The 72089-nt window shown below is 40.0% G+C and overlaps 2 protein-coding genes and 1 non-coding gene across 5 annotated transcripts in view; all 3 read left to right on the plus strand.

Moving 5' to 3' along the window:
- The first annotated feature begins 14700 nt into the window (after positions 1–14700).
- Positions 14701–30594, plus strand: FAM20B (FAM20B glycosaminoglycan xylosylkinase). 3 transcript variants are annotated; one of them, XM_025166976.2, is made up of 9 exons: positions 14701–14776; positions 15178–15320; positions 20898–21428; positions 21890–21976; positions 23140–23249; positions 24490–24661; positions 25638–25829; positions 26861–26920; positions 28257–30594. In XM_025166976.2, exons 3-9 carry the CDS (start codon positions 21052–21054, stop codon positions 28486–28488), a joined length of 1230 nt encoding a protein of 409 aa, XP_025022744.1. In that variant the 5' UTR covers positions 14701–14776; positions 15178–15320; positions 20898–21051; the 3' UTR covers positions 28489–30594. The 3 variants fall into 3 exon arrangements, with proteins under 3 accessions (XP_025022744.1, XP_025022745.1, XP_007428829.1); XM_025166977.2 differs by lacking the exon at positions 15178–15320 and having other exon boundaries at positions 14718–14776; XM_007428767.4 differs by lacking the exons at positions 14701–14776; positions 15178–15320 and adding an exon at positions 15464–15622.
- LOC112540689 (U6 spliceosomal RNA) lies at positions 22075–22182 on the plus strand. The gene has a single exon (XR_003084768.1). It is a non-coding gene; the product is annotated as a U6 spliceosomal RNA (small nuclear RNA).
- Positions 30595–49528: 18934 nt separating the features above from the next.
- The window catches only part of ABL2 (ABL proto-oncogene 2, non-receptor tyrosine kinase), a 67709-nt gene continuing 45148 nt past the window's right edge, over positions 49529–72089 (plus strand). Inside the window, exon 1 of the mRNA XM_025166979.2 lies at positions 49529–49947. Within this exon, the coding sequence (XP_025022747.2) occupies positions 49719–49947 (229 nt within the window). The 5' untranslated portion in view covers positions 49529–49718. The remainder of the gene's footprint in view (positions 49948–72089) is intronic.

Genomic DNA, 72089 nt, shown 5'->3' on the forward strand with positions numbered 1-72089 from the left:
ATTATTTTCCTGGGCTACCTATTTATTATTTGTCCACTATTGCTTCCATTAGATTATCACTTTTTAAACATGTTTTTAGAAATTATGTAATCCAGCCAGGGAATTTAAATGATTGAGCAGATTAGAAATAAAATAAATAGATAAATGCTAGTCAACCAGAAACTGGCCAGCAAGTCATGGAAGGGGACTTGTCTCGTCTTGCTTATTCCTGCCTTAAATCAGTTTAGGGCCATCCAGGCAGACATCCTTGCAGTTCTGAACTGTGTTGTTTGTTTTCAGTTGTATATTAAAATCCTCTGAATCAGTGTGTGTGAATTTGAATCCAGAGTTTTCTAGCTTTTTTACATATCCACCAAACATAATAAAATATCCCTTCTTGTTGTTCACATTTCCAACATAAATTTGAAGTGCCTTTATACATTCTAGACAATTTCTCTGGTGACATATACCAATGGTACATCATTTTATAAACATTTTCTTTAAGATTATAACATAGCGTAAATTTCAATCCTTTCAACCACATATTTTCCCATTGTTCTATCTGTATATTAAAAATTTTAACCCACCAAATTTTTTAGGTTTTGGGATTGATGGGCGAATAGTTAGAAAAAAGTCATGGAACTTTGTTTTTGTACATGATAATTGCATTGAGATTATTGTATGCACAAAAATGGAAAGATTTAGCACTATCCACAATGGAAGAATGGTTGGTGAAGATGATGGAACTTGCTGAGATGGCTAAATTGATTTCTTTGATCAGAGAAAAGACAATATCTACATTTATTGCTGACTGGAAACCCCTTATGGACTTCTTGTGTAAAACAGAAAAAAAATGAACTTATGATTTATGGTTTTGATGATTAGACAGGATAGATTATAGAAAGAAGAGTCATGCTGTAACTTTAAAGTAAGAGGTAAATTTATAACTGCTGTAAAGAAGATCAGAAGCTACTTCTTTGTATCTTTTTAAATTGCTTTTCTTTCTTTTACTTTTTTCCTTTCTTGCACTTTTAGCTTTCCTTCTGATTTCTCTCTTTCTTTTCTTCTTCTTACTTTACATTAGTTTGTATTCGTTTTTTATCTTTTTAAAAACCTTTAATAAAAAGTGTGTGTGTGTGTGTGTGTAAAATTAACTGTGCTGTTTGTTTTTGTCTTTTTAAAAGTAATAATTTTCCTCCATGAAAATAACAGGAATGTCATAGTGGATCAGAACAACAGAAAGGGGATGGATGCAAAAGACTTAAGCCCCCATCAGATCACATCTCCACATCTGCTTTTTACTATTCCAAAGGCAGTTGGGCAGTTGCTTGCAGGTGGCACCTCTCTAGTTTGGTTCTTAATTCCATTTGGACACCACCATGTTGTTGGCAGGAATGTTAGTCCACTCAGACTTCTTCATTGGTACATCTTGAGTCTCTGGAGTGAATGTAACCATCATCTGAACAAAAGGTGGCTTCCTATCCTTTTATCCTGGAGAAACATTTTCTATAGATTGGAATTCTGGCAAATAGGAAAGAATCTGGAATGGTAGCATTGCTCTAATTAAAAACAGAAACCAAGACAACTGGGGATTTTTCATGCTTTCCAGACACCAGACTACGACAGAGACCTCTGTAAATTAAATGAGAACTGGAAGAGCTTAATCAAAATAACTGAAAGTAGCCAACAGTCCCCTGCATCTTGATCAGCTGACTGATCAACCCTCTTATAATTTCTCAATCTGACAGTGCTTTTCAGTTAAGGAGCAACCACCGTATTCCAACAAACTATTTTTAAACACATTTCCCAGGTAAATGTGACTATGATAATCCAAAGAAGCTAAATATGCATACACGTACCCACACATCTGAAGTCTTTGGAGGTATCACCATAACAGTTTTGAGAGAGCAGTTTGTCCTGGGTTGTCAGAACTGCTCCAATATATGCAACTACAAAGAGCTTTCTCTAGGTGTGACTGGTGGTTTCCTAACTGGAAAGAGGGGGAAAGAAAATCTCTTTGCATGTGGGAAACCAACACATCACAGAGACAGACTGTTTTCCTTGATAGACAGGCTAGGTCTTGCTAAGCTCTGATGATGCACTGAATAAGTCACAGTGAATAGATTCACACCATATGTCAACCATAAACCATGAATGAGAAACCCTACAAGCCAAAATGAAACAAGTCACTGGTTTTGTAAGCACAGAGGGGAGTTTTATATGGTTTCTTGGCCCCATAGTGGAGTACTCAAATATGCAGCCTCCACTGGATGTTTAACATAATGCAGACCAGGAAAATCTGTTCCATAATTAAGCCGAATGTATAAACTGAACTAAATGCGACTCACCTATATCTTCTTGTACAGGGATTCTGAAGCATCTCTCTTGAGAAGTTCAGATTTTGTTCCTAGGCAACACATTAAATTCCCCATGCATATATTAAACTTACAGTTCTGAAATCATCGTTCATGCTTTTCCCCCCTTCCAAACTCATATCTGCAGTGGGTTTTTGAATGACCAGAATTCTCAGATTATTTAATCCATTTTCAGCTTCATAGAACAAAAAAGCAACCTGAGAACATTTGTAGTTTCCATACTTCTTTGTTGTTTTCCTTCTTTGTCTTTCTCTCTCCTCCCCTTCCCCATTTCCATCTATAATTTGTTCCCTCTGAAAGCCACATCTGGTATTGGGGTACAGGAGAGGGGCAGTGGTGAAAATGAAGTCAGTCACTAGCAGAAGGGCTGCAGATGGAAGTCAAAACCAGTTCCTCAGGACAGCTAAGCTCCATGCTCTGCCAGGAAAATGTGAAAACCTAGATTCACTCAAATAAGAAACCTGCAAATGTATGGCAGGAGTTAGGTCAGCAGTTCTCTCAAACAGGAAAGCAGGGACCTTCTACAGAGACAGGCAGTAGTCAGGAGTTGCACGACTTCCCAGCATTCCTCTTTGGGCTCATCCACGCTGCCCGATGAGTCCATCAGCAGCCCAGACCACAACAGTTTCCGGAAAACAGGAATGGACAATGTTGCCCTGTACTCACTCTCCATCCAATGTGAATATGACCTCCACGTACATTTTTCTGCTCCACTTTCAAAGGAGCATTTTCCTACTTCTGTCACTCAAGTGCTGCTAGCTGGTTTGCCTGATGCACTTCACTTTCTTCCATGCCAACCTCTTCACTTTGATCTCTTACTGTGCCTCCTTGCTGCATTTTCCCTGCCTTTCCTAAATAATACTTCATTAGAGCAGGTCTTCCCCACCAGCATAATGTTTTAAATACTTGCCTTACATGTAGCAGGGTGTTTTTTTAATTATTATTTTTATTTTCCTGAGCTATCTACTTTTCTGTAGGGCTACTGTTGTTCTTAATGCCCACCAGTACACTTTCAGTCATTTGAGGGAAATGGTCCTCCATTGTACTTATTTAATAGAAGAAGAAAAAAGCCCACTAGAAAAGTAGGTAGCTCAGGGAAAGAAAAATAGGAATTTGAGGAGGGGAGGGAGTCAGCCAGGTTTTGAATCAGGAATGTTCTGGATGAGCTGAAGTAAAAGAGCAACAAGCGAGCTCCATCCTTAACTAGTGCGGCCTGTAATGTTTCTTCAGGCTTGTCACCTGAAAGGTGGGCTGTTTTTGGATGGGGGTTTACCACTCTTTCCAAAGAGCGTCACAACCAAGTCTAGAAATAGCCCATCTGACAATGACCCGTCACTCGGGTAACCAGAAAAAGTGGCTAAACCCTTCATTTCAGGCATCCACCTACATTTGCAGAATCCCACACCGCTTCCTATTATGAAGGCAATTGGTAGTTGCTTTTCCTGCTTGCAGCTGACCCTAGCAGGAAATGAAAGAAAAACAAGTGGAACCGATCAATCACTTTTCTTAATTTATCTCATATTAAAATTGCAAGGTCAGCACCACTTTCTGCATCTGTTGCCTGAGTGGGGCTCAGCAATTAAATCAGCGTAACTTACGTCCGCGTGCTTTTGTGCCAACTCAAGGACTGGCGAATCGCACATTATCAAACCTTGCTGGACCCTGCGTGTGGGTGAGAAAGAGAGTGTTTTCAACGTCACCTTTTCTTTTGTGACTAAAATTGCTCTTATTAAATTGTACACACCCTTTATCCTTTACTTTGTCTTCAAGAGTAAAAACGAAACTTGCTCTCAAAGTCCTTATGTGGACGATTATAGTGGAAAATACTTTATAGTGGCAAAAGTAGGCTAACAAGTTTTGTTAAAATGCATAAGGGTTTGTGAGCTTATGTCTTTTAGTAAAATGTGTTAGTGCCAAAAGGTGCTGCCAGACCTCCTGATTTTTGGCTACACGGTGTTTCTCAACCTTGGCAACTTGAAGATGTGTGTGTGGTCTTCAACTCCCAGAATTCCCCAGCCAAATTTGCAGAACAGCTTTTCCTAACTTTGAGCCTGCTTGGTTTACACAATAGATCCCCACCCCATTTAAATGTCTTTCATGGTAGTGTTACAGTTACATCTCTTTCCTCTCTGGAGCATCGAGATCCTTCACTTTTGTTTTAAAATGTACATTCCATTTGGCTGTCTCTCCAAGCCACTCCTGAATTTATGATCCCCAAGAATAGATCTCTCAGCATGCTATGTATGCCATTCCAGAGCTCCTACTCCTCCTTTTATCACACCATCTGCACCTTTAAAAAATGCTGCTATTTAAATTTATGGTCTAAAGTATGCTGGTTCGGTATCTTAATAAAAAAATATTAAGAATTGCATACAGATGCCTGTAGAGACAATGGCTTTTTGAAGTGACAATATGCATGCAAATGCACTGGAAAGTGACGTCCCTGGTGATCCATGCTCCTTTTCTGCGGATGATTGTGTGAGAGGTCCAGTTAAAACCTCATGAGCATCTAAATGTAAGCCTGAAGGAATAGCGCCACCTAGTGGCCTGAGCGAGAATCCCCATAAAGCATTTTTCTGTACCTTAGCACAGTGAGCAATCTTTATGGACCGACTGACACATTTGAAATTATGAGAACCTGTCATGACCGCTCTCACAAAATGACTGTTGGGGGGGGGGGGACTGGTGCCATTAAGGGTGTGGCCAGTCATAGAACACCATGTATAAGAAGTCAAACTGCTGTCCGCAGCATGTCTAGCCGCCCCAAGATGCTGTCTGTCAACCTAGCATTTGCTGGTACTTTTCTTCTGCTTAAAGGGGCACATTTTTAAACAAAGCATTAGCTCTGTCTGGACCTATGTGCCTCCCAGAGTCATTCTCATAAATGAATTGTGCCAAGCCAAATTATATTTTAAAAGAATGTAGTGAGAGACAAGAACCCCAGAAACGTGCCTTGCCAGTACCCAGGGATACAAACAGTGTTATCTTGTCATGTTATCATTCTCTCACGGACGTTATAGAAATTTCAGAAACCACAACCTGGGTATGTGCAGCTGTAAAGTTTTTGTGCAGTAACTGATCTTGGTGGTAAATTGGCACACACATATTTTTCTGGAAAACTACACTAGATCAGTGGAGTCAAACAATGTGCTAGGTGCACCTAAGTCCCCTATGCTCCTCTTGCCATCTATGCATCTTCACAATCTACCCTGGAGAATTAGGAGACCCTCCAGAGCACATTTGGAGGAATGCTTCCACATTGGTTTTCATTAGCAGGAGCATGTGGTTGGATTCCATCCATGGTGTGTTTCTTTTCCCCCTTTAACATTAGTAAACTAATACCTAAAACTAATTTCAAGTATGCTTAAGGAGGGATAAGGTAAGTGCTGCATTTAGAGGCAATATTGCTGGTAGCAAATTAATCCTTTAGGGCAGGGTTCCTCAACCTTGGCAACTTTAAGACGGGTGGACTTCAATTCCCAGAATTCCCCAGCCAGCCTTCCCCATTCCCTTGCTGGCTGGGGAAATTCTGGAAGTTGAAATCCACCCGCCTTAAAGTTGCCAAGGTTGAGGAACCCTGCTTTAGGGGAGTGTAACAGATCTGGGTACAAAAAAATGCTATTGGCAACTAGATGGCAATGAAGAGTTAGAATTTTCTGAATCTTTGCTGCCCTCTGGTGGTCCTCACAATCTTTGCAGTTCACATCTGGTAACCCATGAATGTGTAAAGTCCAAACGATATTACTCTTATAAGGTTAATTAAATAATATTTAGGATTTTCCTAAATTCAAATCTAATTTCCCTAAATTCCCCTAAATTCAAATCTAATTTCCCTAAATTCCCCTAAATTCAAATCTAATTTCTTATCTGTGGGTCCCACTGAGGTTTTGGCTCTAGGTTTAGCCATTGCATAAGAAGCAGCTAAATCTGTGAGTAGAAAGCCTTTTTCTTGTTTTAAATTGAAATCCCATCTATGACCTTTTTAGTGGGAGAGCCTAGATTTAGCCTCTCACATTTCTTCCAGAAAAGCTGCTCTGCTTTTGGTTTACTAAAAGGATTTGCAAATGCTTACAATCATTAGAAGCAGAACTTATATATGTGACTAGATAATTCTATCATTTAGTTAATTTGAATGAAAAGGAATTGAACCTTAGTCATTGTGATCCTTTTTAAAACAATAGGTTAACCAGCCTTATGCTCTCTTGTTCCTGAAGACAAGCAAATGGACATCTCAGAATGGGGAGAAAAGCAACTTGGTGAAGCAAGTTGAGAGAACTGCACTGAAAATATATGGATAACACACACTTCTGTTTGTATGTTGCTGCACCTAATTTTGCTAGCTGGATTTGTTTTTCTCTCTTAGGTTTTAACTAACTTAAATTCCAAGGTTTTTAATTTCTGTCTTCCCACTCTCCTCCTCTCGTCTCATTTGTGTTATAAATGGTTTTACTGACATATTTCAGAACTGGTTGCTGTTCCCTCCATGGGAAATCAACCTGAATTTAACACATCTGGGTTTTTAATGAAAACCATCACCAACTTTTCTGCATGTAATTACTTAGACATTGGAGTTTCTGTGGTTTCCCCTTCACCTCCTAATATGAAAAGCAGAATTCATTTTCTCCTCCCCTAAAGAAATGTCAACAGTTTGTGCTGGGGTCAGTTGGCTGCTCTCCACTCTGAGTGATTAGCTGAAACATGTGTTGGAGGGGATCCTAACCGAGTTGGAAGGACAACTGCAATTTGTGGACCATTTTGCACAAACAAGGATTAGAATTTTCCAACTGTATTGCCAGAAAGGTATATGTGATTTTCTCAGTGCTTTAGAAATTAGAAGGACAACGAAAATGATTATTGAACACTTCTATGACTGAACATGCTCCCACTGTCAGAAGCTCAGCTATCAGGTACCTGGAAAAGGGCTTTTTCCCATGTGATCCCAGACTATGGAACACACTCCCCTTGTAAGCTAGTCTATGATCATAAAAAAGATTTGATTTGACACTCCTCCTGTATTTTGGGGGAACGATGAAAACCCATGTCTTTCGCCAGGACTATTAGTTGAAGTGAGTTTTGTTTTTAATGGAGCTAATTTACTTTTCTCTTGATTTTAATTGTATTGTGTTTATTATTAACATTTTATCATTCATATTGTTAATTACTGCTGTTTTGAGTATCAGGCCGCAGAAAAGTGGAATGCACATTTAATAAGTAATTCTGGAGCACTCTTTAGATTGTGTTATAGTCATTTACATTTGGACATTTCCAAAGCATGAGTAACTGGGCTTTTCATCTAATTTTAATTTGGAAAGAAACAGCTTTGCTTGTTCAGCCATACGAAGGCTGATGTTTGTTTCTTATTCTTACACAATCAGATCGTAAAGGTAGATACGGAATTTGGCAGCATTATGTTTTGGATGCTTTGTCTGTTGTAAAATATAATTTGTTCAGTTGTGATGCCTAAAAACAGATTTTTACACATTTGACTAAATAAAAGATATTCACATGAGGGATGCATTTCAATAAAATGCTGATTGTTTCCATTTCCCCATCAATGTTCAAAAGTTTGGCTACATTGAAGCTATCCTGGAACTATCCTCTATTCCATAACAGTCCTTTAAATAATGGCAGAAGAGACATAAACCGGATTAATGCAGAAATCTAAGACACTGAAGACTTCTGGATGGAGCAGAACTACTATGTCTGAATTGCAAAAATCCAGATGACCACTAAATGACAGCAAAGGGTTAGCAGAATTTACAGCCCATTAAGAGTGCTTGTGGTCCAAAAGGACAAGTGGAATTTATTGAGGAACTGACATGCTCTGGTAGAAAGTGAATCTCTGAGATTTTTGTTTTTACGAGGGGAGGGGAAATGAGAGGGAAAGAGCTTTTCAGTAGAAAGCACACTGAAGGAGAAAGAGACATTCAATTAGAGGAAAGAAGAACAGAGCAGAGTTAATGAGAGGAACAAAGAGAAATTCTCTTGCTTTTTCTAGCTAATCCTAATGCTTCTAATAATAGGATAAACAGGTGCAAGAAGTTGATGCTTCTGGAACTGCATCCCCAACAAGAAATTGAGTTAATAAATCAGTTGTGCTGCCTTTCTAAAGATAATTAGGGTACCCTCAATCTCTGTAGAATCTACCTTGCATTGGTAGAGCACTATAAGAAATTAGAAGGCGTTCAAGAATCCCAGCTTATTAAATTCTGTTACTTACATTATGGCAGGAATCAATGGACCAAACTTTTTTCTCATATCCTACAACTTTTGTCTCATATCCCCGCCTCCCATGGGGGAACTTAGTTCTTGGAGCAGAGAAAAGATTAGAAATAGGCTCTTCAAATGGGATGCCAATAGAGACACCATTGTGGTACAGTCATCAACATCTTCATGCTGATACCACCATTATAAGAAACATAAAAACCTATCAGGATCTGGTTCAACTTTCCTCAGCTCACAGACTATGCCTTCAGCATATCTTGAAGAGATACTGTATTTTGTAAATGGTCAGTGGAACAGCACCTGTGTCACTGTGGTGCTGGCCACGTAGAGGACATCATTCAGTATGTCCTTGTCATACTGGCGAGACTGAGTGAAAAACATTGATGATAGACAAACTTAAGGGGTTGGATGTAGAACAGCTGAACTACGTTCTTGCAGATAATCAGAAATCTGCTAGCACCTTTTCCAGCTAAGTAACCTTATTAAAAGGCATAAGCTTTCGTAAACTGCAGCACACTTCATCAGAAAGCCATTCTGTGCATCTGATGAAATGAACTGCAGCTCGCAAAAGCTTATGCCTTTTAATAAAATTGCTTAGCTGGAAAAGGTGCTAGCAGATTTTTTGCCACCATAGATTAACACGCCTCTCCTCCTACGATGTCTTCTTGCAGATGTACTTCCATTTATTAGCAGTCAGGTCACTACTTCTGCTAAGTTCTGTTTTAAACTCAGAAAGAACTTTTTAAGTTCCAAATAGTAGCATTGGTTTTACTTTGGCTTAGTTTCTTTGTGTGCTGTGCTTCATTTTATGCATGTTGCATTTCTTTTGATTACCATTATTTTTCTTTTTTCTTTTTTTAGGTTATGTGATATTGTTCCATCCTACAGTCACAACAGTAAACTTACTATTTTCTTACAAGTTCACATAGCCAATGGGTCTTGATGGAATAAGTAAATCTCTGGATGAAGGTTCATAATACGATTACATGCTCTCTAAAGGACCAAGAATGAAGTTCAAAGTTTTCTTGTATCTGGTACTAAAAGACTACCTTCACTGATATAACCTATATCAATCTGCCTGTGCTTTGAAATTGGTATTGGAAGTCCCAGTTACATTCCCACTTATGAAAACAACTAGGATGATGGTCATAAAGAAGTGGGGGTTCCCATCTTTTGGAGAGCTGGAATTTTGGCTGGAGGCTTATTTTCTGGCTCAGAAGATGGTAGGAGCAAGGCCCTTGCCCGGGACAAGCCTGAATAGGGCATTGACTGCCCCTCTCCCCCCAAACAGCAGTCTGAGGAACATCCCCACATCTGTGAAATGCTCTACACTAAGGGTGTAAAGGGATGAATCACTTCAGGCCTTTAAAAGTAGCCCCACATCTGTGAAATGCTCTACACTAAGGGTGTAAAGGGATGAATCACTTCAGGCCTTTAAAAATATTCCCCAAACTAATTTGTTCTGAATTGCTTTCTCCTAAAAACGTCTTGTTGGATAATCAGGAGGGAGATTCCCATTAAAGTTGGCCTGTAAATATTTTTAATTGAATAAAGAAGAGTAGAGGGCTAAATAGAATAAAGAGTAGAGGGTTTGACAAACTATTGAGTTCAATCATTACCATTTCATGATTTCAGCAGTAATAAATTTCAGCAAGCAGCTGAAGATGCCAGTGAGGATGTTCCTCAGACTGCTGTTTGGGGGGAGAGGGGCAGTCAATGCCCTATTCAGGCTTGTCCCGGGCAAGGGCCTTGCTCCTACCATCTTCTGAGCCAGAAAATAAGCCTCCAGCCAAAATTCCAGCTCTCCAAAAACTGAACAATCTGGTTAAGAACCCTTGAACAGGCCAGTCTTTGTCTGGAAAGAGGAAGCCCATAGCTAACCACACTATGACTGTATTCACATGATGCATTTACTCACAGTTAACTTAACATGCTCAGTGATGAGAAATTTCGGAAAACTGAGAGCTACCGTTATGATTCCATTTTAAGTATATAAGTAATTTATGCTGAGTTCTTATGCAGACAAATATTTTTTCAAATTCTTTGCCTGCTCAAAAATATTCTGATTCATTAACTGCAGAGTGGGCACAACTTATATTTTTTAAAGAAAAACCTAGGAATACACTGTTTAGACTTCCCAGGTTGACATAGCCTCTTAATGATGAGCATGAAAGGAGATTCTAGGGGCAATATCATTCTCTATATCAAGGAGAGTACTGTTTGTTTGTTTTTAAAAAAACAGAACTCTCAAAAGAGAGTTTTTTCCACATAATTGCTGCTACTGCCTCTCCTTTCCTCCTCCTCCTCCTTCTATGATGATGATGATGGTGATGGTTGGTCACACAGTCAGCCAGATGTTTAGACTGGATTTGACATTTTTATCCACCTGTCGAGTCCTTCTCAAGGACCTGGGATAGGCAGATGTTGTTTGATGGTGTTAAAGGTATTGTTGCAGGATGTGAGCTGTTCCAAGTAAAGCTGCCTTTTGCAATAGACTGATGGTAATTTTGTCAATGCCGATGGTCTTCAAGTGGTGCTCCAGATGTTTTGGGATTGCACCTAAGGCGCCTATAACTATTGGTGGTGGTACTACTACTACTACTACTACTACTACTATTATTATTATTATTATTATTATTATTATTATCATTATTATCATTATTATCATTATTATCATCATTTCAGCCTTCCTCATCCCTAGTAACTTAATTCCAGGGTTATTCTAATGCCATCCAAAATGTTTAGAAAAGAAGCTGACTTATACTAAATCAGGCTACAGGTCCAACCAGTGAGCACTATCTGCTTCTAGACTCACAGTTATGGCTACACTGCAACTCCCAGCATTCCAAATTATTGGTCAGGCTAGCTCAACTACCCCCCTCCACCCCCCGTAGCAATACAGGTAAATTGCATATATTTAATTCTTTTGATGGGATACTACTGCATTTTTATTTATATTTTCTATTGAAGCCATAACATAAGCAATCAAATATTTGCCACTACAGACACACAGGCAATTCATCAGATGCAATTATTAATGGAGTTTCTCAGAATGTCTGAGAATAACTTCAGTGCTTACTTTTTAAAGCAAAGTTTAGGATTTTGTTAAAAATAATCCCAATCAAAATACGAGATTGGGATGACCGTCTTGTGCCCAGTTGCTTGGAGCTGATGTAATAGGACTTATTCTGAATCAAAAGAAAGCCATGAAAGAGTTCTGTTCTACCTAAAATGGAAATCATGCAAATCAAATACATTCCTGCAGAGCCACCTGCTGAGAGAAACCGATGTTACTGCTAGAGCTTAATAATGCAGTGTTCTCCCTTGTTCTGACAGAGCCTTCATTTTCTGAGGTGGTGCATATACTCATTCCTTGTACTCAGCTACTGGTCTGAATGACAACAGCATTGTAATACTTCTGTGACTTTTTACTTTAAAAAGTGTCCTATCTTGACATGCTCAGTGTTTCTCAACCTTGGCTACCTGAAGATGTGTGGACTTAAACTCTGAGAATTCTGCTGAGAATTCATGCTGGCTGGGGAATTCTGGGAGTTGAAGTCCACACATCTTCAAGTTGCCAAGGTTGAGAAACACTGTGCTAGATCGACAGAGGTTCTCCTGTCTGCACCAATCAAGTCTTACCAAACTCTCTATTTGCTAAACAAGTAGAGCTAGTTCTATTTCCTCCTGAAATGTGCCTCATTCCAAATTTTGGACAAGCTGTGAATTAAATGAAGAAGCATTAATCACCCAGAATAGAAGTAGAATCATAGTATCATAGGGTTGGAGGAGATGCTGGAGTCTTCAACCCTGCTCCAGGGCAAAAATCCTCAGACCATCCCAGACCAATGGCTGTCCCACTCAAAGACGCCTTTTGTGGAGAAGTGATTTGCCATTGTCGTCTTCCCAGTCTAATCTAGAGCCTTGGTATGTCCTGATCATTTCCCATAGAAGTACTAACCATGTCCAGTCCTGCTTGACACCCTTGAGATCAGCTAAGGGCATCGCTTTCACCAAACAGAAAGCAACTCTCTGCATTTATGCAAGCTTGACTGTCTCTGTCCACTCAGAAGCTAACCTTCTTGCTTGAATACCAGCTGAAGCCTCCTCACCCCTTTGAAATGCTGCTTTAATCAGGGTTCCTGACAGCATGGAGGTTTTTACACATTCAGGCAGCCATGAGTAGGAGACCCATTTAGAGTTTCCTCTCAAAAACAGTCAGGTAGCCTCAGACTGAAACAAGCTGGTGATTCTACTAGGACGTTCTCTCACCCAGCTAATTTCCTCTAAAAAGCTCACAAACAAGATCACACCATTCCCCCATGGATCTGGTGTGCCTGTTAACAATTTGCACTACCTCTGAGCATGGAAACTCCCATGTTCAGTTAGGTTGCACAGCTAGTAGCTACTGATAGAATTATCTTTCATAGTTTTGGGACTTCCAGGCAAGGAATATGGCAAATTATATGTCTCCCAATGAGCGGAGACAATGACGTGGTGATGACTGACCGGTGGCAAGCTCAGTCCAGCAGAGACTTGCTGGACAAGGAGAGGCCAAGAGATCGCTCACTTGGGCTCCAGTTGTAAATTGAGTAAATAAAATAACATTTTGGTGGGTACGTGAATTGTTTAGCCTATGAGGAAAGAAATTATTGGTGAAAAGCTGAAAATAAAGAAACTTGAGATTTTGTGAATGGACACTAGAGGGGACTAAAGCTCCAGGCAGGGAAAAGAACAGTGAAGCTTGCAAGATGACAGATAAAGGCATGAGGCTCGAGACATTTCGAAAGATCTTCGAAGAAATGAGAGAGAAACTTATAACTAAATTGACAGCAATAATTTCTATAATGTATTTCTGCCAACGTATCTCTTGAAGAAGATTTTAAAGAAGTTAAAGATATAAAAGATGTGGAAGAGAAAATCCCAAATCATGTAGAAATGAAGACACTGTGGACAGAGATGATTGTTAAAGTAGAAATACAAATGACAAATCGAGAGATGAAAAATGACCTGGACAAGGACTTATTGGATTTACAAAAAAAGGTTTCTAGAGTTTTGAAGAAATCTTTGAGATGGGAGAAAGAACATTTGAAAGGAGATTCAACCCTATGAGCAATTTGATGAATTAAAGATTAAGACCGTAAGAGGAAGGAATATAAAGCCGATTTATTTGATCAGGGTTAAAATAAGAACTGTCTGTACAAAATTCTGGAAACCGTTTATGGACTTTTTGCCCATAACTGGACAGAAATGACAATAATTTCTGGATTTGTGATTGGACAAAGGGGAGGTGGGGTTATGGGAAGAAGTGAATTGTGTATCTAACTGCATAGGAGGTCGGAAAATATTAATTTGCTTGTACTTGTTGCAAGAAAGATTGGGAGTGGCTTCTTTAAATATTCTTTTTTCTCTCTCTTCTTTTTTCTCTGTTCTTTTCTTTTTATTATTTTCCTTTTTCTTTGCACTTTGTATTTCTTTTCAGTTCTTTTCTTTATTTCTGATTTTAGTTTGTATTATTTTGCAGTACTTAAATTGCAAAATTCTTCCATAAAAAGTATTTTTTTTAAAAAAAGAATAATCTTTCACAGTTTTATATCAACCTTCTTGTAAGTAATGCTGATTAGCCACCAGTGTAGCCCAGTTCAGATATTGATGGATTGTTTCAGAGGACAGCTTCTTCTGTTTGTGAAGGGTGTCCATGCCAATATTAGTACCCTGGAAAGCAGAAATTTTAAAGAGGGGAGCAGTGATCTGCAGCTGGACATTGGGAAAGAGAGGGACAAGATGGTGACTGCCTCCCCCCAACATACTTAGCCATGACCAGCCAACCGTATTTTAGCTAATGAGTCTATGAGGTTCAATACATTGTGATAATTCAGTAAACTGGGTTCAGTGAACCATGATTAAGTTAACCATGGACAGTATGACTTCAAAACACAGCTTACATATGTGCATGCGTGTGGATCCTGATCAGGTGACTTTTAGAACCTAAAATATTGCCAATCTTGTTTTATACGGCAATATACTAGTGTATATTGCTTAATATTTGTTCAAGTAGGAGTGCTTGTACTTTTGTTCGCGGAAGTGAATCGGAATCGGTAGTACATTAAGGACAAACCCACGACCGTGTTGCATTCGTCTTCAGCCTCCCAGCGGACAGTCAAGAAAACAGACTGAATTTACAGCAGAACTGTCAGGTAACTGCGGTGTTTCCAACTGGGATAACTTCCTAGGTCTTGTTGAATTTATTGTTGCCATAGAATGTGGTGATGAGCGCCGACAAGGCTTCAAAAGCGAATTTCGACCACTAGCTGTTTCTTAGGAGGATTAAATGGAACCTCTGTTTGCAAAAATAGCGGAGGAGCGCAATCGCCGCCTCTATTCTGCCTTTGCTTTCCCGATGCATATGAACGAGCTGCTCTGGAAATACAGAACTTCAATCGCATTGCTCCAAGATTGATCGATTGTGTGCCGTCATAGAAAATATAAAATTGCCCCAAGACTCTTCGTATACCGTATTAACCATGGTAGAAACAACCCATTCTATGCATTTAATTTAATTTATTTATTTAATAACCCCAGGGTTATTCCTCCACAGACACGCGAGAGTTAAAAGACAAATTGGCCAGATCCCGCCCGCCAGACATACGTGGAAGGGCGGCGTCCTAGATAGCGCGTTTTGCTATTGGCTACCGAACAAGGAAGACAGCGGCGTGACCAAGTCTCGGCGACCATCCATTGGTAGAGTGGAGCACCCGGCGGCTCCTCGGGCGCTCTGGGGGGACGGTGTTTCCAGTCTTAGCGCGAGAATAAACTAGCGCTTGGCCTGGCTCGGAGTGGGCGATTCGATAGAGGGCGTGGCCTGCTCCGCCGCTCCCATTGGCTGGCGCGGGGTCAGGGGCGGGGAGACCCGCGAGAAGCGGTGGGTTGGTGGGTGCGTGGTGGGGGGAGAGCCTTGCGAGGGCTCACGGCAGCGGCGGGAGAGCGCCGGCCTGTTGGGCGGCCCTGGGAGCAGGGATGGCGCGCTGGCGCCCGTTGGCTGGGTAAGGAGAAGGGCGCGGACGGCGGGGGTGGGTGGGAAACCCGCGCAAGCCAGTGCGCAAGCCGGGGAACGAGTTGTTGGGCCCGACTTTCCTGCTCCCATGGCGCTTCCTTCTCTGGCGGGATCCGCAGACCGGGTAGTGGGGCAAAAGCAAAAAAGGGGGATGACAAGAAGAGAAGTGTGAGGAGGCAACTGACGGAGGGGGTCTTTCTTTCCTGACGCCTGTGAGAGCGGGATCTCAGGGGCTGAGCACTGGTGTGTGTGAGAGAGAGCGTGCATGCGTGTGTATATATATGGGGGGGCAGAACTGAATAGTCTTCTGACAGGATCTGAAATCAAAAGGAGAGTATTAAGTACCCCCCATAGGTATAGAGTGCATCTTTACCACACTGAGTGTGTTCACGCAGGGTATTCTTTGCATCCTTTCATCTGTTCTTTTCGTCTTCGAAACTGAATATTAAGGAAGGAAGTGCAGGAAGAGAGGAGAGGGAATACCCCCAGGTACTCCCTTAAGTGTCCCAGAGAAGGGGGCGGGAGGGAGAAATAATGCGGCTGTTAAATTTAAATTGGAGTTAATTATTGCACTAAGATAAAAACGATGGAAAGGAGAAAATTAAACACAGCACATAAATGTGTTATTAACAGCCCAGGAATAAAAGGAACAATAAAGCTAAAACAAGTGAGAAAATAAAGTTATCTTCGTTTGGTGCCTAAAGGATAGCAGAGTGGAAGTCTGCTGAGCTTCAGGGAGGGGGTGCCGCAGAAGTGCAACACCACAGCACTGAGAAGGATCTTTGTCTAAACACCTGATATCTGGTGGGGAGGCCTCAAAAGATCTCTAAGTCAAATTCTAACCCTTGTATGTAAGATACAGAAGAAGTACTATTGTAATTATAATCTTTAATAAAATTACTTGGAAAAAAATAAGATACAGAAGAAGTTTTGAGTAGTCAAACTCTATATAAATTCTAAATATTAAATTTATTACTATAAATTCATATGGTACCAGAATTTATGATGTAATATTTTGATTGCAATGAGTGGTGATATTCATGCATTGCAAAATCAATTATTCCTTGAAAAGGTTTGTTTTTGTTTGAGAGTAAGAATGTTTTGTCATGAAATTCTGCAGTGTGGGCAAATGTTATAAAAAAGCGTAATTAAAAGGTGGCCATTACTTTTGGCTTCATTGATGGATACATAATAATTTCTGGTCTTATGTAGTTATGCCCTTTGCATTTGGAAAATTAATCTTTCACTCTAAAAGGAATATATTTGGAGGAAATTCCGAACCCAGTATATAGATTTTTAGCCATACTATTTGTCGGTTTTCATTTTTTCTCTTTTCTTGTTTTTTTTTCCCCTCTTTATCTTGTTCTCTATATACCTGTGCCAACTTGTACTTTGGGAACAAATATATTAATTCCAATTAAAGTCATTTGCACAAATGATTTACATCATTCAGATTTTCTAGAACACCCACATCTCTACCTGAGAACCACTTTCCCTTGATTAAAACATGTTAAAACATACACACATGCACTCATCCCATTCCTGCTTCATTCATAATAATCACATTGGAAAATACAATAGTTATGGTTGATGGTTTAACTGATAATCAGCATTAAAAGATTCAGCAGTAGTTCTCATTATCCTGGAAAAGCTGAGTTTAAAATATATTATTTTGTTGCTATAGTTTAAGGCAAATACAGTGATGTGAGAATAAATGTACGTCTTAATTCATTAATATCCTAGGGAGGATGTAGCAAGCGCACAAGGCAGATACCATCTGCCTGTCATTTTCCACTTCTGTGGTCTTCACAGCCTGTCAGACACAGCATGTTTCAGAGTTTTTTTCTCACTTCTCTTCTTCTTCCCCAGACCACTTTAATTACTTTAGTTCTACCGTGTTAATCTACCCATTACTACAACAGCAGATAATATCACTTGTAATTTTCAGAGCACTTACTGCCTGCCTCTTATAAACTGAAAGTTTACTCTAGATTGGATGGAACATGGATTTTGCTTTTAGAATTTACATGTAGATTTCAAGTCATGAAACTTTGTCTTATTAGGAGCTGCCAGCATCCTACAGTAAGTTGTCAGGAAATTAAATAGCCTTGCAAAAAGAGGCTAGTGCTATGCAATTTTTAAAATTGTGCATTATATTCTACTGACTTGGGATACAGTTTTTGTTCACTATTATAAAATATTGGAAGAAAGAATTGCTTCTTTTTCAAACTTGGGAGTTTGTATATTATTAATGCAGCTTTTTCCCCAGTCTGGGAAAGATCTGGTTACATTGCTGCTTTAGCTGGAATGCACATCTCTTGCATTACAATTCTGGCAAGTGATAAAATATTTAATAAGATGTGCAGAATTAAACATGGCTTTACTGTGATGAGATTCTACTAGGAAAAATACTGTTAAATTAGAATTCTTGTAGAAATGCATTATAAAATATCCTCAGGAGCTCATGGAGAATAGCATGTTATTCAGTTAAAATAAATACTGTATGATTATTTTATTTTGCAGGTTTAATGGTGATTTCAATTGTCTCCTGTTGCTGTGCTTTTTTGTTGCTACAGGGAGTGTTTTATTTATCATTTGCCTTCAACCACTGCTCTGTATAAAATGTAATTATTATAAATGCAGCATTATTAATGTACATGGTATTTTATAGAATACCTGAACAGGTCTATTCCTGAAAACTGCCAGAATGGAGGGCCATTAAAAACTGCTCTGAGCATATTAGAAAAGGAACAGATTATAAATGGAATTCAATAAATAAAAAGTTGCTACATGGGACATACCATTTAAATTTGTAATGACTATTGGGAGAGTGGAAGTATAGGGATGATAGAAAAGTGAGAACAATATGTATGACTTCATTTACTACGAATCAGAACATATTTGAAAATGTTGAAACAGAAAACACACAGAAATATGAGTGGAGCAACTCCAGATAATGTAAACAACCATTACTACCTCTCTTGCACAATCTATCCTGTAGTTAATTCTCACAGTTCTCAAAAAGATTTTGGATGGGTTCACAGATTGTATTAAATCTTGATTTGAGTAGCCATGGTTTGTTTCTATAGAAAACAGTATAGTTTGTAATTAAAACTACAGCCTTACAGTGCTGAGCTTGAAGCGTGAAGAACTCATATTGAGGCATTTGAATCTTCAACATTTACAAATATTCCGTTCTGATCTATCTTAATGTAGCATTAATTCAAGTGTTTTATACAACCAGGAACATCTCCAAAGTAAGGTGCTTGATCCACATCTTGGCATGACACAAGATTGGTGGTTTAAATATGCTTTATACAGCTCTCCACCTAGAGTTAGACTCTTAAAAACAAAGTTCTTAATAACCTTCCTGTGCCCCCCCAAAATAACTGTTTTACTTTTATGGCTGAATGACATTCTGTTGTGCTGAGCAGACAGAATTTAATGTTCTGTTGGTTTTGTATTAAGTCTTGGGAAGGACCCTTTTCCTTCCTTTCAGGATCTTTGTTCTCAATGAGATTCTGAGTAGTTGATTTTCATCAAATTTGTCGTAGGATGTTATTGTTTAAAAGACAAATTCTGAAGGGGTTTTGCTGCTTCTGAACAATTATCGATCATGGAAGTTCATATCCTTAACTTTTGGTACTTTTATCCATCAGTCGTACTTTGATCGTCTCCTGCTTTTTGGCATACAGAATCATTTAGTTCACTATAGCATGCTGTTGCACTTTCCATGCACCTGTACATTCAGATGAACTGTATGTTCTTCATTTAGACTTGAATATTCATCACATGGTTCATTAAGTTGAATATCCATGATGACCACCAGAAAAGATTTGCTGAGCTAGCCTCCATTCAAATGTGAATTCTCTCCAATTCAGTTAGGCCTTGGCATTGTGAAATACCAACAAGGAGAGCCTATGTGCTATTCTGTTTAAGGCAGTGCTTCCCGAACTTTTTCGTTCATTACCCAAAACTCAGGGATGGAAGGAGAGTGTGGTGCGTGTGAGCAAAGGGGGGAAGGAGGGCATGGTGCGAGTGAGTGAACAGTGAAGGAGGGTGCGGTGCATGTGAGCGAAGAAAGGCTGGGGGGTTGTGGAGGACATACCCAAGTGACTTGCAACCTCCCCTGCTGGCTTCCCCATTGACTATGCTTGTGGGAAGCCAGCAGGGAAGGTTTCAAATGATGATCGTGTGGACATTGCAACCGGTCATTAAGTGCAAGCTGGTTGCCAAGCACCTGAATTTTGTTCACATGACCACAGGAGTGTTGCAACAGCTGGAACTTCGAGGACTGGTCGTAAGTTCATTCTTTCAGCACCGTTGTAACTTCAGTCACTGAATGAATGGTCATAACTCAAGGACTACCTGTATTATAAAAACAGTATAATTGAATGATCTTTATGTCAATTCAACAAATTACCATTGGTAATTTCATTGATTTTCATCTTAATAGGAATACTTCAGGAGATTTTCAAATATATTTTAGGACACGTGGCAATCTTTAAGTCAGTTTAAATGTCCCTGTTGTGAATAGGTTTGTGTTTTGTTACCTAAAGAAAAACCACTTTTACCCAATTTTGGGTAATTTACCCAGGTTTGGGAAGCACTGGTTTAAGTTGTTGGACTGGCACAGGGGAGACCTAGGTTCAAGTCTACCCTTAGTCATGGAAGTTTACTGAGTTATTTTGGGTTAGTTGTTTTCTTTCATGCCTATCTCACACAAGCAATATTGTAGGGAAAAATTGAGGAGGAATGCTACATATGCTGTCTTGAGCTCCTGAAGGAAAGAGGCTGGGGTGGGGGTGGGGGACATAAATCTAAATAAAAAATAAAATAAAGGATTCCACAGCTATGGCTATGAGTGTATTAATTTGGGAGGGAAATGGAAAGTATATTTTTAATTGTTCTACCCTGAAAATAAATATCAAAAGTCAGTTGAAGTTGTAGGAGATGAGGAAGGTGGAAAGAAATGATTTCTTTTGTAAAAGTTGGGTCAAAGTCAGCCAGTTCTGTATATTTAGTGATAGAACTATCTAGTGACTAGCAACGCTAGTTTTCTGAAAATTTTGCGGGGGGGGCTGCTTTTCAGTAACTGCTGATTTGAAAAATGTCTATCTTGGAACCAGGCTATGTCATGGGTAACCTCATTGAAATGAATTTGTTTTAAGTAAATTGTAACACTATAAAGCAGCAACTTCTGTTCAAGAGTTACCCACTGAATTTGCTAAGGGTACAAAATTCAATCATGTCTTTAATTACAGGGGTAGCAGAAGATGTAGTTGCAGCAGTGGATCATTTGGATTGAAGATAATGAATGAAATTAATCAAGAACTGCACTGCTTATCATCTTGTTTTTTAAGAGATTTCCTGTAGTCTTTGATAAATCAAGTCAGCAGAAAAGGACTACTAATCATCATGAAGTTGAAACAACGTGTGGTGCTTCTGGCAATTCTCCTCGTCATCTTTATTTTCACAAAGGTTTTCCTCATAGACAACCTGGACACATCAGCAGCCAACCGTGAAGACCAGCGTACCTTTCACCGTATGATGACAAGCCTACGGGTGGAACTAGACCCACGACTTGATCACACACTGCAATCTCCTTGGGAGATTGCAGCCCAGTGGGTAGTGCCACGTGAAGTGTACCCAGAGGAAACACCAGAACTGGGGGCAGTGATGCATGCCATGGCTACCAAGAAGATAATCAAAGCAGATGTGGGCTATAAGGGCACCCAGTTGAAAGCACTGCTCGTACTGGAAGGTGGACAGAAAGTAGTCTTCAAACCTAAGAGGTGAAATGCTTCTTCAGTGATAGATAATATTATGTGTACTCTTTTTGTTATCAGCTTAATGGTTGATAACAGCTTAATGGCTAAATTTGAACAATGGATAGATGCTTGCTCATCTGTTTCACCAGAAAGCTAAGATGACTATATTAGTTTTGTTTTTCCTTCTCGGGCCCCTGATTTGGTATGTCCCATATGTCAAAATCAGGAGCAAGAAAGCAGATCCCAGACCATTGCTTCTAAGTAAGAAACGGGTCTGTTCCTCTGGACTGGAAGTGTTTTAATGAGATATTTCCTTGCATATTGGCAGTACAACTAATTGCTAGAAAAGTTATTCAGAGTTACATTTTTTCCTCATTACTTAATTACCTTGGGGTGAAGAAAAGCTATTGTTTGGTTGAGATTCTTCTTTAGTCTGGAACAAAATCCATTAGTCACTCAATCATTTATTTTTTCATAATTTTTAGATATCCCAGAGACTATGTAATAGAAGGAGAGCCATATGCTGGCTATGACAGGCATAATGCAGAGGTGGCAGCCTTCCATCTGGACAGGTAAAATTTTGAATTAAAATATATTTTGTTCATTCAATTTATACCTCGCCTTTCTATCCAAAGGGCATTTAAAGTGTCTAACAATAAAATGTGCTCATGTGGCAGCATGAGCAGCACATAGACTAAAATTGGAATGATACAGGGAAAATTAGCATGACCCCTGTGCAAGGATGACATGCTAACAATAACAGATAAAACATAAACATTGATAAAACCAATTAACGTAAATTATAAACCAATTTAAACTTTAAAAAGACCTAACTAAAAAGGAAAGTTGTGATTCCTCTGTTGAAATTCCTCTGTGGAATGTAATTTCAAGAGAGTAAATTCCATGGGGAAAGGCCCACTCCTTTGAGTTCAGTAACCTCTCAAAAAATGAGAGTATCTTAGGCAGACAGTGTTTGGACAGGTTCATTTCAAGCTAGTCCCTTCAGTAGTCAGTGGCTAAATTCTTAACTTGTGCTCCACAACAGCTGGCAATCTGTGCAGGCCTTTCAGTACAAGTTCCCAGTTTCATGCACAGATCAGCAGTTTGGGTGTTACATTCTTCACCAATGAATTTAAATTTAAACTAAGTTCAGTTTCTGTTCTCATCAGCCTTGTAAAAATCTCCGGTGCTTCAGTTGAAGAACCATTGGTCCTTCAATGTTGCTGCAAGACTCTTCGTCAGATATTTCAGAAGCGGGTGAGCTGCCACCACTTTTGTGATTTACATCAATTAATAAACATCAGCCTAAACACACTCCAAGCCCAAACGTTGCATCTCTAGGCAGATCCGTTTTCCAGGACTTTCCTTTTTTATGAGCCAAGTGCACCCAGAAGTCTGGCACATGAATAAGATCACGGTCCAGAATAGGCAAAAATAGTAAGCAAAAATAAGCCAAACAAACAAACCATCAACTCCAATTTCTAATTCAGTAAATTTATAGATTCCAAAAGAGAGGAATAAAAATTATTAGTTGCAGTTTAAAATAAAATAAAACATAGATGTTAGTAACTAAGAAGTAATATTTAAAATTACTTTAACATCTCAGGAACCTTAAATCTTTGAGGATACTTACTGGGTGATTCCTACAAATTTCATAGCAAGATCCAGCCTGTACTCTCCATTGTGTTGTATGAATTCATATCTTGTTTCATTTTATTCTTTCTTGTTCAAACAGAATCTTAGGTTTCCGGAGGGCCCCACTCGTGGTTGGTAGGTTTGTGAACCTTCGCACAGAGATCAAACCTGTTGCCACAGAACAGCTGCTTAGTACTTTCATGACTTTAGGTAGGTTAAAAAAAAAACAGATTTCAGAAAGGTTATTAAAGTAAAGTTGAATGAAAAGGGCCTGTAGAACTTAATCATTGGTGACCTGATATCTGCTGGCCCAATCTCTTATAACATTCCTGGGTCCTTGAGAGAATACAATTTGAGGAATGCATGCTGGAGAGCATGCTCTTGGCTCAGCTGCTCCCTCCCCTCATATATACATGTTATCTCAGTATTAATAATGATACAAATCTGTACTGATATTAGAGCTAGTAGTGATAAATAAAATCCTCACTTTTGGATTGTAAATTCTGGTTCGAGACTAACATCAGCCTTGACAGAACACCTTGCTGTGATTGGCCCTGGTAAGGAAAGTATGGCAGTCCATTTCTCATCTCTCAACCCTGGGAAATCAGAGGTTTTTCTGCCGAGGGTTCATTTCACAGATTACTTTGATTCCTGAATAAAACTTCCATTCAGGCACAGTATTTGACATGTTAATACTTTCTCTGATATTTGGGATACAGTGTATTGTAATTAGCCTTTACTCAATTGTTTCAACAGTAAGAGAAGACATTGTTTAAATTTTAAGATTGCTGGCTTTGGATATGAAAATATGCCATTCTTTAGAACCTGGCCAAATGCAACAGCAGATATTTTCTCTGAAATATTCATATTTCAGAGAAATATCTGCTGTTGCATTTGGCCAGGTTTTTAGTTATCAGCATGGAAAGGTGTTTACTTGTTTACTTGAAGCTTGTTTCCAGAACAGTGGGAGAACTGGGAGGTGGGGACTATGCTTTTTCTTGAGCAAGATAAAATTACCTTACAATCCAACTCTGTTTAAATAACCCACTAAATTGATTAAGCTTTACTCCCAGAGAGGTGAGCTGCACCAGCAGATGATGGTTAGGGTTAGGGTTAAATTGTATTTTATTTATATTATTTATTATTATTTTTATTTTATATATTTTATATAAATAATATTTTATATAAATATAAATATATATAATATTTATTAATATAATATATATAAAATATATAAATATTTTTATATAAATAATATAAATATTATTTATATTATTTCTATAGTATTGTATTTATGTTAAATTGTAGGGTTAGTATTTTAGAACTGATGGTTTCTTTCCCAGACAGCTTCTGAACTGCTTCCCAGTTTTTAGAAGCTAGAAGTGTTAAATATTAGCGTCAGGATGGTATAAGCTAGCTGCTTTTGTTTTAATTCTTGTTTGCTTCCAAGGTAATAATACTTGCTTCTATGGGAAGTGCTACTACTGCCGGGAAACAGAGCCAGCCTGTGCTGAAGGAGATTCCATGGAGGGATCACTCACTCTCTGGCTGCCAGATGTATGGCCTCTTCAGAAACATCGGCATCCATGGGGCAGGACATACAGGGAGGGCAAGTTAGCCAGGTATGGAGTTCACAGCAGTGACCTGCTTGCTGTTTCAGTTGGTCTGTCCAGAGAATGGACTACAGTTACAGAGGCAAAGGGAAGTACCAGCCTTAAATTGTTGACCTGATCATGTATTTTGTACCTGAGTGGGATTGTTAAAAATCAGGTCCTTTTCTGGGAAAGAACACTGAGAAACAAGGGGGCAAATATTTCAAAGATGAATGAGAAATGAAGATCCTTTTTTGTTTTTCCTTTAACCTTTGTCTTTTCCATGGAAAAATCAATTTTTTTAGCTTGACTGGGATGGCCTAGTATAATACTAACTGCAGTTGTTATAGTCTGGGTGAATAGTACAGGAGCTGAATTTTGAGTTGTGTTTATCTGCTTGAAAATCCCTAAACCCATTTTCAAAAAGAGTATTCAACAGCAGTCATTCTAGTTTCTGCCACAGACGTAGTTATATTTATAAAAGCACAACACACTATTCTGTGTTAGGAAAGGATGAATCAGTTTGTTTCAAGTCTGCATCGGTTTCATTCTGCATTAATCCATGAGCTGAAGTGTGATGTGCAATATTGGTTTGAATCAGTTCAGGTCTGCTTATGTCAAAAATCAGTCTTGCAATTTATCATCCTTTCTGATTTCACATCCGTTTTCTGAATATCTATGTTGCCAGTCATCATTCATGACTGAATTAAGAGGCTAAATTTAACGAAGAAATATATGAAGAGTATATTAAAAGGACAAATAAAAACAATTAACCTCTATGTTAAAAGAGAAACTGCAGTTGAAACTGAAATAGAAGAGACAATTTTGCCATCTTTTGCTATGGTCTTTACCAGCAGACTTTGAGATAATCTTATTTTAAATCTATCAACACTTTTATTTTTTTTCAATTATGCATGCTTCTCTTTCAACCTTTTGAAGTTACATAATTGTACTATAAATCTTAAAGATCAACAGCGTTTAGTTGAGTTTCTGTGTCTGCTTGCAGATGGGAATATGATGAGAGTTACTGTGATGCTGTAAAGAAGACCTCACCTTATGATTCAGGCCCACGGCTTCTTGACATCATTGATACAGCCATCTTTGATTATCTGATTGGGAATGCTGACCGACATCATTATGAAAGTTTTCAGGATGATGAAGGGGCCAGTATGCTTATTCTACTTGACAATGCCAAAAGGTAGGAAATATGTTAACTTCCATGCAAATTCCTTCAGTAAAATTATTGCCACCAGATTACAGTTGGTTTGTCATAATTACTGCAGTGTTGAGGTTATCCAAAGGTTTAACCTGGTTTGTGGGCTAACTGAAATATCAAGAATTCCATATACATTTCAAATTCCTGTTTAGGTTTATGGGAAAGAGAGACTTTAGAGTCCTTGGTGCTCTCTGAGCTTGGTTGTTTGCTTGCAGACGTTTCATTACCTGACTAGGTAACATCATCAGTGCTAGTGAGTGTGGAGTTTGCTCCCTGTACATATAGTGTAGCTTGCCCTGCCAGTCTTGGTGGGGATGTGGTTGTCTCCTTGGTAGTTCCTTGATTAGGATATTGTTTTCTGCTTGATTATTTGCCTGGTGTTAATTCTGGCTTATCTGGGTGTTGGCTGCTGGAGAGGATGTGTTCTGGTCTTTTATCTTTTTTGTTGTCTCTTTTGGATGGTGTGTAAATATGATTTGTTCTGTTAATGGCTGATTTGTCTGAATGCCAACCTTCCAGGAATTTGCTAGTGTTTTTGGATTTAATTTGGTCTTGGATGCTCACAGTTTCCCAACTGAAATTATGGCTGAGTCTGTGTTGTGAGATTAAGGAGTTTTCATCATGTCTTCTGACTGCTAGTTGGTGTTCATGGATGCACTCTGCTAGTCGTCTGTCTGTCTTACATGGTGCTGTTACAGTCCTTGCACTGTATGTTGTAGATGACTCTGTTTTTTCTTGGGCTACTGGGTCTTTTGGTTTACTTAAGATGTATTGGAGGGCTTTAATTGGTTTGTGTGTTACAGTGATGCCATGTGGTTGTAATAATCTATTGGTTGTTTCTGAGATGTTTTTGATGTATGGTAGTGTTATCCTTTTCATAGCTTGTGTTGTGCTGTAGTGGGTTGAGTGGTCAGGCACTTTTTGATAAAGTTGCATAGGTATCCATTTTGTAGGAGATGTTGTAGAGATTTTTCCAGAGGGAAAGACTTTTTCATTTTATATCTGTTTTTCAGTTTTGGAAATCCTTCCCTGGATGAGAGAAGTATTCTTGCACCTCTTTATCAATGCTGCATGTGAGTAAAGAATAAAAACTTACTGACTTATTTGTATATTACTTGCATGCCTTAAAAGCAATATTGACAGTATTTAATGTACATCCCATCAGAAACCTGTTGAGTCCTCATGTCTGATGGTTAGTCCAAAGCCACTTCAGCATTTGAGAGAATACTTAGGATGTTAAATACAAAATTATGTCTTTTGCAGAATCTAAATTGAGGGTTTGATCAGTCTGGAATTTCTACTTTCTGAGATCCTATGTGTTAAAGTGTCATTCCTCTAACCTTCTAGTTGTTTAAAGAAAGAGAAGGCTAGCGTTGAAAAATAATGCTGGAGAAGGATATTCCTTCTAACCTTCATAGCTCTTTTCCTGTCAACCTTTTCAGCTATCAGGATTTGACGTGTAGCTGCCTTTCACGTTATGTATGTAACAGTCACTTAGTTCTGAGGTCCATATAAAGGAAAATTATTTCAGGGATGGAGGAAGAAGGGCTTGCAGGTCATGAACTGAGGATGGCATAGGTTTCCCTTGTTGAAAAAAAAATAAAATTTCTATTAATTGTGTCACACATCTAATTACCCACACTGTCATTTTTTATGTTCTTAATTTTACAACAGCTTTACCAAATACTGGACTTATGGTTCATATTCAGGGCAGCTAATATATCTTATATGCAGCTTAGCACTTTGATTATCATCTGTTCCCACTTCCCTGGGAGTAATGTGAAGGATGTTGCTTTTAAGTATACGTAGGCTTATGAATCTTAATTTAAGAGCTGTTATGGCATTGTCACTATAGTTCATAGCTCTGTCTGAGTTAGTAAATCCTGTGACAAGCTTCTTTGGAAAGACTTCTTTTTTTATTGTACTCTTGTAAATTATGATACATAGTATTATTTCAAGGTAGATTTCAATGCAGTAATGTTTATATAATTTTTTTTTCCATCCTAGTGTTTTTCCCACATGTGCAGGGTCCAGGTTTTTTTGTTTTTTGTTTTGGATCAACCAAATGTTGATCCATTGGTTGCAACAGGAATTGATAACAGGCTTGTCACCTGAGCCTGATGTTGGGGGCTGAGATAGAGTGACTGGCTCAAAGTCACCCAGCCGGCTTTCATGCCTAAGGCGGGACTAGAACTCACAATCTCCTGGTTTCTAGCCTGGAGCCTTAACCACTAGACCAAACTAGCTCTCATTAAAAAAACAGTAATGTTTATATAACAGGATTAAAATTAATAACATTCTATTATTTAAAAAGCTTAAAAGTATTGAAAATACTTTGGGAAGACTTCTGAAGGATTGGACTTTTAGTACAAACTCAGGTTTGTTTCACTCCATTCTTTTCTTTTACAGTATCAGAGTCTCCACTTGGAACAGGTTGAACTATCTGAAGAATGGAGTCCTGAAGTCTGCCTTAAAAACTGCTATGTCTCATGACCCTATCTCACCTGTGTTGTCTGCTCCCCATATGGATGCCCTGGACCAACGACTTCTGAACATCTTGGCTACCGTAAAGCAATGTACAGATCAATTTGGGCCAGACATTGTGCTGGTGGAAGATAGAATGACACTTTCCCATTTGTAGCTTTAACAGAAACTGATGGGGAATATTTTTTAAAGTAATAATAGAAAACAGCACAATTGGTTCTGCATGGCTATGGGCAGGATGAACTGGAATTAAATAACAGAATTTCTGCATCAGAAGAGAAAACAGTTGTAGCTTGAAAGCTGTGTTGGAAACAAGAAAGTCGCCCTTGGGTAGCCATGTATTATTTTTTCGGATTCCATTGCTGGCAGTGGATGTTGCACTGAGAGCTCTCCTGGGATTCCCTGAGAAGAGATGGGTATTGGGACACTAATACATGCTTGTTCCAGAAAAGATCTTAATCTCCTAACTGATTCCAAGTACAATCTCAATATTTTAGTCTAATAATTCAGGGTTTTAAAGATAGGCTATCTAGGCATCCATATTGGCTACCTAAAAAAAGAAGAGTGGTGGAGTGGTAGGGCAAATGGGATGTACAAGAGATTTACTGTCTCTCCTGATAGATACACACCCAGACATCTTTTGCTGGAATTTTCTAAAGAACTTCATAAGGGAATATATCATTGTCTTTGGTGTTCTGTTAAATCCAAAACTGCTGAAGGAGAAGGACTGTTCTAGATTACTGTTGAAATCTGTTCTCCATACACAAGGTTGAAACGATTCAGGCTTGCATGATGCTGCAAAGTTCTAACCGGAGATTATTGTGCAAGTCATTGTGTTCTCTAAGGGTTCTTGCTGCCCTGAACCCAGTACTTCTCCTAAAAAGCAGAGATTGAGCCAGTCCTTTATGTCCTGTCAGTGTTGTAGATTTCAAAAAACGGGGTTTGTTGCTAAACTGATCTAAACTGAAAATCTGGAAGACATGATGAGTGCCTGAGGAAGAAAAAAATGTTTTATCACTACTGTAAAGCAGTTGCAGGTGCTACGCTGTCAGGCATTCTTGGGATAATCTGTCATTTTCAAGGCCTGAGCTGAACTGAAGATATTTTTAGCTGGCAGTCTTTTTTTTTTTTTTTCTTTTAATCCAAGTTGTGATCCCCTGGCTTTATGACCATTAGCTGAAATTGTAATTTGTATTTGTAGCTTCAGGAAATTTATGTATCTCTGTTTTAATTCATGCACCTGATAGTCCTGCCAAAGATGTTGGGGGAAATGTGTGGAAAATTATTCTGTATGTTAACTCCAATGTTTAATGCCCTGAACCGTTATTCACCAAACTGTACTGGAAACCTCAAAGATCTTCTATGATAGATAATGTTTCTGATAGCTATATCTGGGATGTCAGTTAGCAGAAATTTAAAGATGTTTGTCAGTTCTAATAGTTTTTTAATCAGTTTGGACAGACTTCCTGTTTCAGAAGAGAACTGAATGCCCAGAGATACAAAAAGTAACATTATTATTTTTGCATCTATTTCAATAACTTTCCTTACACTACAGCATTTTTTAAGGCTTGTATTTTCAGCCGATGCCAGTAATTGTCTTAAGATGGTTGCCTAAACTATAGATTGGTTTAATGCCAAATTCTATTGATAATAAGTTATTTCTATTTTAAGAAAAAGAATTTTCAAAATAAGTTGATTTCTGTCAGGCTGGTTCAGCTAAGCATCTCAAATTACAATAACAGTAATTTGATATCAGTTAACAGTTGCTATTATGAGTGTCACCAGCTTCCAACTTTTTATTGACTACTACTTGACTGAGTCAATTGCTAAGATGAGATTTTTGTGGATGCATGATAAGTGTGCAGTCACAATGAATCTGCATCTGGCAGATGCTGTTGAGGAAGGAAACATCTAGTTTGATTGAGACTCTCAGAATATCTTCATATTTCCTTTATACACTGTCTTAAGGATAAAGAAAATGGAAGAGGTACCCCATGCTTGAACAGACAAGTAGGCTGTCTTGCATCTAAAGAACTGGAACTGTTGCTAAGAAAGAAAATAAATAATTTATTAAGAAGTAACTTATTTATGTGGCAGCTGAAACAAAACGCTCACCTTGAAGCTGCCAGAGACTTGTCTTTTGGAGTGGTTACAAGTAGAAACTGTTGGGAAAAGAGAAAAAGAATCTCAGCTGTGTATTTCCCAAAGGTCAGGCTATGCATAGATAAGTATTATGTGAATAAAGATTTTAATGACAAGAGTTCATTATTTTCTGAAATAATTTTTTTAATGAGAGATAACTCCTGACATGTAACTATTAGCCACATTTCTGATGGGGAGTTTACATCCTCAGTATCATCAGATAGGGTTTGCGAAGAACTAAATTTATATTTTAAACAAGTGTTATAGGTATTGCTTGAGACAAATTAACCAAGCTAGGACTGCACAGGATCTCCCAACCACATGGAAGTATTTATATTATTTATCAACTGTACCGCATCCTTCTGCCGCTGCTCCTGGTACAGTTGCTTTGTAGAGGGCATAGCTTGGGCCCGCCAAGTCAGTTGTGTCTCCAAAAGGCCTGGGCTCTTGCAGGGCCCTTTTAAGGTCTGCTGACCAATCCAGCACAGGCTGTGTGAAAGGTGAGTCATTTTGCACTAGCTTGCATGACACAATTTCACTCTCTTTTCTCTTCATCTGGCCCAAAATACTGAATAATTTTAATTTGTCTTTTCTGAGTTATTAAAAAAACTTCCTCTGAATTAGGAAGAATCCTAAGATACATTTTCCTAGTAAACAACGTATTCTCAGCCACCACTTTTCCCCTTCCTATCTTCCTTGATCGCAGCTACTTGTAAAGCGCGTTAGCTTTAAGAGAAGACACACTGGGTAAGCACCACTAAGACAAAACAGCTAAAATTGGAGCCTCAGCAGGGTAGAGACACAAAAAACAGGTGAGATTGGTAAAGTGAGTTTAATTCACAACTGTCTCTTGAAAACACTAGCACATATCTCTGTAGAGCAAGGCAAAGTGCACAGCCAGCTCCTTGGAACAGTTAAGGCCGCTATAGACTGTCGCTCCTCTTATAGTTTCCACAATCTGTTTTTAATTCAATCTCTTGGGGAGAAAGTAGCCACCACAAGAGTAAAATTTCAGCCCTCTGGGGAGGCCGCAGTGACAATTCCTCCTAATGGCATGAGTGGATCAGTTCCTTATTAAGACACTATTTACAATGAACAACACTTAGCCTTCTTGGGACAGGATCGCATAGAGTACATGGTTAATATGCTCTGGCTTCATGTCAATAGTATGTCTTCATATGTGTTGCTTCGGTTCCTGAAAGGAGTGCTGTTGCTGGTGAATAATCAAAGACTTTGGGATTTGAACTTGAAATCAACGCATGCGCTTGAGTCTCTGTGCCCTCTGGCCTCATTTGTCAACGAAGGGTGTGTAACTGCAGCACGTACCATCAGCCTGTAGCAGAGAATGAACAGAAGCATAACAGTTCCATCAACTACTTGCTCTTATTCCTTCTAATGTTCTCCCCAAACTCTTTCCAAAGCAGTAGCTTCTTATAAGAACTCTGTTGCTTTAAGAACTGTAGCCTTTCCCTCTGTGCCAGAAATTTCAGATTATAAACGAGAAGGAGGAGGGTTCTTGGGTTTTTTTATTGTTCTGTAAACTCTTTTGGCAGATTTTCAGTATCATCCAGCAGCAAAGTAAGGACTCACATTCCAGTTCTTTTCATGCTTCTTGGAAGAGACTTCCTGTTAATGAACAATTTACTGATAACTGACTAAACAGTAGGTTTCACTAGAAACTGAATTATCTGCATCAGCTCGGATGTTTAGCAAATCTGCTGGCTGAAACTATAGTGCAAATTACAAGATAAAATTTCAACAAGTTTGAATGATGGGCTAAGCTACTGTCCCGTTTTTAGTGAGCAGGATAATAGAATGGCTTTTGCTTACTGTGTATTTTTGAAAATGTGTAGAATGACTACAAGGAAGCAACAGATAGTTCTCGATAGTGGTTCAAAAATTAGTAATCGATCTGATAGAATTCTACTGCCACAGCTAGTGCATGATCCTAAAAGAAAAATGTTTTAAAAAATTAGGCTGATTAGTAGGTGGTTCTCCATATTTATTCTACTTGTTTTATATTCTGAGCCTTCAGAGTATTTTAGGATACATTTCTATGCATCAGGCACAGACAGCTTGCTTTTGGCTTGGTGGAACATTTTGTCTTTAAGAAATAGATTTCTTTGAAGGCTGAGGGCCACATGGATTAGTGGCATCATTGTGTCAACAGAATTTTTGCTAACCTGAATAAGATGGGTTGTTGGTATTCTCTGAGCTTGCTTTTTTTTCTTGCAGATGTTTCATATTACCTCAGAGGGAATTAAAGGTCTACAAGAAGAAAAGCAAGCTCAGAAAGCAGCGAGAATTCAAAATGGGGAATATACCAGGCTATTTGAGTAGCGCACTTGCAGCTTCTGGCACCAGTGCATTGCTTTCAGTGTGTATTCCCCAATGTGTGCCTGTTTATTCTCTTATAAGCCCTTCCTCTCCAATTTCTCCGCTCTGCAAGGGAGAAAAAAGAGAAACAACAGATCAGGCACAGGACAACACATACAGACTAATGGCGATCACAAGACTGAGGGATGCCACTGAGGTGGTAAATGCACGCTTGAGTAAACTTCTTTGCTGAACACACGTGTCATGAGCGTTTCTCTGAGACGAACGGGCTAAACCTTACATAAAGCCAGGATTCACTTCTGAGCACTACCCGGTATCACCGAGGAGCACTCGCAATTTCATGCACAGGACAGCCAAGTATTCCAAGTCTGTCAACTTTGACCGAGATGGCCAGCCACGGAGAAGGCGCGAGCCAGTGGTGCAACGAGGAGCCCAAGCCCAGGCGCGATAGAAGGACCAGCCCAGAGCGAGGGGCACGGGGATGCAGCCGAGAGGGCGCCGGAGGATGCCAGGTGGTCGTTTGGTGTCGGCATGGGCCCTGACAGGTCGGCAGGATGGGGAGTCACAACGAGCCGTGGCTCGGGATCCAAAACCTGGGAATTGGAGGAATGCGTGATCCAGCTGGAGGTCAACTTCCAGCAGCAGTTGGGGGCCATCCAGGCAATGCTGCAGGCCATACTTCATGGGAACAAGGCCCCCGCAGCAGAACCACAGGTGGAGGAGGAGTTGGGTGAGGCCAATGCTGGTCCCGTGCCCCAGCGGCTCTGAGGACACGCCTCGGGGTCAGGGGGTCAGGAGACCGACGGGCGGTGGATGCACTGCAACTCCAGGGCCTGAACGGCAAGTTCTCAGGGGACCCCGAGCAACTACCCTGCTTCCTCACATGTGAGGAACTTGATGAAGCGGAGTGGCCACCTTTTCTCCAACAACAGGGAGCGAGTTGCCTACGTGGCCGACTTGCTGGAGGGCCAAGCAGCCAGTTGGGTCATCCGCCTATATGATGCAAATGCAGCCAAGCTAGAGAGTTTCCCGGAATTCATGCCGGCACTCCGGGATAGATTCGAGGACACGCTGAGTGCCAGATGGGCCAGAGACGACATCCAATGCCTGAGACAAAGGGAGAAATTGGTGGCCGAGTACGCCCTAGAGTTCCGGTGCAGAAAAACTCACCAATTGGCCAGAATCCCTGAAAATAGACTATTTCCAAAACGGACTCAACCCGGAGATCCTAGAGTGGGCGCTCGGCCAGGACGACCCAACAACGCTAAAGGAGTGGATCTGGTTGGCCGGGACAGCAGATTAAGCGAAGGACAAGGCATCAGAAGCCAAGCAAAGCTGAGCCGGGCGAGGCGGCCGCGGAGGAGAAGCAGAGCAGCCGGCGGCAGACCGCAGGAGGGCAAGAGGCTCAGAAGAAAACGGGCCTCTGTTATCAGTGCGGAGGAAGAGGCCATCGGGCAGTGCAATGTCCATCGGAGCAAGATGGGGCTCCACCCCGTGTAGACACCAGGGCCCTGAAACCCCCTGGGCGGCGTGCCCTGACCGACCACGGAAAGGAGTGGGGGCAGCTGGTCCACCCCCGAGACGGCATCGTCAGGGGAAGAGGCGGTGCTGCTGGGAAACAAGCGACACCTGCACTGAACGACATCCCAGTGCAGGCAGAGGGGCTGAGACGCAAAGACCCAATGGTGAGCGAGGACTGCCCACCCATGCGGGTGAGGGTCCACATCTGGGGAGTGAGGTCGGGGGCTGAGGCTAATCTGCAGGCATTACTGGACTCCGGGTGCACCCATTGCTTGATACACCCGGCGCTGGTATCAGGACTGGGCCTCCGGGTGTGGTGGCTCAGAACCCATAGCCTTCAGCCAACTGGATGGCTCACTCGCAGATGGGGGGGCTGGCTCAGTACTACACTGAGCCGGTCAAGATGACGATCGGGACCCATCACAAGGAGCTACAGTTCGTGGTGGTCCCGATTGCTGACTACGCACTGGTACTTGGACTGGCTTGGCTGAGGCAGCGGAACCCCCTCGTCAACTGGGCGTCGGAGGCGGTGCGATTCCGAGACAAGGAAGAGCAGACGAGAGAGAACCAGAGGCGACAATGGGTGATGATGAGGAAGGGAGCAACTCCAGACAGCAATCGGCGGAAGAGAAGCTGGCCATGCAGGGAAGCGAGCAGGCCGCGGCGGGAGCCAGAACGGCGGCGGCGATGTCGGGGGTCCCTGAGGCGGTGGCGGTACCAGAGCTGAGGGGCCCCAGTGAACCGGCAACCCAGATGGCAGCGGCGGTGGCGGCTGGCTCTGCGCAGGGGGGAGCGGAGGAGCTGGTGGACATTGAGAGCATCCCCCACCCTTACTGCAACCTGATGGTGGCGTTTGGCGAGGCGGATTCAGATCAATTCCCGCCCCACAGACCCAGTGACTGCGCCATAGAGCTAGAGCCTGGGGCCAAGTTGCCCAAGCCTAAGATGTACCCCCTGTCAGGGAAGGAGATGGGCGCCCTATGGGAGTTCGTGGACCAGAACTTGAAGCGGGGATTCATCCAACCTGCGAAGTCCCCCCTGGCGGCCCCGGTGTTGTTCTGAGAAAAGAAAGATGGCTCGCTAAGACTGTGCGTGGACTACCAGGGGCTGAACGCCATAAGTACTGAATACCACTACCCACTTCCCCTGATGAAGGACCTACTGTCCCATCTGTCCAAGGGGAAGATATTCACAAAACTGGACTTGTGAGACGCATACTTCAGGGTCCGGATACGCGCGGGGCATGAATGGAAAACTGCTTTCAATTGCCTGGTCAGCAGTTTCCAGTTCTGCGTGATGCCGTTCGGGTTAAAAGGAGCCCTGGGGGTGTTCATGCAATTAATAAATTAGGTGCTGCATGTTCTTCTCTACCGGGGTGTCCTTGTCTACCTGGACGACATCCTAATATACTCTGAGACCCTGACTGAGCACGTGAAACTAGTGCGCACTGTGCTCCAAAGACTGTTAAAAGTGCAGCTGTACGCCAAGCTCTCGAAGTGCAAGTTCCATCGAGAGCAACTGGACTACCTTGGGTATCGAATATCCAGCAGGGGTGTGGAGATGGACCCAGTGAAAGTAAAGGATATACTGGGGTGGGAAGTGCCGCAGACCTGGAGGTAGCTCCAAAGCTTCTTGGGGTTCGCTAACTTCTACCAGTAGTTCATTCCAAACTTCACTCAAGTCGCCCTACCATTAACGGACTTACTTAAGACTCGGGGCAGCGACAAAACCCCCAAACCCAGCATGCCCCTCGCATGGACCCCGGAATGTCAAGAGGCATTCAGGGACCTAAAATGAAGGTTCACAATAAAGCCCATCCTGCGTCACTCCGATCCGGACTGGCGGTTCATCATCCAGGTGGATGCCTGTGATGTGGCGATAGGAGTGGTCCTTCTACAGCCCAGACCTGAGGAAGCCCACCACCCGTGCACCTACGCCTCACAAAAGTTCACCGAGACAGAAACGCAGTGGATGGTGTGGGAGAAGGAGGCATTCGCTATAAAATGGGCCCTGTCCAACTGGAGATACCTACTGGAGGGAGCGAGCCAGCCGTTTGAGGTGTGGACAGACCACAAGAACCTTGAGGCACTTAGGACCCCGCGGAAGTTTTCACTCAAGCAGATGGGCTGGTCCCAATACTTCGGATGATTTAATTTCGACCTCAAACACATCCTGGGGAAAAAGAACTTCTTAGCGGATGGACTATCCCGCATGCCCCAACACGCCAGCCAGCGGGAGGAGGTTGTGGACTTGGTTGTCCCTGCAACCCGGCTGGCCACAAAAGCCGTGACACGCAGCCAAACGAGGAAGTGGGTGAGCAACGCAGAGCCGGGACCCCAACGGACTTTCTGAGAAGCCGGTGAGCAAGAGTCTTGGTTGGCGGCGAACAAAGACTCTTTAATGGGACATGGGGGACTGTGGTGGCACAAGGGCAAGCTGTATGTACCTAGGGGTTGCTGAAGGGAGGTGATGGAAAGAGCCTATGATAAGAACGTGGGCCATTACGGGTTTGTGAAAACCCTCCATTTAATACGGAGGCGGTTTTGGTGGCCGAGCCTTCGGAAGGACGTGGGAGCGTCCACAGGAAGCTGCCCGATTTGTGCAACCGCCAAAGGGAGCAGGGGGAAGCCCCGGGGTCTCCTCCAGCCTGTAGCAACGCCAGAAGGCCCTTGGCAAGAAGTCGCCATGGATTTTATTGTGGAGTTACCCGAGAGCAAGGGGAAGATGGCTATTTGGGTAGTGACGGACTTGTTTTCAAAACAAGCGCACTTCGTGGCTTGGCAAGTTCCCACAGCGGAGAGGCTGGCGCGGATGTTTGTGCAGCACGTGTATCGATTGCACAGTGCCCCCCGGTGAGTCGTGAGCGATCGGGGGGGGGAACTTCATCACGCAGTTTTGGCAGGAGTTCCTGAAGCGAGTGGGGACTCAGCAAGCCCTCTCCTCGGCGGCACATCCATAGATGCATGGGGCCACGGAGCGTCTTAATGGGGGATTGGAGCAGTACCTATGATGCTATGTGGACTACCAGCAAGACGACTGGGCAGAGCTGCTGCCGTTTGCAGAGGTAGCATATAACAATGCAGTCCACAAAAGCACCGGCTTCACCCCGTTCAAGGTGGCAACTGGGCAAGACTTCGTAGCCATGCCCAAGCTGCCCCAACCAGCATCCCGGATCAACTCATTGGACATTTGGTTTGCCCAGATAGACGCCACAAGGCAGGCGGTCTGAACGACGCTGCAGGAAGCCAGAGCGGACTACAAAAAATATGCCGACCGCAAGCGACTCCCCGAGTGGCAGTGGAAAGTAGGGGACCAGGTGTACCTGTCCACAAAGAACCTAAAGACGCATCAAGCATCTAAAAAACTCAGCCCAAAATTCGTGGGTCCTTTCCCTATTGTCGAGATAATAAACCCGGTGACTGTCAAGCTGAAGCTCCCAAAAGCACTCGGGAAGGTCCATCTGGTCTTCCATTGCAGCCTGCTGAAGCCGCACTGACTGTCCAGCGACTGGCATAGAGACGAGCCAGCCCTGGCACCGATCATGATTGACGGGGAAAGACACTTTGAAGTAAAACAAATCCTGGACGCCAGGAAATACAAAGGCCAGATCCAGCTGCTAGTGCAATAGAAACATTTCCCGAGAGCGTACAGTGAATGGGTAAACAAGTCCCACATTAGGGCGCCCGAACTGGTCAAGGACTTTTACAAGAAGCAGCCTGGGAAACCAAGGTAAAGGGGAGGCGGGTTCTCTTCAGGGGGGCGGTATGTCAGATTCAGCTGGCATGGCATGGCACAGCGAAGGCACCGCTCAGCTTCACCTAGTCAATTTCACCACCCAGGCGCTAGCAGAGAAAAAGGGGAAGTGAAATCAACTGATTGTTGGCAGGTGGCAGTGCTTAACTCAAACCGCAAATGGATACTTTGTATCAGCGCTTCTCTCAAGCGCTGTAGACAAAGGAACGCGCAGAGACTCTGAGGCAAAGCCATTAGCGAGCGATTGAGAACTCCCAGCTTTGCAAGCAAACAGGGAAACCAACAAAGACAACAACAGCACAACCCATAGACGGCAATCAGAAAGACAAAAGCCCCAGACTGAATCTGCCATTTGGGTGAGGGGGGATTACTGCGGGTAATCTGTAACTAAGCAACGGGGAAAAGCACGGGAACAGGGGAACTATAAAATACCATGTAAGCTCTACCAAGCCAATCCCGGCTTTGTCTATACTTACTTACATTACGCTTGAGTAAACTTCTTTGCTGAACACATGTGTCACGAGAGTTTCTCTGAGACGAACGGGGTAAATCTTACACAGCACACATCTTCCCCAACAATAGATTATTGCTCTCCACCCTTCTAGAACTTCCAAGGTGATATTGCCAAGTAAATACGTCTTTAATACGCAGTCCTTTAATATTTAGTTCAAGCAAAAGTCTATAAAGTGTATAAAGTCTATATTAATATTGTGTGTGTATGTGTATAAAATCTGTAAAATGGCATACAACTTTTGCCTTTTTCCAAATGTTCCTACACTAGTTGAGATGAGCCACTGCTTCAGTGTGGTTGTTCCTCTTCTAGTTGCTACTGAGCTTCCGGCAAAGCTCCAAGCTCCAGGCAGCACTCCCACCAGGATATGCTGCTCACCAGAGCTTGTGGTCAGTAGTCCTCTTGCCTGCTTGCAATAGCTGTTTGCGATCTTCAGAGGTTGCCTCCGCTTCTCTGTCTGTAGGCTGTTTGCTTATCACCTTTCCTCCTACACACACACCTCCTTACTCTGTCTTAGCATTTTCTTTCCTAAGCTAAGAGCCTAGGTAGGGGTGAGGCTGCCTCTGGACCTCAGCACGTCCTTGAAAATGCCAAGGTGTGGCTCAATTTTCACAGGCAGCTGGAACACCAGCTTGGATGCTTGGGAGTAAAGTTTGAGTTAGGGAAATGGGGTAAGAAGCATTTCTGCCTGGCCACAGCTACTTATCCCAAGCACAGACAGCAACTCCAACTTCACTCCCTCACATATGCTACGCTAGGATATAAAATATTCTGGAAAACATAACAGCAAACCATTCCTGAATATGCCAAGAGAAAACCATGCTTGCAACCACCAGGAGTCAAGGTCAACTTAAGGTCACTTTAGCCAAATGCTATCTCTTAGATCTGAATGGATGTTCAGGAATGTGGGTACCTGAGGTAGAACTAAAACTTTACTAGTAGGTCCGATGTCATTGCCCAGTGTTCTCCTTTCCTGAGGTAGCTGGGTTAGTCTTGGTGTTGGTGCAGGAGTCTTCTGGACTTGAGAGCTACATAAATCTGGAGACCATCATGTATGAAATAGCTTAGCATTTTTGGCAAATATAGATCTGTTCCATTCAGTATCTAGCAGTCAACATCCTGTTGCATCACCTTCTGTAATAAGATTTTGTTTCCTCTGGCGTGTTATCATTCTACGTTCTACTGTTACATTGGTTCCGCTTTGCATCTCATTACTCCTTTCTAAAACAATTCTCAGAGGAAATATGCCAGACAGGCAGATGTACAGTACAGAGGAATTACTGTCCTTCTGCCTCTGTAAGTTGCCCCTCATCCTCATTCACTTCTGAAGTTCCAAACCAGAAGATGAAAATCATTCATGGATGTCAGGATGCTGATGCCAGCAGACAACTCCTGCTGAGAACCACTTATTCAAGAGTCTGGCTCTGTAAGCAGGAATGGCTTTTTGTCAATAAGAGTCTTTCTTTGCTTTATATGCGATACGGGCCCACCTGCCTTTGAAGATGCTGCTTTTCAAGGATCACAGGTAAATTGGGCCTCTGTGCCCCTGACAGCTGTATTAAGGAGGAGAGTGGGTGATATAATGGTCTAAAATGGAGTATTTTTCTGAGAGACAGGTCAAGAGCCTGTGGGACAGATGGAGTTCCTGCACAGCTAGTTGCCTTTTGATCCTTCATGGAGTTTGCAATAACAGCTTCTATGGAATTTCACTTTTTATTTTTTTTATAGTAATTTTACTAAAAATTACAACTACAAAGATAAAGAACTAATACAAACAAAAAAATAAAAATAAAAATAGAAGGTCAGAAAAGAAAAATAAAATAGAAAAAATAGAATAGGAAGAAAAAATAATATAGTAAAGAAAAAGAAAAGAAATATATGAAAAAATTACTTCCCCCTTCATCACAACAAACATAAACAATTTTAGTAACTTATCACTTTCTCTTAAAATAAAACAAATGATCTCTTCTTCCCATATCCCATCTCTTATCTATAAACAAATTCTTAAAACCTTGTCATTTCAGTGCTGATGTCAGCAAAAGTCCATTAAGGGTTATCAGAGATAACATATCTATTTTTACCTTGATGAAATAAACCAACATTATATTCCTTTCTTTTAACAATCTTGATCTTTAGTCCCTTCAAATAATGTCCTAAAATTTTATTTCTTTTCATTTTTTTCTTTGTACCTTCTCACAAAATTCTTCAAAGCTTTAACAAGCTTCTTTTATAAATCCAATTTAGGAAGGTCATCCAGGTTACTCTCTTGGTTTGTTATTTGTATATTCCTTTTAATTATTAAGACATCAGCTGGTTTCTTTTGTATGTCCAGTGTAGCATCTTTTTCCATATCATTCTTGTAGCTCATCATTTTTAAACCCACTTTTGGATCAATCTCAGTCTTGTCCGGTAAAACCTGTTCCTTTTCTATAACATCTTTTAAACACAGTCTATTCATAGAGGCAGACACTCTTAAAATTAACTTCTGGGTGCACTGTTCACAAATATCCTTCAATATGTCCAGTGGTAAAATATTTTGTTCCATTCTGTATTAGTAAGTCAAATGTAAGTGTTCTTCTCCTTTAACTGTAATTTTTAGTTCCTTCTAGTTCCCTCTACTGTCCAACCTTCAAACTCCCATCCTATCAGGTTTTTTTTTTAAAGAATTCAGAACAAAAGTATTTTCTCACAGGAAGGATTCTTATAATTAATTCCAAAATCTTATTTCAAATTTATCTGGACCCTTAGTCCATTTGTAACTTTCTAAAATCAAAGTTTTAATCACTCTTTTGTTGTTTACTCCAGAAAAAAAAAGTCCTTATATTTGTACCGTATTTAAAACTTTTTTGCTAAGGATTGAAGGAAACTCACCTGGTGCTGTAAAACTTACTGATCCAAAGGTTCCCAATATCAGAAAAGCAGTTAACAAGTAATTTCTGAAAGTGATTAGAAAAGGAAGTATGCAAACCCAGTGTCCTTAAGGGCGCCAACCATGGGTTGAGCAAGATAGCTATTCCCTTGTCTCTCAGAACTCTGAATCCACCAGAGACTGCTGTCTTGTGGTTTCCTTGTGAGGAGCAACTGTATGGAACACTTGTGGGCGATCTCAGGTCTTCTTCTTATCCAGAGAAGAATTACGAAGAGCCAGTCTACTTGCTGGCTCTTCATTCCACCGTAGTCATCAGCTCCGCTTTTAGCGCAGCCATCTTCAATGTGCCATTTCTTCCCCAGAAGTCCACTTTTTATGAAAAATAGAATAATTTTTGCAAATGTATCTGCTTTTTTGTTCCTATTATTGAAGGGGCAGACTTTCTCACTTTCAGAACTTTTTTATTTTTATTGTGCAAACAGTGATGCAAATCAGGTTTTTCAATTCTTTGTATAGCTCAAGTGCATGGTAGTAATAGAAATTAGAAAAATAATGTTCAGCATTTTTGTAAGAGACAATAGCATGATATTTGCATACTCCTTTCCATTATAAATCTCAAAGTGGTTTATAATGAATTAATATTATAATAAATTAAAATGAAAATATATAATACAAACAATGAATTAAAAGAGTATGAAAAAGACATATGGCATTTAAAAACTGAAAAGAAAAATAGGAGAAACAAAGCCAAAACCGAACTATTCCTACAGGAAAGTTTCAGGGAAGAAGTAGCTTTTAGCAGGTGCCAGACTTTTTTTTTCAAAAGAAATGAAAATATTTGGCTGGGAGAAATTAATCTTTCCTAATCTACTTGATAACATCATTATTGGCCACAGCTGCCAAACACAGCAATAGTTCCCAAAGTTCAAGTATTTTGGCTTTAGCTGATACAGTACAATATGGTACTACTTTGTAGATATTTGGAAAGCTATTGTGGAAAGAAAATGAGAAGGCCGTATTCTAGGGAAAAATTATCCATCATGCAGTTTGCTTCAATTACTTACACAGGAAAATGCCTTTTGACCAACATAGAGCATACAGTTTACAGAAATGCAATGAAATGCTCTGAAACAGGAAATACCTCAAAATCAATTAGGCTTCTGAATTCCCTAACTTCATATGTTTAACCTAGAGGTTTGAGGATTAGGGAAGAACGGATTGGACAAGTCCAATTTCATAGTTTACAAGTTCACTTTAGGAAGGTATTGGTTATGCTTAATGATATAAATTTAAGCACATTTTCTATGACCTGATACCTATCAGACTGTAACTTTCATAATTCTGGAAACAGCAGTCCAACACATCTGGCACAGCCAGAGTGAAAAAGGCTGGTATTTAATTAAAGAAGCTAAACCAGCCTTTTTCAATCTGGCTGTGCCAGATGTGTTGGACTGCTGTTTCCAGAATTATGAAAGTTACAATAATACAATACTGTACAATATATTTTGGGCCTAGGAAAGTAGGTACTGTTGGCCACAAATCATGGTTTCAGCCCAGACCTTTAGCCCAATGAAAGACTGAACTTGAGAAACTCAGTTACTCATTTATTAAGGTACCTTAGCACGTGAGGACCCCTTCCCAAGAAGGGATCCCGTGTATTGGAAGGATGAATCTTTTATATTTAAAAAAAAAACAAAACAGCATCATTATCTGAGATTACATGATTGGTTACATAGTTACACATGCACACTTAACACATCTTCAAACCACATGTATTGGTCCCATGACAATTTAGGGGTTTTCTACATCTAGGGCTGTCAGTGGTTTTTGAGGTTTTATTCATTTTAGGTCTTGTCTGGTTTCACATTTGTATCTCCCTTTATTTGTTCTGTTTTCAAATGCTGTCAGAAAGTACCTAACTTCACACCTGATCAGCACTTTGTTGTTTCAGCCGAGTTGTTAGTTTAACCACAAGATTGTTTGTCATGTTTGTAGGTTCAATTCTTATTTCTTTCTATTACCCCCATTTTTGATGATATCAGTACTTATGATTCAAAAGGATCTACCAACATCTCTAGAGGTGAAAATAAAAGTAGAATGGGATGAATAAAATGACTTAATTTCTCATTCTGCTGCTCTACTTCCATCAAAATGTATTCATGAACCAACTTTTGCATATTAAACCCACACACACACACACACACTTTAGTGGCACCAACAAATGGTGTTGACAGTTCTATTAGATAAAACCAATTGTCTTCAAAATAAATACTGTACGTATATTATTAAAAACTTAAGTTTTTTTAAAAAACAAGTTTTATAATCTTACAATAAAGCAAATCTTAGAAGATCTTTCTGTTTTCACATGAAATCTCATGCTATTTGGATTACTTTTAATTTATTGTTTTTATTTTTACTTTTGCACATGCAGTATCATGCAAAATAATGCGATGGTACCCACTGCCTAAGAAGATTAAGCATTGTAATATCACAAATTATTGCTATAAAAACTTCTTTAATGGGTGGGCTAGTCATCAGCAATTCCTATTCTTTTCCCCAGCCAAGTATAATTGTCCAGAACTTTTTACCCTGAAAAATAAATGAATGAAAGTCAGAAAACTTTGGGAACATCCATTTTTATTGAATGCATGTACATGAGCCAGTTCAGCTGTAATGTATCTCATTGCTGTAGGTCAGCTAGATGTATCAAAACAAAGCAATTTCATAATATTGTAATTATATTTTCATGGGCAATGATTATGTAGAGGCCCAAATGCTTCCAGAGCCTGTTTCTATATTTGCTGATATAGCATCTGGCACAATGTGTGTTGTGAGTTAGATGAATTAAGCTTTGCAGTAACTGATTTTAAATTTTGGATAAACCAGTTTTCCTATGAGGACTGCAGTTAAGCCACCAAAGTTACTGAAACTGGAAGACCTCCCTTGATTCAGTATCGCCACCTCGTTCTGTCAAACCACCCAAACCACCTAGAGCTTCTACAAATCTGGAACATGTACCCCTTGCTAATGGAAATCATGTTGGAGATTAATTCTTTCTGTTACATTCATCTTCAGAATATCTACTTTGAATTGTTCCCAAATCTGTTTTTTATTCCTTGATTGTGAGTCCATGTAAAAGCTCACTGTTTCCCACTATTTCTTAACATGTAGGGACAGTGATATATTTGCCTTGAATTTAACCACTTCCATGACAACTCTACAATCTCTATTTTGAAAATACTTTATTACTGCTAAAATCTTAACCAGAGAGTCAGGCTGGTGTAGTGACTAAATAAAAACTAGGAGACCACGAGTTTTAGTCAAGCAATGGAAACCCCGCCTCCTGCGCTCACCAGCTAGGCTCTGCTCTAGGAAGGAGGCTCTGGCAAACCACTTCCGAAACAATTGCCTTGAAAACTGCAAGGACTTGTCCAAGCAGTCACTGCAGGGTCAGTAATGACTGAGGGCAGACAAAAAAAAAAAGGTGTGAAAGCCACTTGGGTGACAATGGGGTGGGGTGGGGTGGGGTGGGGATGTGGAAGATGAGACAGCCAGAGTTTATATAAGCTTTTGACTCTTAAATTTTATATTTACCCTCTTTTGGAGCATAATCTCTAAAGTAAATTATTTATGAAACTTTATTTTGGATTGCTCAGAGGGAGGAGTAAAAGAAATAGAAAGTCTTGTAAATTATCTGAAACCCCTGGAAATAAATCTAGTTAAATCTGAAAATAAATAAATAAATAAATAAATAAATAAATAAAGTACTGTATCGACATCCTGAAGGTTATACCAAAATGTGTGGGCTTTAACACTCTATCTGAAGATTGCAACTGAACATAAAGAAATTGGAAGGTTGTAAAATTTGCTATCTAAACTAGACTAAACTCTAAACTAGTGTTTGAGGGATATTATAGAGAGAGAATTTGTCATTTCAAACTGTACTCTTAATGTAATAGCCCCTTCTTTGTAGAGCTTCTGTAAGCACTTACTGAAAGCTGTTTATAAACTGAGCTGATGGAGGAAAGGCTCAGGTACTAAAACAATGGTCCTCACTACAGATGGCTGTAAACAAAAGGGGCTATGCCCAGTAACTGAAGATATTGATGTGTACATTAAATCTCAAAAACAGTCAAGAATTATGACTTTTTTCTCCAGGGGTATTACCCCAATAAACTCTGATGACCAGGGCAGTGACACGAAAGAAAATGGAAAGGAAAACAACACACCATCAATCGTCTTTTGATCCTTATCACTCTTGGACAGATATTACCAACATCTTGGGTGACATTGGGCAAATGATTTCTTCTCAGCCCTAGGAAGATGGCAAACTGCTTTTGAAAATCTTGCCAAGAAAACTGCATGGACTTGTCCAGGTAGTTGCCAGGAGTCAAGACATAAAGGCAAAAAATAATAGTGATAAAAATCTTAACAGATTACAAGCCTTTTTTTAGGTTTTAATCAGGTACTTTCAAATACTGAATGCATCTATTTGAGCCTTCACACTTACACACGAACTTGTATGGCTGTGTGACACGAACTCTCTATTATAGAATCCCATGGAAGGAATGGAATACACTACCTATAGAGTTCAGCAGCCTAGTTTTTTTAAAAACACATCTCTTAAAAACGAGAGGATTTTAACTGCTGAATTTAATTTGTAAATGATTAATTGTACTTGCTTTCTTTTTTTGTTTTCTTTGCTATTTGTTTTCATACATTAATTTTTTAATTTTTTTATTATACATTTCTGAGAGACTTAAAATCAGAACGAGTCTGGTGGCACCTTTTTGACTAACAAGTTTTATTAAAAGGTGTAAGCTTTCATGAGCTGCGGCTCCCTTTCATCAGATAAGAGCCTTAGAAATTGGTGATATATCAAGTTAAATAAGTGAGCATACTGTATTTACCTTACAGGATTTTTTCCCCCTAAATAATTACCTGCTGGAGGGTAAGGTGCTCATTTTACATTTGCTGATAAGAACAGAAGCTGTTGAAAATAAAGGAATGAATAAGAGTGCAATGGTTGCAGAAATCACAACAACACAGCCCAGATGCCTCTGAAGGTTAGCTGGTAACTTGGAGAAGCTGTTTACCTGGTAATTCAACCCTTTGGTAATGCCTAAACCAAGTTTCTCTCTTTTTCTTGGCCATGTATTACCATCAGTCTTGTTTTTCTTTTTTTATTATTTCTGCAGGAGGGAGAGGAACATGTGTGTATTTGTACTTGCCTACTTGTGTATGTGTGAAACACCTCCAGGTCTCACAGTTCCTGAGCAAAGAATGTCCATGTTTCCACTGCTTAGAGAAAGGCTGGCATGATGGCTGCATCGAATATTCAAATCTTCATTTTCAGGCTGATGTTTTTCTTCTTCCAGAGGCACCACCGTAGGCTGGTGAAAGTTGCTTGAGTACTACTAACTCTTGTATCACTATCAGTAGCTTTTGCAACTATTGATGCAGAAATCAAAGAACCTAGGTATTTGAACTCATCTACCTGCTCAACTGACTCACCTGTTGATACAGCCTTGATCTTTTTTGCATTTATTCATAATCCAACTTCCTCTGCTGTGCTTTTAGTTCTGATTTCTCTATGAAAACAGTATCATCAGCCTATGCTGCATTTGTGAACTTGAACTCCTCCACACATTGAATTCCTACACTCCCAGACTTTTCTCCATTATCCAGTCTATTGACACATTGAACAATAATGATGGTATACACTCTTTTCTCATTTGTGCTTTGTGAAGGAACTGATTTTGTCATCATGCACTTTAACCCTGCCATCATAAGAGGCAGCAATGAACTCAGATGATTTTGCTGAATATGCAGATCACAAAGAGCTTTCCATGTGGACTCCTGGTGAACGCTGTCAGAGGCACTCTTGAAATCAATCAAGACAGCAATAGTTTGCCTTCCTTAATCTTTATGCTCAATTACTTGCCTGACTGAAAATCTGATCCACACTACTATGGCCCAGTCTAAAGCCACATTGCTCTTTCTGGATGAAAGATTCTGTCGTTGGGTGTAGAAGTGCTTGATAACCTGCACAAGGACATTTCTGACTACTATACAGACAGGGGGTTGATTCTGTGATAGTTTTCACACTGTCTTACAGTATCACCCTTTTTAAACATGGGCACAAAAGCAAATTTCCATTCTACTTTCCATACTGCTGAGGACAGCCTAGGAATATAATCAGCTACTATACCCCCCCCCCCACAAGCCTTCAGCAACTCCACAACAACTTGGTCAGTCCTGCAGCTTTGTCATTGCTGCAGAAACCTGTTTTGCTTGGCTTGGTTTCACATACAATATTAGGGGTGGCCCTGGATTATCTAGTTCCTGATCTAATACTCCTGGTGGGTCACAATTTAAAATTAAATCAAAATGGTGTTTCCGGCATTATAACACTTTGGTTGTTTTAACAACTCAACTTGTCGCAATATTGATGGTTGGGCTGGGGCAGCTGCGCCGGTCTGAAAGTGCTTCCAAGGTTGAATAGAGTGTCCATTAACCACCACACCCATTTGTTGCCTCCACCGATCCTAAAAGATCTCCTTTCCACTTTTCAGCTTTTTGTCAATTTGTTTTGTCAGCTCTTTCACCTTTGTTGGAACTGCAAGGTTAACTATATTTTTTCTTGTGTCAAGTCAATGATGTCATCCTTTACCCATTTTTGGCAATTTTTTTCTCCATGTGAGGGCAGATAGTTTTTGTCACTGTGTTTTTGGTGCTCTGACTTCAAACCAGTGACTCAGAATTGAACCTTCTCAATAGTTGTCTGTGGTCTCTGAAATGCATTCCAGAACTGAGGAAACTGGCCCTCTTGTTGGTATCAAACACTTAAAAAAAACCCCACTTACTGTGATTTTAATGATTATTGTTTAATTATCATTATTTTAATATTTGTATTAACTTCATATTGCTTTTTATTGTACACCATCATGAGACAACATGAGTCAATGATATTTTGTCATCATCATCAATTTATCTTTTAGCATTCAGATTTCACATTCTCAAAACACTGAAACTTAACGTTTAACTTAAGGTTACTTTAATTACATCAGCAGGGAGCTTTATAGAACCCTACAATTAAGAATAGTTTTCTAACCTTTTACCATTTCTTTGATATATATTGTTTTAAATTGCTTTTACAGGAGATCCTCGCTTACTGAATGCTTCATTTAGCGACCACTTGTAGTTATTATGGTGTAAAAAAAATAGCTTTGCGACCAATCCTCGCATTTACAACCATCACAGCGTCCCCCGGTCATGAGGTTGCCATTCATGTGCCTCATAAATGGCTTGTGACAAGCAGAGTTAATAGAGAAGGCAGAAGTAAAATCACAAGTTGAGGTCATGTGATGTTTTGCCTAACAACTGAAGGGGAAGTAAGGTCCTAAGCCTGTCAGGGTCACATGATTTTCTATTTAGCGACCACAGTGCTTAGCAACCAAGTTGCTGGTCCCAACTGTGGTCGCTAAGTGAGGACACCCTGTATTTAATAGAACAATTTTTTAAAAAAAAGCTATAACCATTTTTTCCCCTAAAAATTACTTTTATCTCTACCAATTCTGACTAGTTCCCTCAATCAAAATGAAACGCTTTTACTAAAGCATTTCCTCTCTGTGCCCTGGACAGATTTCTCTCAGTAAATAATTAATTGATTGTGCAAATGCAGTAATTAATTGAAATTTACTTCTCGACCCTACATTTGAGAGAACAGAGTAATAATGATTAATATATTTACTGTGGGATATTGCGTACTGAGAAATAGCCTGCCTGCATTTATCTCTTTCATCTGATCCTTCTGATGTATCAGCTTAAGTGCCGTTTCTTCCCTTTCCCCGCGAGCTGGCAAAGAAAGGGCACGAAGCTCGAGGCGTGCAAGGAATGGGCGGGACCAGCCTCGGCAACCCGTTTGCGGGCGATTCGGGGAGGTGCTGCAGGCGTACACGAGGCGGGGCCAGGAGGAGCTACCGACGTCCCTGGAGGACCGGAGGTGGGAAGAGTGGGCGAGAGGGAGTCGTTCTGTCCTTTCCCCCAAGCTCGGTGGTTAAGATGGCGGCTGCGGGGGTTGAGGGGGCGAGTCCGTGACGGCCTGTCCGAAGAACGGCGGTGAGGGAGAAGGAGGCAGAGCAGCTCTGGGAAGCGCCGGGTGCGGCTCCTAAAGCGGGGTAGGGGGCGGCATGTGAGCAGGAGGAGGAGGCGGAGGGCTCTGGCGGGGGCCCAGAACGGGAGGAGAGCGGGGATGGGTCAGCAGGTGGGCCGCGTCGGCGAGCCGGGTGCCGCTGCGCTTCAACATCAGCCGCCGCCGCCGCCGCCGCAGCAGCAGCAGCAGCTGCCTCTTTCCCAGCCACAGTCCCAACCCAGGGGGCTTCGGGGGAGTAATAGCAGCGGGAGTAGGCCTGCCAGCCGGAGGCGAGAAGCGGCCGCTCCGCGAGCTGCCGAAAGCGGCTTCAATATTTTCACCCAGCACGGTAAGGTGGGAAGAGGGCTGGGGCGGGAAGGAAGGAAGGAGGGAGGGAGGGAAAGCGAGAGAGTGGGTTGCGGCAGATGCTGGAGGCGAGTGGGTGTGGCACAAAAGCGGAGGCTAGGATGGGGGGTCATGTCTTTAGGAGCGCCATTGAGGCAGGGCTGGTGTCTCTTCCCCTCGCCTTAAAAAGGTGACGAGCTGTTTTTCGACAGTAGACAAAGGTTTGCTTCATCTGGTGTGCTGCCTCCAACAGTGGCCGGCTAGAACTCTTTGGGAAGCATCCAAGTAGGTAGCACCCTTCTTGTGCCTCCTCAGTAGCTGATATTAATAGGTAAATCATAGGTTTGGGGATTCCAGTTTAGGCACACAGGTGACAATAGCAACCACTTTCAATGAAGTGTATTGTGTTTGTTCAAAGCCCTGTTTTTTTAGTTCACTGATGAATATTTAAGAAACAGCTTCGTGCATTTCATAAAGAGATTTCAGTATATGAAAGTGCATGACCCTATAAATGGGTTGATTTTCTAAGTGTCTGAGGACATTCTTACTGTAACACACAACATGGCTACCCCATCAGGATATGAAACGTATGCAGTATTTTTCATAAGCATAACTTTCTTTGGCTGACTTTCCAGGTGTATATACTGATAATTGTACTGTTTGTTTATATGTTAGTAGCATATGGTACTGTATAGGCTTACAACCCTTTGGGTGATGTTTGTTAATGGTTGTACTCATGGGATGTTTTAGACCTTTTCAACAAACAGTGCTTTGTTTGCAGTCTGAATGTAGTCCATATGAGATCCTTGCATTATGAATATTGCTTTCCTTATTTGTTAATTTCTGTGGTCACAATGAAATTAACGTATCCTGTCTCCACTTCTTCACTGATATCCTATTGGCTTTTTCTTTTCTGTCACAAGGTCCCATTTAAAATGCTCTTAATATATTAGTAATCTTGGTAAGATGCGTGTCACAAAGTGCTGTAATACAGTTTTCCTGTCATATAGCCCAGAAAGTGCCCCAAAGATTCTTTTATTTTTTATCTAGTTTTGTGATAGTCATTGTTTATCATATTTCCTTTTTGCATTCTTTGGATGTATTGCAATGATGTTTCTACTCTTCTTAGGTTAACAGTCTGTTTCATTATGACTTTTACTGGCATTGATGAGGACAGAAGGGAAATTAGAGTTTGTGCTCTCTTGGGAGAAAGTTAGCATCTTATCACTAACGGGAAGGCTGTGCGGTTAGGAAGGTGGGCGGTCCAGTGCTTTTAGACCTTATTGGTACAGCAAGGTAAGAGAACACAAAGGGTTTCTTCTGTCACTCTTGTTCTCCTATGGTGTTGTGAAAGACATTATATAAGATAATAGAACTGTGCAATATTATGTTCTAGGGTCACATACAGCTTTACTGTGGTTGGAAGTCTATGTGGCTTTTATAGAAAGCCCAAATAGGCACCTATCACCAACATATTAGTTATATTGTATCTTGTATCTAATCTGGAATTGGCCAAATAGTATTTATTCAGCTAAATATCACAGGGTGATTTGCAATCTTGTATGGTATTTGATAATTTGAAGTAGTTATTGTGTACCTGTTATGTATTTTTTGTAATTTGAGATTCTAGGAGTGATGCTTATTCATGTTCAGCTTGAAGACAAAGGGAAATGATATGAGCTTATATATTTGCTGTGGGCAGATAGAGAAGTTTTCAAATTTACAACAGGGGCTTTTAAGCTTTCTGCCTTCAGAAAACCCATTTTCCTAGATTCCTTGAGCTGTGGAACCTCAAGTGTACAACTTGTTCTAGGAACGCACTATGTATGTGTGATATGCTAGCCAGTTATACTTGCTCCACCATTACTCTTTTCTTTTTATATGAAAAGAGAGTAGAATACACAGGTTATATGGATATACATTGTAGGAAAAAATGAGCATTAATGAGAAAGTTTTATGATACCCACGTTTTCTAGAAAATTAATAGAGACGATAACTGGTAGGTGGCAGGTCCAATGGTATTTAATTTTATTGGTGCATCAAGGGAAGAAAAATGAATGGTTTCTTCTGCACTCTTGTTCTTTTATGATGACTACATTCCAGTTGTGCTGGGTGTATTATGCTATCAATATGGCTTCCATGTCCTCTACCTGAGTAGTGTGGAAAGCGAAAGCACACCATTGAGAAATCCAAAAGGGCACTAAATGTAGATATATTGATTTGTATATTCAATTTATATAGCTGCCCATCTCACATTCATGACTCTGGGAAGCTTACAGTTAAAACATAAACAATGCCAAAAAAACAAAAAATAAAACAACCATGCAAGCATTACAAAAACGTTAAAACAATCAAAAACCATATAATACAGTCACTGGGAGAGAATTCATGGAAATATTGTTATAACCTTACTAATAAGAAATGATATTGGTGGCGCTCTCCTTGTATGGAGAGAGCCACTTAACTCACAATAATGTGGACATGCTCATAATGTATCTTCTTGCATCACAACCCATACAAGTGTTAACATAGTGTTCCCTTTAATTCCTTCCCATGACCAGCAATGGTCTTCCTTCCCAAGACCAGCAATGGTCTTACTACTATCTCCACCAGATAGCAGTTCAGATCTCTCTGTGCTGCTCACAGGCACTATTTTTTCAGCATGATAAGTAAGGCAAAAGATCTAATTTAATAGAATTCAGAATTCAGGCATAACTTTTTTTGGCAGAAGGCCTGAAGAAAGACAGACAGTCCTCTCAGAGGAGGGATATGACACTCAGTTGAGGAAGGAAAATACTCCTTTGCCAAAGAGCTTGGTAACCAGAAACAAATCTTGGTAAATAAGAGGAGATGTAGCCATTTATTTATGACATCCTCCTCCAGTTGATCATTGAATAAGTTGTAGGATTGGGAGTCAGAAAGTGCATTTGAGCCTATGATTGGAAAGCAGAGAAAATGTCCTCACTTGGTTTTTTGAAAGCAGTCATGACAGAGAAAGAAGTTCTCAGGATTTAAGCCCTAGTTAGGTTCTACAAAACATTTCCCTAAAACTAGCTAGCAATTGAAGACTTTATAGCTTTTGTCTTCCCTGCTCCAGTTTCCTTTTCTTAAAGATGAGCACTGGCCAGGTGGAACACCACAAAATTCAAATTATAAACCCACATTAGAAAGATTAATGTTAGGCTTACTGGTGAATGGTATGGTATACTTCATATACCAGTTAGTCATTTTGACCCCTTTCTTTTTACTGTTTTTCTCAATAGCAAGCTTTGTCATGCTGAATTTCAGGAGCCCCCTCAGTCCTACCTTTAGCTCACTGTTCACTCTGGAGGCAGTACCCATTCCATTGATATACTCTAGAATCCATCCTCCCTCAGGTTTTCAAATTGTTTTGTGGAATCCTAGGGTTCTGTGAGAAGTTGATGAGGTTCCATGAGAGACTAAGGGCAAAAAAAAAAAAAAAATCACTCAGCACAGCCAATTTCCTCTCATTAGAGCTTTGTCTCTAGATAGGGGTTCTGGGAGATTTTTTTTTTTTTTTTTTTTTTTAGCTAACAGGTTCTACAGCCTGAACAATTTTGAAAACTTCTTTTCAAAATTGTTCAGGCTGTAGCAGAGAGGAAAGTAATCACTAACTTGAAACCTGTCAGGCTTCTGGTTTGCTGCTTATTCTCCCAATCTCATTCTGAAGGTTGTTGAAATCAAATTACAGATGTGGAAACAAATTCTTATCTGCTACAGTACAACAAGGAAACAGTGCTCATGACAAACTCATAGTATCCAGAACCAGAAAACGTTGTTGGTAACTTGGAATTGCTTTTCAAATCTTTTCCATAGGAATTTATTAAAAAATATAGACAGTTCTATTTGTCTATGACAGAAAATTGATTTGGTAACAATTTTAGTATTATCACTATTGTACTTGTTTTTGAAGTCTTTTTTGAGATTATATAAATTGGTATACATTTTTCATCAAGACCAACTACAGATTATTGTTTTGTGACATTTAGTTAATCCATGTAGTAGTTATTATGGTACTGGTCCAGACCTTTCTAACTTGGAATTGGAATAAACCTTTGCATGAACATATATTTTCTAACATGGAGTTGGAACTCTAGTTTGCTTCTCTCCCCACAACTATAGTCCCATTGGTAAGATGGGATTGTTAACCAGCTATTAAAAATATATAAGTAACAATATATGGTTCGATTTTAGTAACTGAATGTTTTATACTTCTTCCATTATTGATTTTCTTGAAGATATTTGAAATGAGCAATAATATTGTTTTATTGCACAGGAGTAAGAAACAAACTTTGTGAGTTGGAATATTCATTTTTTTAGCTAATTCTTTTTACCCTCTTCTACTCTGTACCTCCTCTCTGTCATTACTGTTGTTGGAAGCTGTTATTTTTTTTTAGATTTTTTAATCCTGCCTTTATTATATTTATAAAAAATTCAAGGTGGCGAACATACCTAATACTCCTTCCTCCTATTTTCCCCTCAACAACAACCCTGTGAGGTGAGTTGGGCTGAGAGTGACTGGCCCAAAGTAACCCAGCTGGTTTTCATGCCTTACTGATTTTAAATTAAATTATTATATTCACTGTAGACTAAAAGAGTACTGTATGCTACTTCATAGTGTTAGAAACCACTTGCCTTAGGAGCCTGCTTTTGAAGAGCATGACTATTTGCTCATCTTGACTTTGGGTTCTTCTTATGAAAATATACCTATCCAATCTTCTGCTGACTTTGTTGGAGGTAAGATTAATGAAGGTCTGTAATTCTGCTTTGTATTTGACTGCTATTTTCAGGTTAATACCCTGCCATTTATATTAGGTGCCTCTGTTCCTTTTTTTCCTCATATCTTCAATTTCTTGTTCTCTGTCTTTTGTTTTCCTGTTAAAGTTTGTGGCCTTCTGCTCTTTGTGGTTTTATTTAGATCCATTTTCTTATTCCTGTAGGGGTATTTTTATTGAGATTTCCAGGTCTGTGAAAGTTTTCTTAGGATCCTTGTGGCTGGTACATAAGCCTGACTGTACCTAGGCCTTACAATCAGTGCCCACATATTTTTTTCCTCAAGACTCACATTCTAAGCACATCTTGGTTGATGCTTGGGACCAACTTTGACATATCATTTATTCCAGTCTCTTTCAGTCCTAGCGTTTGTTAGATTTGAGCCTTTAGAACTTCATAGGCTATATCAAAAGTATGTCAACTAGGATATATTTTATGCAGTTAAAAGTAATGTTTAATATTTTATTCAATGTCTCTGTTTTTCCTTAATTCTTACTAGTAATTTGTATCTTTAGAATATGTATGTGCTTCTTTTTCCTCTTATAAACACTGGCATGACCTAGGTAAAAAACAGAATTTCCAGTATCCTTTTTGATCATCAGGTTCTGTTCATTAGAAAGAGGAATTGCTTTTCTTATTTATGTTCAATGCTACTCAGAACTATTACAGTGGTACCTCGGGTTACGAATTTAATCCGTTCCGTGACTCTGGTCGCAACCCGATTTGTTCGCAACCCGAAGCAAATTTTCCCATAAGGTTCAATGTAATTACTGTTAATCTGTTCTGGCGTCCACGGACCACATGTCAAAGGCGGAAAAACGGCCGCGGACCGCGCGGCAGGGCGGAAAAACGGCCGTGGACTGCGCAGCAGGGCGGAAAAACGGCCGCGGACCGCGTGGCACAGGCGGAAAAACAGCCGCGGACCACGTGGCACGGGCGGAAAAATGGCCGCGGACCATGTGGCATGGGCGGAAAATGGCCGTGGACCACGTGGCACGGGCAGAAAAATGGCCACGGACCACGTGGCACGGGCGGAAAATGGCCGCAGACCACGTGGCACGGCGGAAAATGACCGCGGATCCGGTTCTTACCCCGAGGCGGAGTTCGCAAACCGAGGTACATTTTTGCGGCCAGAGCTGGTCGTAACCCGAAAAGTTCGTAAGCAGGGGTGTTTGTAACCCGAGGTACCACTGTATTTTTAAATTGATCAGAAGCATTGCCATAGTATGATCATGTGGGACATTGGAAAGAAGGCTGCAAATGAGATAAGCCTTAATAGTACAAGTTTTTTAGACATTCACTGTTGGGGAAATATATTTTGTAAGGGTGGTGAAAATCCCTTTGAGTCTTGGTCAACTTTCCTGGGTTGGGAAAGAATTGTCCCAACACAGATTGTCTGTGTGTCTTATGAGTGTGACTGCATATAGTTGTGGAATTGAAGTATTATCCTGCATAAAGCAGAAAACCTTGCTATATAGTGCTAATCAGTATTGTTTATGTGTGCCTTGTTGGTACATCAACATTCAGCAAATATATGGAGAATATGTACGTATGTATGTATGTATATATAAATATATACCTATCTCTTAAGATTTATAGCCCAGGCCACAGCTGCTAAGAGTTAGTTAAAAAAAAAAACAACTACTGAAATTAATATAATAGCTTTTTAATGTGTTAATGTACAAAAATGTTTTAACTTAGTAAATAAGCTTTCAGTTTAAAGATTTAGTGCAAATCTCTTCAATATACCTCTCTGCCCATCTCACAAAGATGTCATTCTGGGGAAACGAGAGTATGTAATGGGCACATTCTTCGCAACAGCTTCTCACTGGCTTTTCACATATCCATGCAGATATCCAAACAAAACAGTTTGTATTCACTTTGTCCCATTTGGACCAATCTTATTTTACCTGTATTATGCAAACAAGTGGGAAGATTGGACCTTGTGAAGTTTCTTTTAGAAGATTTGAACCATCTCTCTTTCTCTCAGTAGCTATGCTTTGTGTTGCAGCGATGGAAATAAGGCAAAAACTGGTACAGGGATAATTTTATTGACTTTTTTCAGTTCCATAGCACTGTAGTTTTATAGGTTATAGTTATACTGTTATCTTGTAATGGTTTTAGTTTCACTGTGCTTTAGTCTTTTAGATTATAGTTTTAATGTTAAAAATACTAAGTTCTTGAGAATTACTCTGTTCTTAGAGATACACTTTGGTGTCATAATATGCTATTGTGCTACTTCTCTCTCTGGCTTGAGATGTTTTAGGGCCTTGGTTGTTGCTTTGTATTTTCCACTTCTCTTTGTCTTGGTTTATTTTGTGTTGGTCATTGACTGAATAAAGATTACTTATTTACTGTATTCGCTTTGCTGATAAGGAGCTGAGAATAGATATTAGTTTAGATTCTGATAGGTAATAGTTCTCATAGGAAAAGGAGGGGTGGCAGATATGGAGGGGCAGAAGGGAGGGAGTCTAAAATATCCAGGAGGACTTTGGGAAGAAGAAGGTTGGAAGTGGAAGTCTTGGTTGGCAGCTCACATGGTTAATGTGGATACAGTTCACAGTGGCCGTTGAAGATAAATTGCTGGTTTCAGTCCAGAAAAAGGGTGACTAGGGATCCTAAAATAGATTAGGCAGTGTTTGCACTGCTGAATGCTTGTTAATTCATAGATGGTCTGAAATCTACAGAGTGTTCAAGGGCACAATCCTGGGAAAAATGCTGAAGAGGAAGAGGATCAGTGTAGGACTTTCCTCGATGAGGTTGAAATGATGCAAGATGAGATCACCAAAGGATCACTAACTAGATCAAGGCCCGCTGCTGATTGGTCTAACTGAACTAGAGAAAGAGGAAGTCTTGCCACTAATACTTGTAAACCTTTCTATAATTTAGGAAGGGTAAATATGGATAGATTTCAAGCACACGTTTATTAAACTTACATAATAAATTGGACACAGGTACATATCTAAACTGCCTAGGTTGATTAGAACTGAAAGTTGGAGTTCAGAAAAAATGCTCTCACTTGTACTTTTGATAAATTGTTATATCTGCAGAAGGGGAGGGACAACCTGTTCATATGAATGCAGAACAGTCAGAAGCTGTAATTCATACTTGCAAAGCTTAGCTGGATATGAAACTATTTCTGCTATGTAGCTTATCAGTAGTTTGAATAATAAGAGGAAAAAACAACTGGAATGTTGTTTTGCGCTGTTCTTAAATCCTTCAAACCCTTAAATGTACCCCATGACAGAGTGCAATGTACTCTACCTTAAGCTCCTAACTTAAAGTCAGGATATAACTCTAAATAGTAAGTAAGCAAGCAAGGAAATAAAGTAAGTCGTAAAAGGACTACAAATTTGCAGTGGATAGAGGGAAGCTTATTGTTAAGTCTGCTATTGCTGCAAGAATAGACCACAGCATCACTTCAGAGACACCCTGGCTCTTTGGAAGTGACCCTTCAGCTTAGTTACAACTTGGCTGAATCTAATTAATACTTTAGAGATGAGATTTTTTTTTCACTTGGGAAAACCCTGTTATAATGAACATTACCCATGCTGTGTTTTTGCATTTAAACAGCTTTAATTGTGCTAGGCAGCAGTCCAAATCTTGAGCACACAAGCTGTGGCAGGAAAATTAGTCTTTGCTATGCTTGGTTTGGCCATTTCTGTTATTCTTTTGCTTTTCTGGAATTGTTCTCACAACTTCCCTTATTTTTCATTTCTTGATACTCATGACTCTAGAATTCTTCTTTATAGACAACAGTGCACTTAACTTTATGCTAGCATAATTAGAGATTATGTAATTTTATAGGCTTATGTTGCTGATGTTTTGTATAAGTCGAGAATGTTTTATTGGCTGCGCACATTAGTAACAGTTGAAAAATTCCCTGTATCAATGTAATACAAACATTTGAGCTTCTCCTTCACATATCATTCCCCATCACCACCAAAAGAGAAATGACTAGAAATGAAAACAGGTTTTGGGCAGCTGCATTTGAAATTGTTCTTGAATGGTATATTGTTCAGTTACATCTATGGCCAAGTAAAGTCAGAAGGTTCAATTCCTTATACAGTACTAACAGCAGATCATTTCTAGAGAAGCCAGAAGTTTCATGCCATACATCAATAGTTACTGTTGTGTATTCTCTGCACCTGAACTTACATGCTCACACTTGAGCTTTTGCAGTTTGATAAAAGGCCCTTGCCCTTTGGAAAGTGATCTTGCCCTGAAATCCATGTGGCTCCCACCCTGTTAGCATTCTGTAAAGCGTTGAAGAACTGGTTGTTCTCCTAGGCTTTGGGTTGAGATGGACGGAGCCCCTTGTTGGGTGTGCTTGTTATTTTTGTTTATGTCTATTTATAGTGACCAGATCCCATCTTGTTTTGGTTTATATTGGATTTTTATGGTAATATATTGTGAGCTGCCCAGAGTCAGTTGGAGTTAAGTGGCATCTTATTAAACTCATTAAAATAGTTCCCAGCATAAGTCCCTGACTTTTCCAGTTTTCCAGTGAATGTGTACTCTTTTGCATCTAAACATTAAGCTGCCTGTCAAACCTGAAGATAACTGTTAGTTTCTGAAAGGCAAATTATTGTGGAGTCTTTGGGGTTCTCTGAGCTTGGTTGTTTTCTTGCAAATGTTTCATTATCCGGCTAGGTAACATCTTCAGTGCTAGAATGGAATGGGGTTTGCTCTCTGTTTATATACAGCGGCATGCCCTGCCGGTGTTGGTGGGGGTGTGGGTTTTGTTTTATTTTTTCCCTCTGGTACTTCCTTGATTAGGGTATTGTTTGCTGCTGATTGTATGTCTGTGTCAGGCCTAGCCCAAGGAACTCCAAGAGACAATGCAAATTCAGTTCAGCTATGTTTATTAGCTACAACCTCTAGCAAGAATCTTCCCAGACTGAAACCCCAGTTCCCAAGTCAGCCAGCCACAACATTGTGAATTCCTCAGGGAGGTGCCAGTCTCATCCTCTTGTATCTCCCACGCTCCTCCGGTGAGCTAAGAAAATGTTTTTCTCCCTGAGCCTGGCCTTCATAATTCCGTTCCATCACAGTCTGGTGATAATCTTGGTGTTAATCTTTGCTTATCTGGGTGATCACTGGTGAGGAGATGTTCTGGTCTTTTGTTTTCCTTTTTATTGTCTCTTGAATAGCATGTAGATGTTGTTTATCTCTATGGGCCTGTTGATGGCTGCCTTGTCTGAATACCAAACTTCCAGGAATTCCCTCACATATTTGGATTTAGCTTGGTCTAAGATGCTGACAGTTTCCCAGTTGAAACTATGGTTGTCTGTCCATGTGTTGTGAGATTAAGGAGTTTTCATTGTGTCTTCTGACTGCTAGTTGGTGTTCATGGATGCGCTCTGCTAATTATTAGGCAAATTGTTGGACAGCTTTTTTCTCCACTACATTCTATTATCCAGATGATTCTTATATATATACTCATAACCAACAATACATATACTTGACTTCTTTTTGTAAATGAATTCACAGTGCTTGTTTTATACTCTAACAGATAATTCATTAGCACAAACAGTTTAACAGAAATCAATGTTCATATTAGAAGAATTCTCTCTAATAATTATTATGCATCAACATTTGCAGACAAATCACATGTTTTGATTCCATCTCCATCTTTGGATGAACCAGGTCAGTAAGGTGTGACAAATTGTCTCATTTATTTTGTATGCATCCTTTGCTTTTAGTACCAAAAATTAAGTATGGTTTCAACATTTTTAGGCAGTGTCCCATTCATACATACATCCTCTGGCATGGAAATGAGTTTCATAAATTGATATCCATCACAAGGTCTGTCAAATCTTACCTGTTAATTTTAGGACTTCACAGTTATCTGATTCTTAATTTGAAAAGCTGAAGTCAAGAATTGTTATTCAGTGTGTATGCTTCAATATGGCTCTGGACTCATCTATATGCTACTAAAACTCTCATGTCTGTAACCTTCACCTGGGTGAAACAGTGCATCATAGGGCAACAATTTTTGAACCAAGGTACCTCAAATGGCTAACTTACAGATTGTGTCCAAAATCCAGGACCCATTACTCCTATGGGATTGAAATTTGGGAAATTTGTGGCTGCTTCAGCACTGCTGCACTGCTGCGCCACCGCAGTCAGCCCAGGTCATGTGATCATCATGGGTGTATCCCTGACTTCTTTCCCACCTCCCTCTGTCCCCTGCACCCCATTGCCTGGTGGCAAGATCCCATGGGCAAGCGGTGATTGGCTGCTTTGGAAATGAGGCAGAAATTTGAAATCTCTTTAACAGTGGTGGGTGTTGACAGAACGATGAGGGAGTGACGTGGATGACTGCTGGCAAGGTAGGGCTGGCTGGGGAGCACCAGCAGTCAACAGGTGAGCCTTCTTCCTTCCTTGAGGAAGGGGCCCTTGGGGACCTGCTGGAATGGGGAGCAGGGTCCAGTTTTCCTCATGGTCCAAGGCTCCCTTTGTTCCACCTCCCCCCCAGCAACATGGCAGGCAGTTCTGTGGGTCAGCTGAGGAGGAGGAGGAGGCAGTGGGGGCAGTGGAGGCGGCTTCACTGGGACTCTCCTGAGAGCCATGAGGGGAGGCCAAATGGTGCAAGCATATATTATATGAGGGAGGGAGGGAGGCAGGGAGGGAGGGAGGAAGGAAGGCTTTCTGACACTCCCTGCCAGCTTCTCACAAGCAAAGTCAAGGGAAAGCTTGCAGCGAGTCGTAAGTTGTTCACACCCCCACTGCTTATTTGCCCTTGGTCATTCTGTTTCTCTGTTTAGGTAAGGAAATATCTCTGAAACGACCCAACAGATCACAGGTTGTCTAGTGTCATGCTGAAGTTTGGGCTTGTGTATTTTCCAGTCTCTCCAAGACAATAGAAAGGGGTGTGGAAGTTTTTGCTTCTATTATTGACTGACTGCTGCTTGTTGTAATATCTGAATACCGGCAAAGTTTTTAATGATGACCTGTTAAAAGAACAAAATTAAACCAATATTGTTTTAACAATTTTCAGGTTAAAATTAACCACAATTTGAGTTAGAGTTATTGCCAAGCAGCAGTTAATCATATATAGAAGTTTCCAAAGTCTTTACTGCTTCATCATAGTTTAAACTGAAGACATCCATTGTAGTCAAGAAGATGACTACAGAGGACTAGTTTCACGGTGTGTGCAGCCCCCTAGGACTCAACTGATAGCACTAAAGCACTTTTGTGCCTCTACATTTTGCAACCCAGTAGAGCAGTTTTGGGGGGGGGGGTTGGGGGGTTTGTTTGTTTTTGTAGAAATAAAGATTAGAATGGAAGAGGAAGGCCTCTGGGGGTGGTGGTGAACTGCTCTTATTCTCATCATAAACTACTCCCAACCCCTGGAAAATGACCCAAAATTGTGCTGCTGAAATTTGATGGCAAAATGGCTAAAGTTTCATAGCAAAAGCTTCAAGTTAAAAACAAATAGGAACCAGGAGCACAAAAAATTTATACTCATTTCTTCCTTAACCCTCCCTCAGACTCCAAATTTGCTAAACAGTTAGGATGAATCCCACCCATTCTAATAATGTAATCAGAAGGCCTCCAGTGGCTGGTCAGTTAAAAAAATAAGTTGCAGCTTCTGACCATGAAGAAGTCGTTCGCTCTTGAAGTAGATAGATAAAATATTTATCCAATGTTGTATAGTTTTATACATGCAGTCAAAATTAAGACACAAGATATTAACTATATATATAAACTTCTTTCTGCTATAAACTATATATAGTGTTCATACAAGGGCTCATTCCTTTCAAAAAGGTATTGTCATTATGATTTCTGAAGATAATTTCTGTAGAATAAATGGGCAATTAATTACATTACAAAACCCTTGAGGTTTCTTTCTGGCAGTGTTTGTAAACCACAACACAAAGCATTGTTGTGTTAGCATTATCTGCTTTGGAAATTTCATTGCATGGAGTTTTATGTGTAACACAAATAGCTGTCTTGATATTCAAGTTCTTATAAATTATTGTAATGAATTGTGTTAAAGTTTAATTTGGTCTTCCTTCTGATTAGAAGACACCAGAGAATTTAAAGATATGGAAAATGCATTCTTCTTTTCCCTTCTAAAAATAGATGTATTTATTTGGTTTTAGTTGAATATTACTTGGGTTTTTATGCTAGTTCCAATACACTTTTTTCTTTTAGGAAGGGCATCCCATTCCTTGATAGTAATGATGAAAGTTTTTTTGTTTTTTGTTTTACATGTACTAGTGTCTGCAAACAATATTCTGGTTTGAGATTTTTAGATGGGTTTTCAATTATGCTATAATATGGTTTCTCATGGTTTGACTAATGTAGTTCAGCTTGCTTACTAGATAATAATACAAGTATAATAATTGAGTTACAAATTTCCCTCTGACAGCCATAAAACACATTTTATATCATGTAATTAGTTATTCAGCTTGAAAATTCTAGTTTTAAATCCTGGTCTTCATAGGAAATATGAGAGCCAGTGTGATATGCTGGTTAAAGTGCTGGACTAGAATCAGGGAAACCCAAGTTCTAGTCCTTCCTTTTACACAGAAACCAGCTGGGTGACTTTAGGCCAGTCACTCACTCTCAAGTTAAAAAAAAAAAAATCTATCTACCAACCTGCACTGGATCAGCATGGTAGATTATAGTACATAACTCTCTGGCCTTCATCCTGCACTGGATTGATTTGGGCTGATAACAACAACAACAGCAGCAACAATCATAATAGAAAATACAGGGCACGGTGAAAAGGAAAGGTTGTATTCCTTTTATTGTCCAAGCAAGTAAATTTCCAAGACTGATTTTTATTTTTGCTACCTCACCCTATTTTTCTGTGCTACCCATGCTCCCTTTCTGTTATATGTTGCAGTTCCTGTCCCATGTAAGATAGAATGGCACACAAAGGTTATAGGTGAAGCTCTTGATGTTGCTACTTGAGAAATGGCATAGCCTCAGGTCAAATAAAAATATTATGATTAAATAGTTATACGATAGAAGTATAACCAAAGGTATTTGTGTTTCTTTTTATCAATTTTATCAAACTTTCTTTATTAAACACCCTAAAGTTATTTTTTTTCCTGTAAGATATTTTCAGAAATATGCAAAAATCTGCTTAGAATACAGTTTCTGGTTTTTTTGTAATTGATACATGAGTGATAGAAACAACAGTAAGCAGAATAATATACTGTACATTTGATTGCTGCTTCTGCTTGAAATGACAGTGAGTTTTATTATGGCATAAAAGGACATAGCTAAGGTTGAATCTTCCTGTCTGGTAAGAACATCTTAGGGATGCATGTAAAGAATCTCTCCTGTATCTGAAATGTGAGGCTTTGTAAGAAGTTTCCTGTGGTGATTCCTTATCCCCAGAAATCTGTAAAACTTGCTCCCTCATAGTTTTTGAAGATCTTTAAAGACAGTTTTATTTCACCTGGCTTTATTGGTGTCCATTCTGGGGGAGAGTTGATTTATTATTGGTTACATTGTTACTGTTATTTTTATAATTTTGATTTATTGTTGCATTTATAATTTTAATTTATAACCTGTCAAGAGTGTTTTGGGTTGGGCAGGCTATAAACATTGCAAAATGAATATAAATAAATAAATGAATAGTTGCCATTTGACTGACTTGGTGATCCAGCATTCCATGTAATACTAAATCCGATTAGATGCAGTCAGAAAAATCAAAAGCATACTAATACGTATTTATGACATGCTCAGGATTCAGGAGTCAGTATCACTGATAATCCAATCTTCCTTCATTTGTAGTTACCTTTTAAAAAACTGTAAATTACTGTATCCAATGGCAGCAAAGTCCTGGATTAAATGGAGATCTCCTGGACTTTCATAAAGCCTTGAAAACATGACTGTTCCCCTGGGCATTGGGCCGGAGTGTTGGATAAGTCCATCTGTAATGGTTGAAATTACAGTTGTGGTTTGGCCTTGGTTATATTGTCATTGTATTTTCTGTTTTAATCCTATGTAAGCTGCCTAGAGTCACAATTTGTGAGCTGGATACCCATATAAATTGCTTAAATAAATAATGTGTTATATAAAAAGAAATACTTTTATTGGTTCCCACATCTCATTGCCTTTAATATCAATGAATGACCTCAAGTTTTAACACTGTGAGATGATGAGAAAACTCCTCTCTGCATTTTCTGTGCAATCCTTGATTTTATAAACCACTATCATTGTTTGCCTTTTTCTAAATTAAAAAAACTCAGTCACTGAGATCTTTCCTTATACCGAAGCTGCTCTAGTTCTCTGATCATTTTGATTAGTCTTTTCCATGAGTTGCTCTTAGATAGCTGTTAGAAAGATGACCTTTAATTTCTTTTGCAGTCTGTTTTGAGGAATTTGGCTCTGTTACTGGAACAAACCCAGTTCAAACTCATGATTTCTAGTTTCACTCTACAAAGACTTTCTTGTTTATTCATTTTTTATGGGGTTCATTTGTTTTTTAAGAATCTAAGTTTAGCCAAGTTTATTTCTATATTGTAGTTTTTAATTTGTTAGTGTGGGATATTGGATGGGTGTACTGTAGAATTGGGAAAACTTGACTTGGGATTCTTTACATTTTCAAGTTTTATGTATCTGAAATATTTATATACCAAAATATGTAGCTCTTCTAGAAGTTTAAGCTGATGCATTTGGACTGTGGTGGATTTGAATTAAAGATGTGTTTCGGACAGGCAACCAGATGTCTTTTAGATCTCCCTGACTTATGGTCGGTGGTCAGAAAGTGATACTAGGAGATCTACCACAGGCCTACCTAATCCAGCATTTTGTTCCCATTGTGGCTAATCACTCACAAGGAGGACTCGAACACAGCATTATCCTGTTCATGTTTCAAGGCAACTGATATTCAGATATAATAGTGTCTCTGGTACTGGAGATGTTTATCTAGTTTTTTATCTTCAGGGATCTCTTTCAATCTAGGCTTATTTATGTTTACAATGAAACTACAGTACATTGCAGGACATTATGGTCAGACCTGTTGACCTTGCTCTTTCTTTAGTGTAATTGAGAATGTTACCTATAGTGCATATAGAAAAACGAAAATCAAATCTTAGGACTAAGTGCACAGTCTAAGGCCTACCTCTGAACACTTCAGGAGCTCAGCAATAAATCACTGATTTCTAGTCTTTTTAGCCTGATTTGCAGAAGACTCAGACCTGAGTTGGTTAGATTAGAATCTTTATTGAAGACAAGAATGAAGTCTCACATGCAAGTGTTATTTTCTAGCGCATTGCAAGAATGTCATGGAGTTTTAGCATAGTTAAAACTATAATTTTAACTCCTTGGTCTACTATATTGTCTTCCCTGTGTAGAAATTATAAAGGAACAATAGCATATATAACATTTTAGCTTCTTGTTTATTTCACACTTTTTTCAAAATTAAAGTTATTATTACAGATTTCTGTTTATAGTGACCCTATGGTCATTGCATTGCCAACCCCAGATATAGTTACTTAGTTGTAGGAACTTTGTCTTTGCATCTGATCATCCTAAAAAGGCAAACTGAAATTGGGATTAAGAGTAAATTTAATGTAGAATTGTCTAATTTACTATTAAAGTTCATGGAGAAATAACATTCTTGTGGGTTGCGTTAAGTGTCAGACATCACTTAATATTAGTATAGGGTTTGTTTGTTTTTTTGAAGAAAAAGGACAAACAGGTTTTCCTTTTAGATGTGATTCTAGCATGGTGCTATTTTTACTGTCTCGGGATTGGAGAAAAACCTTTGAAGGAAACTCAGTCAACTTGCAAGAATGTAGTAGGTACTCCATAGTGAATTCATTGTTTTATACAGTAGCTTTGATCCTCAGTCCCGTGAGGAAATTGGCATAAATAAATAAAATCAGGGATCGTCCCCCCTATGAGTAAAAGCACTTTTCTGTTTGCGTTGGGTTTCCTTGAACTGAGGTTTACTCTTTGTTTAAAAAATTACAGGAAGGTTTACATGTCGCAGCATTGTTCTTTTGGCTAGTATCATTCTACTATTTGAATAAATTATTAATATATGCCAGCTTCTTGTAACTCCCAGATCTCAGAACAGGTGAAATGCGTGACTTGGAGAGGGGATGAGAAATTTTATTTCTCTGCTAGCAGAAGTGTGCTTGTTTAATTTTGGATTTAGTTTGAATTGTATGGCTAACCAGAAATCAGTTAGATATTCTTCTTACTTCCTCTACCTTACTAGTTGCTATAACTTTCACTCATACCTAGGTTTAATGTTGCAGAAAGCTATGTGTTAATCTATACGTACGAAAGACCTGTAAACAATAGAGGTATAATTGCAAAGTAGAATAACACCTGGGGAAATAATTACTCCTGTTTCTCCACTAGGGCGTGCTACAGATCTTAAATGCTACAGAATATCAATATATAGAAGCTTTCCTAAATGTGTGTAATATACTGTATGTAGTACTCTGAGTACTTAGGAACTGGGAAAGATATTTGGTGTTCATACAAGCAGAGATACTAACTATAGGGAGGCAAATATTGTAGGTGCTATGCTACTTTTCTTTTGCAAGATCTTTGACTTGTGAGACTACTTCAGAACTACCTTTCAACTGTGTTCAGCAGAAGCTTTTGGTATATTGTAAACCAAACCCTTTTTATTATACCAGACAGTGTTCTGATTGGACAGGTTTTCATTTTGGAGAAAGCATTTGTACATTTTATTTAAATTTATTTAAAATTTAGACATTTTAGAATACCAAAATGCGTATTTCATTCCTTTTCTTTGCAGATATATGGAATTTGGTTTGCTTGTTTGTTTTTTGTTGAGACTTCACTGAACTAACTTTAATATGATTGTGGGAGAATGCCTTATCGATTTACTTAAATTATCAAAATTACTTTCTGTCTTATTTAGATTTCATGAAAATACTTTGGAATTGTTTGGTACTTGGGGAAATTTAAGCCCCAAGAGACTGAAATTCTAATTGCTTAAAGAATCTGTCTTCCAGCATTCAGTTCCTGTGACATATGTCTTAACTTGTAGAATTCTTTTACAGGTAGTCCTCAACTTACAACCATTCGTTCAGCGACCATTTGAAGTTACGACGGTGCTGAAAAAGGAGACTTAACAACTGGTCCTCGAAGTTGCGACCATCCCAGCACTACTGCGATCACGTAATCATGATCTGGGTGCTTGGCAGCCCATTTGCACTTACACCCAGTTGCCAAGCGCCCTGTGATTACATGATCACCATTTGCAAACTTCTGTGCTGGCTCCCCCAGAAAGTCAAAGGGGAAGCTGGCAAGAAAGATTGCAAGTTGCTGGGGTAAGTCTCCGCCACCTGCACACTGTCCCCCAGCCTCTCTACGCTCATGCCACACCAGCCACTCACGCACACCCTCCCCGACCCATGTGGTGCCTCTCACATGCTCTCCCCAACCAACGCTACACCCCAGCGCACCTTCCCTGACCGGGGCGGCACCTCTTGTGCACTCCTTTGTACCCTCCTGCACGCTCCCCAACCCACATGGCACCTCTCGCACACCTAACCCATAGAGTGCATCTCACTCGCCCTGCCTGACCTTCCTCCACACCCCTGCCCACCCCTTCACTCCCTCCCCCACAAGGCAGCCGCCACTTACTTACCTGCAGGCCTGGGACTTGCAGCTTCCTGCTGGCTTCCCCATTGAGTTTGGTTGTGGGAAGCCAGCAGGAAGTTGCCACACCTAATGACTCTGAGTTTCAGTTAACAATGGCAACTGAGACTGTAAGGATTGCTGTCGCTAAGCGATGCAGTCATGCTTTACAGCCTCATCACTTTGCAACAGAAATAGGGGCCCCAATTGCCGTTGTAAGTCGAGGACTACCTGTACCTGTGTAGCACACTAAATAAATATTTAAAGGGGCATACCTACAATATGGAGACCCTTTTGAAATCAGAGGTATAATAAGTCTCTGTAGTGGATACAGTTTTTCCTGGGAGCACTTCATTGGCACCAGCTTCCCTCTCTCAACTTTTTAAATTTTGTTGAAATTAGAAAAGGAAAGAAATTGGCATGCTACAAAGCAAAGCAATAGCCTTTAGTGTTATGTTCATTTTAAGAATTATTCTGGGCCTTATAGAAGGAATTCTTAAAAAAAATATTGGGCAGGTGCAACTATTTGGAAAGTTGCCCATTGTTCATTTGGCAAGGAAAAAAAGGCAAGTTATGGTAAAAAGTAGCATTTTGGAAGTTTGGAGTAGAGGTGGTACAGGTAGTCCTCAACTTATGACTACAATAGGGACTGGAAAATTCATCATCAAGCAGTGTGGTCATTAAGCGAGGCATCACATGACTGCATCTGATTTTACAACATTTTGTGGTGGTTGTTAAGCAAATCACTGTGGTCATTAAGTGAATCATGTGGTTCTCCATTGATTTTGCTTGCCAGCAGCTGACTGGGAAGGTCACAAATGATGATCATATGACCCCAGGACACTTCAACCATCATAAATACATGCCAGTTCCCAAGTGTCCAAATTTTGATCATGTGACTGCAGGGAAGCTGCAGTGGTCATAAGTGTGAGGACCAGTTGTAAGTCACTTTTTTCAGCACCATCGTGACTTTGAATGGTCGCTAAACAAATGGTCATAAATCAAAGACTACCTACCATTCTGATCAATTTACCATCTGGTAAATGAGTATCTTGGGCCTTGCCATAGCCACTGTAGCAGAATGCCTGCAGTGTGCTTTCAGAAATTCAGATATGCTTGCTGGCTCAAAGAAGTAGGAGACCCCTGCTAATCACTGCATTTTAGTCCCAACTGTGATGTCTTCCTTTCTTTTTATCCTGGTAGACAACTATATCTCAGCTATTGTAACACAACAGCCACTTTATAATAAGCAAAGCAATTAATTTTCTATTAAAATTACTAACTTTCCCATCTGCCCACACCCTCCCTGTCTTAGCAATGGTGGGGGGGGGGGCGGATTTCCTTGGCTTGTTTATATCAATTGACTATCTTGTCTAGTCTGCTTCTTCTATCTGTGGGCTCCCTGAATTGTGAGATTCCTAGATCCAGGCTGTAGCTGTAGCTTTAGCCTGCCAAATTGGAAGCTATAAGTTAATGGGGGCTCTTTTACCCCCTCCTCTCCATATCTTTGATCCTTCCTTTTATGTATTGTGGAGTCAGGAAAAAGCAAATAAATTAATTGTAGTTCAATCTGTCACTGCAGAAGTATTTTTTTTATTATGTGCCATCAAGTCGATGATGACTCTTAGCAACCATATGTATAGATTTTCTCCAGGAAGATCTGTCCCCAGCCTGGTCCTTTAGGTCTTCCAACACTGCATCCATCAGTGCTATAATTAGGTTTGTCCACCTTGCTGCTGGTTGTCATCCTCTCTTTCTTTGCTCCTTTTCTGGCATTACAGATTTCTCCAGAGAGCTAGGTCTTCACATAATATGAAGTATGATAAGTTAACCCCAATCATCTGTGCTTCAAGTGAGAACTTTAGGTTAATTTGTTTAAAGGGCCATTGATTTATTTGTTTTCTTGGCTATCCATTGTATTCTTAGGAGTCTTCTCCAACATCAGTACTCTTTCTGTCCACCTTCTTCAAAGTCCAGCTTTCACTTCCATAGAGTGTCAACAGGGAAAACCATTGCCTGCATGATTCTGATCTTTGTAGGTATAAACACAACATCATGGCCTGTGAACATATTTTCATTGTTACTCTAACAAGTGCAGTGCATTTCTTGACTGCTGCTTCCTTTACTGTTGACAGTTGATCCTAAAAGGCAGAAATTATCCACCAGTATCTCTTCATTGTCAATTCTAAGCCTTGTTGCTGTACCTCTTGTCATGAGTCATGAGTTTAGTCTTTATATTTAATCTTAGTCCCATTTTTTCACTGTGCTTGATTTTCATTTCTAGAACTTACAGATCATTTGCTTTTCAGCTATCAAAGTAGTGCCATCAGCACAGCAAAGGTTATTGATGTTTCTTCCTGCAGTTTTAAAACCACGCTCATCTTCCAGTCTAGTTTCCCTCAGTATACATTCTGCATATAGGTGGAATAAGTAAGAAGGCAGCATACAGCCTTGTCGTCTTTATTGAACTGAAGCCAGTCAGTTTCGCCGTGATCCATCCAGACTGTGTCTTCTGTCCTGTCTATAGGTTTCTCCTGAAAACAATGAGATGTACTTGGATTTTCATTTTCTCATTATACCTTTCCTAACTCTAAAGTAGTGCCATTCTTCGTATGTTTTTCATGTTCTGAGTAGTAAGTAGTGTGACTCTTTTGAATGAAAATGTCCAAATACAGTCCATCTCAATTCATTAATGCCTAAGATGTCAGTGTGTAGTTGATTCATTTCATCTTTCACCATGTTGAGTTTTCTAATGTTCCTTGTTCCTACTATAATTTTGTAAATGCACCTTCAGATGTTCTTTTCCTGCATGGCAACATCAGCAACTACATGTCCTGAAGGCTTTAATCTAGCTATGTCATAAACACCATTAGTACTCAGGAAGATCCTTAGTTCTTCAGTAGCACGTTGAGTGCCATCCAACCTGAGAGGCCCATTATCCGGCATTATATCATCCATCATTTTATATTGTCTATCCAATGTGGTTTTCTTGATAAAATACAGGAGTGGTTTACCACTGCCTTCTCTGGCACAGTATGAAATGATGCTTTTGCCATTAAAGTATTCTTGCATCTCAAGCATCTTCATATATTGCTGCTACCCAATACAGGTGGCTGCTTGCTTTAGCTGGGATGACCTTCACGCTTTGGCATATACCCTCAGCATTCTTTACTCATCCTACCACTGGAGTGAGGAAGCGCAGTTAGACTTGGAGTGGAGTGCAAAATTATAGGAAATTTTAAAAGTAGCAAAATATTTATCCCATTGATATCTACTGTTTTTCTTTTGTTCTCCCTCTGTTAGTTATGATTCTAGGTTATATTTCTAGCCATTGCAGGATAGGAAAAGTAATAGGGTTTACATTTGTAGATACTGGTCGTCCTTGCTTAATAACCATTTGTTTAGGGACTGTTTGAAGTTACTATGCTAAAAAGTGACATACAACCAGTGCCCAAAGTTACAACCATTGCACCGCCCCCATGGTCACGTGATCGTGATCCTGGCACTTGGCAACCAGCTTGCACTTATGACGGTTGTAGCGTCCCAGGGTCATGTGATCATCATTTGCGACCTTCCCAGCTGGCTTCTTGCAAGCAAAATCAATGGGGAACCGCGTGATTTGCTTAATGACTGCTACAAAAAAAGGTTGTAAAATCGGGTCCAGTCACATGATGATTCATTTAATGACAGCATCACTTAGCAACCAATTCTGGTCTCCATTGTGGTTGTTAAGCAAGGACTACCTGTACAACTTTT

The sequence above is a fragment of the Python bivittatus genome, unplaced genomic scaffold (assembly GCF_059951505.1).
Source record: "Python bivittatus isolate LINGU-HERP-01145 unplaced genomic scaffold, Pbiv_v1 ctg000700_np1212, whole genome shotgun sequence".
Lineage (NCBI taxonomy): Eukaryota > Metazoa > Chordata > Lepidosauria > Squamata > Pythonidae > Python > Python bivittatus.

Coding starts and splice junctions, on each gene's coding strand:
- FAM20B (XM_025166976.2), top strand. CDS start 21,052: ATGAAGTTGAAACAACGTGTGGTGCTTCTGGCAATTCTCCTCGTCATC. Junction 21,429..21,889: donor GTAGTCTTCAAACCTAAGAG/GTGAAATGCTTC, acceptor CATAATTTTTAG/ATATCCCAGAGACTATGTAA. Junction 26,921..28,256: donor CCTCTTTATCAATGCTGCAT/GTGAGTAAAGAA, acceptor TTTCTTTTACAG/TATCAGAGTCTCCACTTGGA.